At 39.3% G+C, this 72,089-nt stretch overlaps 3 protein-coding genes across 4 annotated transcripts in view; 1 reads left to right on the top strand and 2 right to left on the bottom strand.

Annotated features, from left to right (window-relative positions):
• Positions 1–27,517, top strand: part of LOC123746913 (homeobox protein unc-42) — a 64,838-nt gene extending 37,321 nt beyond the window's left edge. The window contains exons 3-5 of the mRNA XM_069319520.1: positions 11,511–11,711; positions 16,360–16,450; positions 27,328–27,517. Of these exons, the coding sequence (XP_069175621.1) occupies positions 11,511–11,711; positions 16,360–16,450; positions 27,328–27,500 (465 nt within the window). The 3' untranslated portion in view covers positions 27,501–27,517. The remainder of the gene's footprint in view (positions 1–11,510; positions 11,712–16,359; positions 16,451–27,327) is intronic.
• An 18,199-nt stretch (positions 27,518–45,716) lies between these two features.
• Positions 45,717–55,074, bottom strand: LOC123746910 (uncharacterized). The gene is made up of 3 exons (XM_045728812.2): positions 54,643–55,074; positions 51,286–52,854; positions 45,717–51,028 (listed from the first exon to the last, which is right to left on the bottom strand). Exons 2-3 carry the CDS (start codon positions 51,874–51,876, stop codon positions 46,772–46,774), a joined length of 4,848 nt encoding a protein of 1,615 aa, XP_045584768.2. The 5' UTR covers positions 51,877–52,854; positions 54,643–55,074; the 3' UTR covers positions 45,717–46,771.
• A 4,397-nt stretch (positions 55,075–59,471) lies between these two features.
• Positions 59,472–71,580, bottom strand: LOC123746912 (trans-1,2-dihydrobenzene-1,2-diol dehydrogenase). Of its 2 annotated transcripts, none has more exons than XM_045728814.2 (8): positions 71,470–71,580; positions 68,323–68,550; positions 67,788–67,951; positions 66,376–66,503; positions 65,934–66,057; positions 63,155–63,280; positions 61,270–61,420; positions 59,472–60,811 (listed from the first exon to the last, which is right to left on the bottom strand). In XM_045728814.2, the coding sequence occupies exons 2-8, from the start codon at positions 68,522–68,524 to the stop codon at positions 60,714–60,716; spliced, it is 993 nt and encodes a 330-aa protein (XP_045584770.1). In that variant the 5' UTR covers positions 68,525–68,550; positions 71,470–71,580; the 3' UTR covers positions 59,472–60,713. The 2 variants fall into 2 exon arrangements, with proteins under 2 accessions (XP_045584770.1, XP_069175720.1); XM_069319619.1 differs by lacking the exon at positions 71,470–71,580 and adding an exon at positions 70,975–71,078.
• Between the last annotated feature and the right edge of the window lie 509 nt (positions 71,581–72,089).

Here is a 72,089-nt window from a genome sequence, read left to right as displayed (position 1 = left end):
ATTCCGACTTCATCCGCGCCTCCTTTACTTCTATCCACTTCTAACCTCTCTCTCCATCGTCCTCCCCACCTCCCCCTCCCTATCTCCCCTCCTAGCCCTCCCCGTCTGCCGTGCACATGGCCTCACGATCGCTCCCCAGGGGGCGAGCAGCGCCTGTGGGGAGCGGGGAGCAGGGGGAGGAGACAGACCAGACAGGAAGGACAGTAATGGGCGTGTCCCTCTGTCTCCTCTAGTGGGGAGAGAACGGAGAGGGGAGACTGATGAGGGGGAGAAGAGAGGGTGGTGGGGAGGTACATACCACTGGCGCATCTCCTGTCTGGTAGTTACAGCCCCCGCTCCTGTGCCAGGTAAATCCACTACGGGCTCACCATAGCCCGTGCTACTTTGGAACTTTTGTTCTAAGTAACTGAATTTAAAACAACAACAATCCTGTCTGGTGTTACGGACGAGGGAGATGGGGATGGAATAGCGTGATAGACAGGGAGACGGGCTCTAGGGTCACTTGTGTGTTGCAGTAGACAGAGTACCATACACGTGTGCAATTGAAATAAGTTTATTGAGATAAAATACACATACAAGGATGAGGTAGCTCAAGCTATTCTCACCCCGTTATAAACGTGTGAGACAGAGAAGGAGCAGCAGGAGGAAAATAAAAAAATGGCATCTATGGGAGCTTGAAGGCCCTTTGCCATTGCCTGGTGCGCCACATCGTAGAAGCAAGAAGAGAAACAAACAGACTAAGAAAGAGAAAAGACATAAGAATCAAGGAAGCTACAGAAGGCGTATTGGCTCACATATGGCAGCTCCGATTTATACCCACCCAAACTCATTCATATATATGTCTAACCTACGCTTGAAACAATCAAGGGATCTCACGTCTATTGTACTCACCTAGATGTGCTTGCAGAGTCGAGCTAGGCTCCTAACCCCGCCTTTTGAACGTTCTAAGATTAATCCAATGACTCATTTCTCGCGCTTGGATCATATTTACATACATCATATATTTACATATCATATCCGTTGCTCAGCAATTTGTTCCACAAATCAAATACTATGTTTCCAACCTTGTATATTCACAGGTCTTTCCTAAGTCTAAACTTATCCCATTTATATCCATTGTTTCCATTGCTAGTTTTACTACTAACGATTCTGGAAATAAATCCCAGTGTCATATTTGCCTTATTTCAAACAGTTATGCACTGACTTTTTTTTTAAATTCTTGCAAACGTGACCCCCAGATCCATTTTGCAATCAAATTTCGCAGTCTCAACTCGAGCTCATATCCTGTAACGCTATCAACATTACCTAGCCTCATAACCTTATATTTGTCGGCATTAAACTGCATCTGCCAATCTTTTGATGATTTCAAAACATTATCTAGATCGTCTTGAAGTAATTTTGAGTCTTCTTCCACGTTTATTCCCCGCTTGATTTTCATATGGTCGGCAAATTTGCAAATATCGCTGGTCCCTCCTGAATCTAAATTATTTATATATATTATAAACATGAGAGGTCCCAGGACAGAGCCTTGAGGCACTCCACTTACAACAGTTTCCTACTCTGACTGAACTGCATTTAAACTAACTCTTTGCTTCCTTTGGTATAACCATGCCCTAATCCAACTTAATATGGCACCCACAATACTGCGAGTCTCTATCTTTTTAATCAATCTTTCATTTGGCACTGTAAAATGTTTCCCAAAGTCAAGGTACACAACTTCACAAACCTTTCCACTATCAACTGCCTCAATAATGCTGAATAGAATGATAGCAAATATGGCAAACATTAAAGACCCCTTTAGTAAAACCTTGTTGTGAATTATTTATTAATCTATGTTATTCAAGATTTAGACGAATAGCTTCTGCAATAATCGATTCGAGCAATTTTCCCCCTAATAGACATTAAACTAATTAACCGATATTTCGACGCAAGTGATCTATCTCCTTTCTTAAAAATTGGTACCACATTAGCAACCTTTCCCGACTCCCACACTCTGCCTGACTAATGATTTATTAAATATACTAGACAAAGGCTCACAAAGTGCTTTGTATTCACCAAGCACTTTGGCAAACACTTCGTCAGGCTCTGGGGATTTGTTTTGTCTTCAGTTTTTCTATATATTTAGCAACTTCCTCACAGGTAACCACTAAACTAATCAACCTGTTCTCTACCTCGCCAATACAGACATGTTTGGCTGAAGGCATAATGTTAAGTTCTTCTTTAGAAAATACAAACAAAATATTTATTTAAAAAAAAATCATTCATCTCTTTGGCATTATCAATTATCTGGTCCGTGCCAATTTTGGGACGAATCAGTGTATTTAATACAGAAAATACATGTCAATGGACCTGTATTTCCCCAATCTTTGTTAATAAAAAAAAACTGAAAACCCCTTTAGGAGTTGTCTTTGCTTGCCCTGCTATACAAACTCCATAGTTTCTTTTAAACTATAAAAAGAAGGCGTCAAGCTGAGAAGAAAAACAGCAATATGAAAGGAAGAGAACTATCAAGAGAAAGCGCCAAGTCATTAAGGCTATATAGTACTTGGAAGGGATCAGGATAAGGATTTGGGATGGGACGGGAGGAAAGGAATGGTGCCCAACCACCAGGACGCTCGGGGATTGAACGCCGACCTGCATGAAGCGTGACCGTCGCTCTACCGTCCTGCCCAAGTAGTTGGATAACAGCGCTATTTGTGTCGCTGGATATTCAAAATATCAATCAGGATGCCAATATATAAGAACAGAGTATCGTAAGGCGAGCAATATCTAAGGTATCGGATTCACCAAGGATTCTATCGATAGACAATTATTTACGTCTCAAATCCTCTTATAAAAGCAAATAGCCAATCCTTGTCAATCCACCCTTGCTTCCTCCCTTACCCCGCCCCCTTCTTACACTCAATCTTTCTCCTTCTCTCTTTCTCTTCTTCCTTCAATCTTTCATTCTCAGTTCTTCTCCTCCGCATCAGATATTCATCATTAAACAAAACTGTTTAGAATATGTACTTGTTTTTTAAATAACTTAATTTCTCCTGAGTTAAATACTGACCATTAAAATTACCGAGTCTTGGGTCTGTTGAAGGTTGTGAGCAGTAGCTTACCAAACTAATTCAAAGAACAATATTTGTCAGAATTATCACATCTACTAAAAGCCACCTTGGCGTGCCTATACATGGTGATCCTGAGCACCTTTGTCATCTTCACAACGAGTCCATCGCAGCACCAACACAAACAAACACACACACAAACCCCGCAACAAACTTGAATAAAAAAAAGATGAGCATGCGGAAATAAAGACATTATGGCATTATCGGAAGATTCAAAGAGACTCGAATCTCTATTGATTGTTCGAAATCTGTTCAATAATTGTACCCTACACCACAGATAACCCACGTGTTCGAATCCTCTCCTCTGCCATCCACAACATCCACCAAACATCCACCTCACAGCATATTATCATCCACCTTCATGTGAATATATCAGTACTGAAACCAGACTTTGGTTATAACTAAATGGATTTAAGGGACATAAGTGTTCGTATGCGTGGAGGGTTGAGGAGATCCCAGGAGGGAAGCCTCGGGTGAGGATCGAGAGGCGGCGACAAATGGCGACACCTGTTTGACAGACGGGGAAGGTCCGCTAATGTGCTTGTTATCTTATTGTCAGGGAGGCGCTGGTTCGATTCCCCGTGCTGCTGCTGCTGCCGCTGTGCTGGCTTGATGCAGCAGCGCTCCTCTGTTATTTTGTTCCTCATCTGCTGTGTTTGTTGCTTTGTTAGTGTGCTGCTTAGCGGCTGTGTTTGTTATCTTGTGTGTTGCTCAGCTGCTGCGTCAACTCTCATTTCTTGTGATATCATCACCAGAAATGCCGATATCGTTTACAAGGTTAGGTCAAGCTCCTGAAACACATGATTGTATGTTTCTACTCACTCCCTTGTATACAGGGGGGCCTGGCAGCTGAGTGGACAGCGCTCGGGATTCGTAGTCCTGAGGTTCTAGGTTCGATCCCCGGTGGAGGCGGAAACAAATGGGCAGAGTTTCTTTCACCCTGATGTCCCTGTTACCTAGCAGTAAAATAGGTACCTGGAAGTTAGGCAGCTGCTACGGGCTGCTTCCTGGGTGTGTGTAACAAAAAGGTGGCCTGGTTGAGGACCGGGCCGCGGGGACGCTAAGCCCTGAAATCATGTCAAGATAACCTCAAGATAACGGGTTGTACTCGTGCTACGTAAGTATATATCATCAGTGTCTTGAAATCTGTGCGACTGAGAATGGTAGAAGAATTTCTCGAGCATCTAAGTCTTTTTTATATTACGAGTAGGATATCAAAAGGTTAAACGATCCACATCAAATTTGGAAGTGGAACCCACATAAATAAAGGGTTGTTGTTGTTGTTAAAGATTCGCTACCTGGAACAAAAAGTTCCAAGTAGCACGGGCTATGGTGAGCCCACCTAAATAAAGGGGGTGACGACCTCTCAATCCTGGTTTGAGGCATTATCATAATGGTCCAATGGATCGAGACGTGGTTAATTACTTTATTTTCAACTGTATGGCTTGGGTGTCGAACTTTCAGCCAGGTTATTGTGACTTATTGTCTGTTAATATATCTCAGAGTATTTCTGGTGGTCTGTTCATAGATCATGTGTTCCTCCTTGTTCCGGCTCGCTTGTGTCTGGTCTGTAGGTCTTTTACGGTATTTTCTGTAGCAACCTATCATGAATCAGTCTACCTTGTAGCACCCTACCATGAATCAGTCTACCCTGTACCATCCTACCATGACTCAGTCTGCCCTGTACCACCCTACCATGACTCAGTCTATCCTGTACCACCCTACCATGACTCAGCCTACCCTGTAGCACCCTACCATGAATCAGTCTACCCTGTACCACCCTACCATGACTCAGCCTACCCTGTAGCACCCTACCATGACTCAGCCTACCCTGTAGCACCCTACCATGACTCAGCCTACCCTGCAGGACGAGTCACTATCAACAGAAGGTCTGCTACTTCTGCCATTCTAAAGGTTTAGTCCTCTCTATATGTCACCTAACACTTTGCTACTCTATCCTGTCATCCTGCAGTTGTGTCCTGCGGTCCACACCACCCTACCCTACCATCCTGCGCTCCGCTACCCTACCCTCTGTCACCCTACCCTTCACCTCAGCTCCCCTCGTCGGTAACTGTGAATTAATAGACTTGTTACAGTGTGATCTGATGGACCAATCACCCGACCCTGACAAAAGGGACGTATCCCGCCTACGTTAAAACGGAACAATTTTGGACCTTGCGCCAGGGTAGACTAGAGTCCATCTTCACCCCTCCAACGGTGGATAGTGTTAGATCAATCTCAAGTTGAGCGGCGAGTGTACTTGTCAACTCTCCACCGCCCCGATGACAAAGGCGAACCAGTCAATTGGCCCGGCGAGCCATATAAACCCTTATCAACTGGGGACGCAAGGATGGGAGTCGGTCGGCCAGAGGCTGGGTCTGATAGAGAGGTTGTTGTGTGACGTGTGGAGTGCACTTGTCGAATCTATTGAGTCATTAGAATTACAATGGCGCCACACGACACCCAATATGTCATCCGGGGAGAGTGAGTGAATATTGCTGCCAAAACTCTCCCGCCACAGTATGCCTGCGTTTGGATGTTTTACCGCCTATATTTATCTTTTATTATAGAAAAGATATCTGCAATCTATTAGCTCTTATACGTTCAAATGATTTTGATGGTTTGTATTCAATACTAATGCGTCTAAACATATACTAAGACATTCGTATTTTAATGTACCCACCTAGTTGTACTCACCTAGTTGTGTTTGCGGGGGTTGAGCTCTGGCTCTTTGGTCCCGCCTAATGTGTATTATACAATATACAGTCCAGAATAGCGCGGGTAATATTTCAGTGTTCTGAGCCTCGGCCTGGTTGGAAGGACAAGGTATACTTTAGAATCCCGAGTCCATATCTCCGGTGATCCTAGTGAATTGTGCATTATATACGTGCTGTTTAGAGTTGCCTGGGTTCGAGTCCTGGCCAGGGAGAATCGATTGGATGTCTATCTTTTATTTAGTAATAATTAGGTACTTGGGTGTAAAGCCATTGACGGATCGTGTTCCAGGGAACACTAGTGGGAAAGACTATCAGGAGTCAGAAGGCGTCTGTCCCTCTACCCACAAATAAAAAATAATAAAAATAAAATAAAAATTAAATAAAAACATATAAACAATTAAATAAAAAACATTCCACTGCCTGATATTGAGTGGCTCATCAGATTTAATAAATTCCCCTTTTCGGGGACAGGAAGCCTGTAAACTGTCAGACTCCCGAATATGTATTTTACTGCTAGGTGAGCAGATGCACCAGGTGAAAGAAAACGTGCCCATCCGTTTCCGTCACACTGACAATCTGAGATACGACCACAAACACCAGCAACACTCCAACATCCAACCCTACTGACTAAGGGGTGATGGACTCAGATACTAACCCTATTGACATCATTGACTAAGGACCCATTCAGAAGATAATAGGAGGTACATACCTAGTGAAAGGTGGACCTTGTCCTCAGCTTGTACAGACCTAGTGAAAGGTGGGACCTTGTTCTCAGCTGATCACATCCTGGTAGACTGCAGTAATATTCCTCAGTAGAAATACCGAAACTCTACAACAAACGCATTTACGAATACCTTAGGAAATTATTCATTTCACTTTGCTATACTTTTCTAAAGAGCATCAACACACTATAGTCCTAACAAAGCTAAACTCACTATATTAGACCTGAATAACAGTTTGGGTATAGGGGCCAGGCGCGTCAGGCCTGGATCTTGTCGCAATAAAAGGCAGGTCCCACTACAATGAGTGTCTGGACGTAACTAGAAACACTGTGTGCGTCTAGGGACTATTACTTTCAACCAATGATGTCTAACGAGTCAAAAATGCAATCAGGGAGTTTGGTCACAAGTGTATCTGAGCTGAAGAGCATTAACTCGCCCGTGGCGTGTCCATTAACTTGCCCATGGTGTGTCATGTCCATTGTTGTAGTATAGTTGGTGCTTGGGTAACTACTTATTGACCTATTGACAAACTATTAAAAGCCTTATTGAACTTCTAGGGATTATTAAAGTTTACACAATGGTTTACTGACAACCAGCACTATACTCTCAGTGTAAATACACCGAAAATTGAGGTACACCTTTCGGTGAATATAACCATGTACACGTATGTAGCACCAACAAAATTTACAATTACATTCAAACTAATGGAACCGGTCCAAATCTTCAGGCACAATCTGTCTGCCAGAACTGACTACCCGCTAAGTCAATGTATGTGGGCTTGCGGGCCGCTCCAAGCATCAGCCTAGTGGACCAAACTCTTACAAGTCAAGCCTGGCCTCGGGCCGGGCTTGAAGAGTAGAAAAACTCCCAGAACCCCATCAACCAGGTCACCACACTCAACCATACTACCATATCCACCTACCTGCCTACCAACAGATATCCACAACAACAAAACCAATGCTACAACCATGTCCATCTACCTACCTGTAACTTTTCAATCGTTATAAACACATATATACAACCCGCCATTGTTGTAGCATCGAGAGAGGCGCCTGAGTCACTAGCCTCACAACACTGAATAAATCTTTCCCACGAATTAAAACTGAACCAAAACTTGCTACACTGATTAAATTATATTGGTAGTGTGCGTGTCCCTAAGGGGTATCCAGGGACGCGAGTTCGATCTCACTGCATAACTTCAATACTATATATATATATATATATATATATATATATATATATATATATATATATATATATATCTACATTTGAGAGAGGTGGATGGGGTGAGGTGGCATTAATAGGGTATTAATTTCATCAACACAAGACAGAACAAGAGGTGGTATTAATAGGGTATTAATTTCATCAACAAGTATTCTTGTTGATGAAATTAATACCCTATTAATGCCACCTCACCCCATCCACCTCTCTCAAATGTAGATATAAAATCAGAGATGCGTAAGTTCTATTCAGTTGTGTATTTGTAAACTAAAGAGACTAGAAATATATATATATATATATATATATATATATATATATATATATATATATATATATATATATATATATATATATATATATATATATATATATATTATTAACCAAACTAATTAATTGTTAACAACATTCAACTAGCTATTTGAGAATTAATAAATGTAAATATGTAGTTTGGACACATACAGCAACTACATATGACAGATATTATGATATTCTGCCATATATTTCCCGGGTTTTATGCCGTCCATATTTTGAAATCATAGCTGTTTTATTATTATACATTACATTTAACGCTCTATTTGACAACTGGTGAATATATGTATTTATATATGAATATACGGCCGTGTTTATGTAAATGTGGCTCGCTGTTGTTATGTTGATGGTGGTTGTGTTGTTATGTTGGTGTTTGTTGATGGTGGTTGTGTTGTTATGTTGGTGTTTGTTGATGGTGGTTGTGTTGTTATGTTGGTGTTTGTTGATGGTGGTTGTGTTGTTATGTTGGTGTTTGTTGATGGTGGTTGTGTTGTTATGTTGGTGTTTGTTGATGGTGGTTGTGTTGTTAGTGGTGTTTGTTGATGGTGGTTGTGTTGTTAGTGGTGTTTGTTGATGGTGGTTGTGTTGTTATGTTGGTGTTTGTTGATGGTGGTTGTGTTGTTATGTTGGTGTTTGTTGATGGTGGTTGTGTTGTTAGTGGTGTTTGTTGATGGTGGTTGTGTTGTTAGTGGTGTTTGTTGATGGTGGTTGTGTTGTTATGTTGGTGTTTGTTGATGGTGGTTGTGTTGTTATGTTGGTGTTTGTTGATGGTGGTTGTGTTGTTATGTTGGTGTTTGTTGATGGTGGTTGTGTTGTTATGTTGGTGTTTGTTGATGGTGGTTGTGTTGTTATGTTGGTGTTTGTTGATGGTGGTTGTGTTGTTATGTTGATGTTTGTTGATGGTGGTTGTGTTGTTATGTTGGTGTTTGTTGATGGTGGTTGTGTTGTTATGTTGGTGTTTGTTGATGGTGGTTGTGTTGTTATGTTGGTGTTTGTTGATGGTGGTTGTGTTGTTATGTTGGTGTTTGTTGATGGTGGTTGTGTTGTTATGTTGGTGTTTGTTGATGGTGGTTGTGTTAATATGTTGGTGTTTGTTGATGGTGGTTGTGTTGTTAGTTGTGTTTGTTGATGTTGTTGATGTTCGTGTTGTTGGTGGAAGTGTAGTTAGTGTTAGTGTTGGCCTAGTTAATGTTATTAGAGTGGTGTAATTGGCATTGATGGTAGTTGTCTTGTTAATGGTGGTGGTGCTGGTGTTGTCGCTGTGGTAGTAGCTGTGTGGTTGGTATGTGGCAGCATTACTAATGGGGGTAATTACAAATGCAGTGATTGGTAATAGTGGAGGGGTGTGTATTGTAACGATGAGAGATGATTTGGGAATTGTTATTCTCATTGTGTACCCACCCTGGCGGCTCCTGATGTGGGGGGGGAGGGGGGGGGATGATGCTATGATGGTCGCATATGTTGCTATGTGGCCACAGAAAACGGGATCAACGCAGGTGTCGGGTGACATGTGGAATGGGGTTACCACATGGTCTGCTCACCCTTGCCTCACCAGCTGATGATTGTTGTGCACTTGTTCCCGTGGTGCTCCGGGTGGGTTGGGGAAGGGCGTGATGCATGATGTAACGTGCGGGCTTAAACGCTTGGGCTTAAATGTGTTAAAGACTCGAAATTCATCTACAATGCGTGTACGCACCTAGTTGTGTTTGTGTGTGGGGGGGGGGGTTGAGCTTCGGCTTTCTGGTCCCGCTTCTCAACTGTCAATCAACCGGTGTAGAGATTCGTGAAGAATGAAGAATTTCTAAAGTATCTTGAAGAATGAACCGTGTGTGTGTGTGTGTGTGTGTGTGTGTGTGTGTGTGTGTGTGTGTGTGTGTGTGTGTGTGTGTGTGTGTGTGTGTGTGTGTAGTGCACCATAGCGTGTGGGACAAGACAATGCACAAGTCCAGTCGCCTTACATCTTTCTCAGTGATCTAGACGCAGAATACCCCCGCAACAGCAAGGAAAGCAACGTGTCCTTCCCTGCTAAATCAGTTGGTTCAGTAAGTTGAGAGACAGGCAGAGGAGACCCCAGACAGCGCGGCCCAGCTGGTCATTTGAGACCAGAGTAAGGAGAGAAGAATAAAGATGAAGAGAAAGAGAGGAGAAAAAAAGACTGATAACAAAATGATGAATAAAAAGGAGGAAATAATTGAAGAAACAGAATTGAAGAAACAGAGAGAGAGAGAGAGAGAGAGAGAGAGAGAGAGAGAGAGAGAGAGAGAGAGAGAGAGAGAGAGAGAGAGAGAGAGAGAGAGAGAGAGAGAGAGAGAGAGAGAGAGAGAGAGAGAGAGGGGCAGCAGAGGGGAGTCCATTAGTCCCCCATTACCCATCCTCCCCTCGTCACTGACCCTCGGGACCAGGTAACGGGATCAAACGACCAGCTCCCCTCTCGTCCTCTTCTCCATGCTTCTTTCTCTCTCCCTCTCCCTCTCCCTCTCTCTCTCTCTCTCTCTCTCTCTCTTTCTATCTATATATTATCCTTCTCTAAATCTCACCCGTGTCTCTAGACGTCATGTCCCGCCCTGTCCCTGTGTTGCTGCATTTCTTTATATATCTCTCTAGTATGTGGCCACACAATCTTATTTCTAATCATTATCTATTTTAGTTTTAATTTTACATACATTTTGACATGTTTTCTTTACTTTAAGGATGTGTGATTTTTTGTTTAGTAATGAGTCACATATGTTAATGCTCTCTCTTTCTCTCTGCTAGTTATTGATCTGAGTTACTTTAGTTCAAGACTTGCAGGTTGATCAGTAAACAATTGTGGTGGTATTAAAGGCCCTCCGGAGGTTGATAGGCCTGAAGTTCAATTCCAAACCAAACGCCTCTCAATAGAGATTGATTGAGTGATGAAAATTAAGCCACACAAGAGGTGGGACGGGCATGAGAAGCCCTTAAGTGGTAGATGTTTGGAGTGAATGTGCTCTGAACATAGATCGTGAACTCTCAACATAGATCCACTCGTAGACGTGGAGTCACAATAACGTGGTTGAAATATGTTGACCAAACCACACACTAGAAAGTGAAGGGACGACGACGTTTCGGTCCGTCCTGGACCATTCTCAAGTCTATTGTGGGGATGAACACACTCTAACGAGGCACACAATCGACTTGAGAATGGTCCGGGACGGACCGAAACGTCGTCGTCCCTTCATTTTCTAGTGTTTAGCAGATCTCTCACCCTGTCCATGGAGGACAGAAGAAAATGTATATATGCTGGTTAGCATTGTAAATGTGTGGCCACGACTGTGGTAGAAAATAATAATAATAATAAAACTTTCTAGTGTGTGATTTGGTCAACATAGATCCACTTGCTGGCTTAGGCTTCAATAACACTTCCCGCACTTCACCACCTCCTCCGCTAATCTCCCTCACGACACTTGCAGGTGTGGTTCCAGAACCGACGAGCCAAGTACCGCAAGCAGGAGAAGCAGCTGCAGAAGGCCCTGGCGGGGACACCGTCAGTTCTACCCACCTGCAACGGCGCCATGATGAGGAACATGTACCCGACAGCCACGCGTGGATACCAGCCCTACCCGAGCCACAACGCAATATCCACATTCAATACCATGAACCGATACCCACAGGTCAGACGGGTTTAATAAGGTCCGGGGTTAGTGGTAAGGTCAATATAATAAGTGTCAGTCACTATCCTGTGTTAGGGCTCGAAGCTCACTCAATTCATAAATTTGAATTTAAATGCCAAAACTTTATGCATAAATGATCGTAAATATATACATGAGTTAATCAACACACAATTACATTATTTATTTAAGAGAAGGTCCATAATAAGGCCCGATAACGCCCGCACCTAATTGTGCCTAAATGCTATGGTTTGCGGATCTCGACTCTCGTCTTTTCGGACCCCAGTACCCCCCCTGGGGGTAACTAAAGCTCTTGAGGTGTTTTAACAAATTACTACATTCAGACCATTCAACTTAAAAGCTATAAGAGGTTTAGTTCCAGCACCATTTACGTCACAATCGAGTAATTCTTAACGACAGCCTAATGCTGTTAATGTTATATCTTTAGACTGTTCTATATGCAATTCAAGATATTATATTTTAATACTGAGATGGTCATTTCATTGCACTGCAGTTACTTAAAATTTTACAGTAATTGAAAGTTAATATATAACTTGTTACTTTATTATTTCCTTTATCGTTAGATGTAGAATTTATAAGTCTTCAGAGCTTAAATAAATTTAAATAACAAATAATAACAATAATTGTATTATTATTTGTGTTTAAATAAACCCGGAATAGGTTACTGGTGATTATCAAAGTTCAAAGTTATGAGGCGTTGAAGTTTAGAATAATTTAAGATTAAACTTGGATGATAATTGAGTCCTGGTCTCGAGTGATACGAGGTCAAAGTTCGACTTTATCCCAAGAGGCAATATGGAGCCATCAGTAAAGTTAAATTTATGGATTATTAAAAAGCTGTTTCAAATCATTAGGCTTTACCTGTTTAAAATATTATTTAATCCTAAATCATTAGGCTTTACCTGATTAAAATATTATTATTCCTATATCATTAGGATTTACCTGATAAAAATACAGAGTATAAATACCAAGACTATTCAAATCTAAAAATAATATAAATTAAATTATAACGTTCAGCATTCAAGGATTAATAATCTCTAACAAAAACATAAACGCGATAACGAAAAACAAATCGATAATTATCAGAAGCGTCGTTGTATTTTGACGCCAAAATCCCCAATGGACAAAATACAATGTATTATAAACCGCAGCGGCTCGCAAAAATTAATGTTTTCTATGTGTGGATCTTGGGTTAGGTTTGGTTAAGTTAGATTAGGTTCAGTCATCATTTGTGTGACGTTGTTATCCAAGGGCGAGGCTGTCACCCATCCAGTTACCTGAACCACGGCGTCACGCACACTGCCGGCTTAAAAGCATGTGTTAGTTAGCGGCAGAATTACGGGCTCGCCATAGCCCGTGCTACTGGAACTTCTTGTTCTGGGTAGCTGAATCTAAAACAACTTAACGACAGGAGAGGGGGTGTGTAGAGGCAGGCGGGAGGTGTGAAGACATGGGGGTCAGCTATTTAGCGGCTACAGCACCGCACACTCACATATGCAACCCAATTTGTAACCGCAAGCAACATCCCCTTTTCACGGTGCTCAAGCACTTAATGCACTGCACTCTCCCCTTTGCACGCACCAACTCCAGTTACTCTCCAGGAGTTTGTGGGTGTTTGCAACTTAATCGCCTCAGATTCGAACACTTAGAAGTTACAAATGTCTTGTGACTACTAAAACGCTTGGAAATTATATTTTCACAATAATATTTGATGGTATCAAACTGCCGGCCTGTAACATTAAACTTTAATATTGATATTGTGCTAATGAGGAATAGTTAAGATTTGAATAACTTAAGCTTAAAATGAATGATGCCCCTGAAGGTCCTGTGTATAATCCGCTATATTAAGGACACTATTAAAGTATGTTTGAAAATCTTGACATTTTTATTCATTGTTATCAACGTTTTCACTTAGTGTTATCATATCTTTATTTATTTTGGCTATCCATCACAGTGAATATCGTGAAGGACTGAATTAAAAGTTTTATCTTTAGGCTACTCTGATTAGCATCGACCTGAAACTTATATACTGATTCTTTCTCTTATTTGTCAACTTATTAATCTTTCTCTCTATTGTAATAACAATTATAACTCAGTCAAAGGTTCAAGCACTACTTCCATCGTATCAAGAATGGTTCCCAATGCAGTAAATCAAACACCAACCTGGGACCTACATTCTTTTGTGCTTACGTGTGACCATTTCATAACACGTATTCAAAATTCTCTCGTCCACGATAACAAAGAAGGTATATATATTGCGTGATGCTTGCTTAAGCAAAACTACTGAGGATAAGCTTCCCCCCTATAGTGCAACTTTATAATAAATTTAAACTGTCAAAGACATTTTCTTAGGACTGACTACAAAAGATGTTGGCATAATTGATGTCATCGGTGCTTTCCAGTTAAGTTTTTTGTCATATATATTCGTGTGCATCACTATGTTACCTGTGCCTTACACACAGAGATCACACTAACGTGATGCATCAAATGAACAAATCCACAAGGGCAGTGACGAGGATTCGAACCTGCGTCCGGGAGCATCCCAGACACTGCCTTAATCGACTGAGCTACGACAGGGTTAAACCTGTGCCTTAAACCTTTTACCTGTGCCTTTATTTCAAACACTTAAGCGACACAGAGTGATACTATTAGAAATTCCCAAATCTACCATGTGTCGTTATCCGTACGTATCTTACTTAAAGGAAGCTAAAGACATATAAACAAGACAACAATAGAAAAAGATGGAAGGCAAATCTCTGCGACTAACAGACCAACGAGTCAGCAGCACTCATTCTGGTTGGCCTTAGGTTGAGCTGCCGTACGCACAACGCTCTACATCGCAGTAAAACTGCATCAGGGATATCAAACGATGCAATTAACAATGAAACAAGAGCACCGAGGGCAATGCCAGTTATCGCCCCGGTACAAGGTGACTCTCATTTGGGTTCCTCGTTGTCCGGGACAATAACCACTTCAACCTTATCCAGGCTTTCCCAAGCCCACGAGTCGCCCTTTCCCAGGTTTTCCCAAGCCCACGAGTAGCCCTTCCCCAGGTTTTCCCACGCGCATAAGTCGCCCTTCCCCAGGTTTTCCCACGCGCATAAGTCGCCCTTCCCCAGGTTTTCCCAAGCCCACGAGTCGCCCTTCCCCAGGTTTTCCCAAGCCCATGAGTCGCCCTTTCCCAGGTTTTCCCAAGCCCACGAGTCGCCCTTTCCCAGGTTTTCCCAAGCCCACGAGTCACCCTTTCCCAGGTTTCCCCAAGTCCACGAGTCGCCCATTCCCAGGATGCGGCCCACAACAGCCGTATAACTCGCCGGTACCTATTTACTGCTAGGTAGGCAGAGGGATTATTAGTTTTGAAACGTGTCATACATTTTGCCTTGTCTCGGAATCGAACCTTGGATGAATCGATTTTGAGACCCATGTGCTAAAATTAGCTGATCAGTTGGAAATTAATGTTGAAGACCATAGGCTTTTCTGTGTCCTTGATTTTGTACCTACCTACGAACTAATTAAATCTAGTCTTTCGGAACCTCTTAAAAACACCATGTTTGATCTAAATAACACTTTGATATCTATTATTATTATTATTATTATTATTATTATTATTACTATTATCTTTTATTTAACTGTCTTGCTAGTTCATTCGGGTGCTAGACAAACATTCTTAAAGTACTACATTTCTTAACTGCATGATAAATATGTCATGTCCTAAGCTTATTTATTTCATGTTAACACCTCCTTGTTACACAGTTTAGTAACCAGAGAACACTCTGAACGAGCCTAACCCACACACATATGAACATCACTGAAGTTACTACTTGAGAATATACCACTTAATCACCAATGTCTCTATAATCAAATTACTCATTGTATCTTATTGTATATAAATAAACAAAATATATTAAGGCACTAATCAGTAACAGACTAATCCACGTTTTATCAGCTAAGTTAGCCATCTACTATCAGTTAGGTTAGCCATTTATTATCAGCAATGTTAGCTACCAACTATCAGTTGAGTCATCAGCTAAGCCATTAACCATAAGTTAAGTCATCAGCTAAGCCATCAACCATCAGTTAAGTCATCAGCTAAGCCATCAACCATCAGTTAAGTCATCAGCTAAGCCATCAACCATCAGTTAGGTTAGCCACCAACATTAACTAAACCACCAAACTATAAACTAAGCCGCAACCATAAAGCAAGTTAGCCACCAGCCATCTATTAAGTTAGCCACCAACCATCAACTAAGTTAGTCACCAACCATAAACTATGTCAGTTCACAACCATAAACTAAGTTAACCACCAAGCATTTATTAAATTAGCAACTCTCAACTAAGTTTGCAACCAACTCTCAACTAAGTTAGCAATCAACCATCAACGAAGCCACCAAACATCATACCACACATTGCTAACCTTCCTTAATCAAAAATATACTAATAATATTTACAGACCTTATTAACCACTAACCAAGCCCATATTTACAGACGTCACTAACCAAGCCCATATTTACAATGTCACTAATCAAGCCCATATTTACAGACGTTACTAACCAAGCCCATATTTACAATGTCACTAATCAAGCCCATATTTACAGACGTTACTAGGCACTAACCAAGATCATATTTACAGATGTCGTCAAGTTCGTACCCCGGAATGGCACAGCCGTTCAGTATGACGCACCCTACCTCCAACATGGCCGCCATGCGCCAGGATTCTATGAGTAAGTTGCCAAAGTGTTATTTGGCCTCCCCCCGTGCTTATATAGATAGGCTTTCATGCGGTGATAGAAAGTTATGTTAACATCACTAGTTGTCTTCATTATTAAATATTTCTCTCCTGGTTTAATATGTTCTGATAGGATTTGAAGCAGTATTAGTAGGCTAGGCATATATGTGAATGAGTTGGGGTGGATATTAATTGTAGCTGCCTTGGATGAGCCAATAGGCCTTCTGCAGTTTCCTATATTCTAATGTCATTAGAGACACTGGTTAATGATCTCAGCAGGTAACCACAGTTAGGCCTTCTGTTATACAGGATATATATTTTTGCTATGTGCTCCCGTATACCACTAATTTATATAACGATTCTACCAACAGTTGTTTTGGAGTTTCTCTAAAATATCATCATAAATCATTCTTTCGATAATCACTACTGTCCTTCTCTCACTAGTTCCCAAAGCCAGTCTGTCACTCGTGGCCATAAGTAGCCTAACTAATCTTTACCACTGGTGTTTGACCAACAGAAGTCAATCCTTCTATCACCTGCTCCTTCCCACTGCCAGTTTTGTCGTGCTACTGTTGTCATGGTCGTCCTGTCATGGTCATCCTGTCATGAGCTACCATGCTGTATTCCCTTTTCCATCACACTGTCATTCACTATATTTGCAGTCACATATTATGTAGTAATTCCAATGTTAATTTCACACACACACATACATGATCTGAATGAATAGTCCAATAAATGGCTACTAAAATTCAACCCGAGTAAATATAAGGTAATGAAACTAGGCAGTGGAAACAGGCCAGACACAAAGATACCGAATGGGAAAAGTTCTTCATGCAATGACAGAGAAAGATCTAGGAGTTGATATCACACCAAACCTGTCTCCTGAAGCCTACATAACAAGAATAACATCGGTGGCGTATGCGAGGCTGGCTAACATCAGAAGAGTCTTCAGGAACCTGTGTAAGGAATCGTTCAGAACCTTGTACACCACATATGTAAGGCCAATCCTGGAGTATGCGGCCCCAGTATGGAGCCCGTACCTTGTCAAACATAAGAAGAAGTTGGAAAAAGTTCAGAGGTATGCCACTAGACTAGTCCCTGAACTAAGAGGCATGAGTTACGAGGAAAAGCTGCGTGAATCGCTCCTCACTTCGCTGGAAGACAGAAGAGCTCGGGGAGACATGATCATCACATACAAAAATCACAGGGGAATTGACAGGATATATAAGGACGGATTATTTAACTCGGGTATTTAACACAAGGGGACACAGGTGGAAGTTGAATACCCAAATGAGCCACAGAGACATTAGGAAGAACTTTTTCAGTGCCGTAGTAGTTAATAAATGGAATACAATAGAGAGAGATGTGGTGGAGACTGACTCCATACACAGTTTCAAATGTATATATGATAAGAGCTTAATAGGCTCAGGAACCTGAACACCAGTACATTGACAGTTGAGAGGCGGGACCAATGAGTCGAAGCTCAACCCCCCGCAAGCACAACAATAAAACAAGATGAGTACATTGCAAAGTAAAGAAACTAGGTGCTGGTAACAGAACTGGGTCCAGTTAAATCATACCGAGGTGTTTGGAACATACCTCAGTATCTAATTGTTAAGTATGCTAGGCTAGATTGAATTATGATGGGTTGGGCTGAATTATGTTATGCTAAGTTAGGTTGGGTTAGGTCAAGTTGGGGTTGCAGAGGCTATTAGGCTTGTCGTGTTTTGTTAGGTAGGTTCTTATACTATCAAACAGTCGTTGGCGATCTGATTGCCCACGGTAAACACGTGGAATGGTCTTGAACCAGGGGTGGTGGGAGCAACCAGCGTTTAAAGCTTCAAGGGGGGAAATATAGTACTGGAACGTCAGTGGTATAAATGTACCCCACACACTAGCTAGGAGGCGGGCCTCTAATGCTAGATCTCGCTCTCCCTCCACACAACTAGGTAAACACTACTAGGATGGCATACACACATTTACAGGACTCCTTCAGAAACTTGAAAAAGGGTTAATTCAGTTCTATATATCACGTATATCAGACCCATTCTGGAATATGCATCGCCAGCATGACATACATATCTTAATACATGAAAAATGAAGCTGTAGGGTATGTAAAGGTATGTAAAAAAAGAGTATAGTACCAGAGTTGAGACATGAATTACAAGGAACTTCTAAAGGAACTATACCTCACGTCACTATGGAGACATGATCACCCACATTCAAAATACTCAGGGGAAGTGACGGGGGAGACAAGGCTGGATTTGTCTTCTCTTGTTCGTGCTTAAGTGGGTTGAGCACGAACAAGGGGACACAAAGGGAAACTAAGTACCCGAATGAGCCACATGTTAGTAAAAATGTCTTTACTTTCAGTAGTAGTAAATAAATAAAATAAACTTGTAAACTTATACACTTGTAAATTGAAGGTTGAGAGATGTGTTCCAAGAGCTTACGTTCAGCCCTCGCAATCACAACTTAGTGAGAAGAAAACACGCACGCACACTCAAACACGCACGCACGCATGCATGCACACAATCCTAATCCTAGGGTCCTAGGTTCGATCCCCGGTGATGGCAGAAACAAAATGGGCAGTTTCTTTCACCCTGAGGCCCCTGTTACCTAGCAGTAAATAGGTACCTGGGAGTTAAACAACTGTTACGGGCTACTTCCTGGTGTGTGTGTGTGTGTGTGTGTGTGTGTGTGTGTGTGTGTGTGTGTGTGTGTGTGTGTGTGTGTGTGTGTGTGTGTGTGTGTGTGTGTGAAAAAAAAATTAGTTAGCAGTTAGTAACAGTTGAGAGGCGGTCCGAAAGAGCAGAGCTCAACCCCCGCAAGTACAACTAGGTGAATACACACACATGGAATAGAATGGAATGGAATAGAATGGAATGGAATGGAATAATAACAAATGGAATTCATTACGCAGTGATATGGTGGAGGCAGACTCCATACACAGTTTCAAATCTAGATTTGATAGAACCCCCGCAAGCACAACTAGGTGAGTATATACACACACACAATAGTTTCTCATCAAACTTGTTTCGTTAAACTGACATTGTTATTCATTGGCCTAAAACTTGTATAATTCTTACTAAACTATCCTAGTATTTGAAAGTGAAAGAGTTGAGCAAGATAGCGCGAGAGCCGGTACACAGCCTAATCTCCGGAGCCCCTCCCACACACTTCTATGATAATACATTACACATTACACAGTCAGGTTCATGCCACACTAAATTAACTACTTTTTTCACTTAGTCATATGATGCAAAAAATACAAAAAACAATGTTTCCAAGAAATAATAAATTTTCCAGGACCTGAAAAAGTGCAACTGTTTTGCCTAAGTAGAGACGTACCAGCCCAAGCAACCCACTAAACCTATTGATATCAGTGCATAGAAAACGTCAATAAACATTTACTTCACATTTACTAATTCGTCCCCTTTTTAACGCATTGCACGATTTTGTAAAAAAAAAAAAATTAGAGTACAACGTCCTCTCGAAGAGTACATCGCATTTTTTTACGTATTTATATATCCCCAACGGCCAAAATATGATGAACTATAAATCATAGCAGCTCGCAAAATTGACGGACTTCTGTTTTCTGTTGGTGGGTCCATCGCTTAGGTTAGGCTCGGGCAATTTAGAACATCATTTTTGTGACGTTGTGATAACGGAGAGGACGGGCTAGTTTAGCTGCCGCCTCAATGCATACAAGTTCAAGTAAGTTTATAAAAAAATACATCTCAAAGGGGTAAAGTAGCTTAGGCTATTTCTATCCCCTCCCCCCCCCCCACCTAGTTGACCTTGCTGGGTCGAGCATCTGTTCTTAAGCACCGCCTTTCGACTATCATTGGTTCAATAGTGCTTCTTCTCACTCGTTTTTCTTATCATATCTACATTTAAAGGTGTGTATCGAATCGGCTTCGACAACTTGCTCATCTAGTCCGCTCCACTTATTGACGACTCTTAAGACCGAAAAAAGTTCTTTTTGACCTCCCTGTGGCTCATATGTGCTTCCAGTTTCCAATAATATCCTCTCGTTCCTTAATACATTGCTTCTCTATCTACTTTGTCAATCCCCCTAGTATCTTGTACGCCGTTATCAAGTCTGTCTTATTCTTTCTTTCCTCCAGTAAAATGAGGTCCAGTTACCTTAAACTTTCCTCACAGCTCAACCCCCTTGGCTCAGGGACGAGCCTTTTTGCATATTTTGGACTATTTCAAGTATTGTGTTGTGCTTCTTTAGGTAGAGGTTCAATGCTGGGACAGCATACTCAATAATAGGTCTCACAAAGGATTTATACATCGCTCAGAAGGCATCTTTGTCCTGGGCTGTAGGAGATTCGAACCGTGGACCCCACGTGTGTGAGAACGAAGCTCTCGCTACCCATCGTTATTCTGCTGATGTGTGCCTCTGGTGCTAAGTCTCCAGATATGTTCACTTCTAAGTCTCTCTATATTCGTCGTGTGTGCCACATACCATAACAAAAATTAACAGTAAAAAAGTAGACAAAACTATAAACTTAAAGTATATCCAAATATAAATTACATGGAAACGAAATCTGACACTATAGCGTCACAGGAGGCAAATTGTTTATATAATTTCACTTTTTTACAACACGAGCTTCATGCATATTTTTCTACTGGATTTAAAATCAAGCGAGAGATACTGGAGCAGAAGTTTAGAACGAGTGATTTTGCGAGGGTTCGAGTCCTCAGTTCAAATAAGTTTATTGAAGTATAAATAAACACAAAGGGATGAGGTAGCTCAAGCTGTTCTCACCCCGTTGGTTCGACTCCTGGTCGGGGAGAATTGACTACACACCAAACCTAAACTGTTCGACCATCTTCCCAGCAGTAATTGGGTACCTGGTTATTAACAGATTGGTAGGTCGTGTTCCAGGAAAAACTAGTAGGGTAAGGATTACCATGAGCTATGGGAAGGGTAAGGATTACCATGAGCTATGGGAAGGGTAAGGATTACCATGAGCTATGGGAAGGGTAAGGATTACCATGAGCTATGGGAAGGGTAAGGATTACCATGAGCTATGGGAAGGGTAAGGATTATCATGAGCTATGGGAAGGGTAAGGATTACCATGAGCTATGGGAAGGGTAAGGATTACCATGAGCTATGGGAAGGGTAAGGATTACCATGAGCTATGGGAAGGGTAATGATTACCATGAGCTATGGGAAGGGTAAGGATTATCATGAGCTATGGGAAGGGTAAGGATTACCATGAGCTATGGGAAGGGTAAGGATTACCATGAGCTATGGGAAGGGTAAGGATTATCATGAGCTATGGGAAGGGTAAGGATTACCATGAGCTATGGGAAGGGTAAGGATTACCATGAGCTATGGGAAGGGTAAGGATTATCATGAGCTATGGGAAGGGTAAGGATTACCATGAGCTATGGGAAGGGAAAGTTCTCAACCTGCTAACAGGAGTCAGGAGACGTCTACTCCTGTACCCACCTGTGAAAAAACGTGTATTTTCCTGATACAAAAATAAAATAAATCATTAGGCTCCATATTAAGAAGTGTCATCGATGATTCGAACTCGGACCAGACAAATACGAGGTCCTCATTCTAACATACAGGGCAAGATGCTCACAATAAAAGTCTCAGAAATAACTACTTGCTTCTAGTACCACGACGCCATCAGATGGCAAACGACCCCTTCGTGACGTCTATGACAGTATCAACAACAGCGGAGGCAATAACATTTCAATCACTTGGATCATCGGGGAATTGAACTCGGGCCAGCTTGCTGCATTGATGATGATCGATGGTCCCATATTTTTCAGGTTCGAGTTCGAATCCTTAATGGTTCAACTGAATGTAATGCAAATACACACACACACAGTTGATTGACAGTTGAGAGGCGGGACCAAAGAGCTAAAACTCAACCTCCGCAAGCACAACTAGGTGAGTACACGCACACACACGCACACATATTGGTCTCCCTAGCCAATGGCGAGTCTGTCAGCGTGATCACCTATCCAGTTACTGGCCAGACCCAATGGTGCTGAACCTTATACATCTATCTTAATAAACGTACAGAGGCATATAATGCTTTAAGAGAGAGCTTTGTCTTGCAAATATAAATCTATCAAACTACGGAACATTCTCGAAGTCATTGTCCATAAACTCGCACAATTCAATATGAGTATTGTTTGTGGTATCCAGGATGTTTATTGCTTTGCTGATTGTGTTGGCGAACCCCACTACCACCGACTATATTATTTCCAAGTTTGTGTTGTGGCAAACTGAATGCTGGACCACTATTGATTACTCAAACATATGACAAACAACAGGGAAAATTTAAATTCCCATTCTTTTCCACCAGCTATTTTTCGAGAACAAACACACACACAACAGGAGCTGGAAAGAGAAAAGGTCAAATCAAGTCCACGAGGAAACAAATAACCGCTCAACGGTCACTCCCATCAACCCCCCCCCCCCCCTCCCACCCCAATCTGACCCAATCCCCCTCCCCAATCTGACCCCCATCCCTAGGCTCCCCTCCCACAGTAACCTGTCAAACCAGGCTCCGCCCCCCGCCGTGTTGCCATGACAACCACCTAAGCCCCGCCCGCTTTCCTATCACCGGGATGGCGTGGGACTCCGCCTCCAGGCTGGTCCAGCTAGCCGACGGGTGTGGTTGCAAAGTCTATCCTCCTTCACTGTGCTGCTGCAACTCTCCATGACCAATGATACTGACATTAGCTTCCTGCTACACTATATCCAGGACAATAATCCAGCTGAGAGAAATGTAACAGAAATGGGTGACGGGACAACACCCATCGATCGATATGGATTTCGCTCGAGATTTCGTTTCTGCCCGAAATGCTACGCGTGTTAGTGGCTTTACAAAAATGTAAAAACATCAATACTATATACCCTCATAAATCCAATCTATCTTCTTGTATATAAATAAATTAATTAATAAATTTCTCCGGTGACCGCTAAAATTCTCGTTTTTTCAGACTTTTGTGCAAAAAAAGCTAAACGGAAAAGCCGTAGGCGATCATATTTTGATGATAAGTTATGAAGCGATCATGTAACAAAGAAAAAATTAAAGAAGAAAATTTTTGCAGAAAATATGAGTTAAAGTAAATCATTATTTGGAAGTTTGTTCCCAAGAACAGCTCTTGTGTTACGCGCGAGAGTAACAACTGGTTACATTTAATAATAAGAATTGAAATCATAATAATTAACAATAATAATAATAATATTTAAAATATTAATAAAAATTATAATCAAATACCAATAAAATGTAACAATAATAAAAACAATAAAAAAATGACAACTGACAATACTTAAAATAATAACTATCAATATAAAAATTGGCAATAATAAAATTGATAATACTAATAAAAAAACATTAATAAAAATATAATTAACGTAATAATAAAAATGAACAATACCAAAAGTAATTAACAAGATTAATAAAAAATAATTACCAGTGATAAAAATAATTACAATAATAAAAATTAGTGTTACTATTGATAATAATAAATGTTACTGGTAATTATCAATACCACAAATAATCAATAATAATAATTAATACAAATAATAATTATCAATTCAAATATTAATTAACTCAACGATTATAATAAAAATTAGAAATACAAACAAAATTAATATAATAGTAAACAACGATATTAATAATAATAACAATAATGTAATTAACAATAATATAATTAACAATAATAATAATAATAATAATGAGCAATTAACAATAATAATGATTTACAACCTTATTCGTTAATAAATATAAGAAGGTATAATATTTAAAGCAAAAAAATAATCAGATTAATTATACTGAGACTAATGACACAATTACTCCAGCACTGCCCACAAAACTCACAGAATTAACCACTTAACAATGGACCCGTTAACTACCCAACTCGGGCAGGCCAATTATCCTGCTGACACCACATGGTCATATAACTGATAGGAGCCACAAGATTTTTCATATCTACCTATCCTTAACCAACCTTACCTAACCCCAATCTATCTAACCTAACCCCAATCAACCCTAACCTAACTCAAACCTACCTAACATAGTCTAACCAAAACCTACCTAATTTAACTTAACCTAGCCTAACCTAATCTAAACGACCCTAGCTATACCCAACCTAACCTATCGCTATATATATAAATATATGTAACGGTTTTGATATTCAGAAAACAAGCTTCGAAGAAACGCCTGTGGACAATTTGAATATACCCCGTAATAATCACTTAAGAAATGATACCCAATCAACTTCTCAAATCTCCTTATTCAACCGTAGAAGTAAATTATAATCAAATATTTATATGCAACAAAACATTCGCACGTGAATGATTTCAGGTTCAATCAGGTGCGAAGGATGACAATGCAGGTTCAATCAGGTGCGAATGACCGCAATTAGGGTTCAGTCAAATGCGAATGATAGCATTCATGTCTGATACTCATTCATTCGTATGAGTATCAACACAGGACAGAACACGAAACAATGGATATAAATTGGATAAGTTTAGATTTAGGAAAGACTTGGGTAAATACTGGTTCAGTAACAGGGTTGTTGATTTGTGGAACCAATTGCCGCGTAACATTGTGGAGGTGGGGTCCCTCGATTGTTTCAAGCACGGGTTGGACAAGTATATGAGTGGGATTGGGTGGTTATAGAATAGGAGCTGCTTCGTATGGGCCAATAGGCCTTCTGCAGTTACCTTTGTTCTTATGTTCTTATGTTCTTATGTCCAGTCAGGTGTGAAGCATTGCATTTAAAGATAATATTCAGAGGAAACGTTTGGCGTGCCTGTAGCTAAAGTGGTATTCTGGATTTTTAACGAGTGTCCAATAACAATTGATGAGAAGAATGAGTATAGTGGGAATGGGTATGAGCATTGTGAGTATGAGTATAAGGAGTATAAACATAGTGGGCAAGAAGAGAGAGGTTATGAGTGAGCATAGTGGGCATGAGGAGAGAGGGTATGAGTGAGCATTGTGGTTATGAGTATAGCGGGTATGAGGAGAGAGGGTATAAGTATAATAGGTATAAGCATAGTGGGCATGAAGAGAATATGAGTATAGTTATGCAAAGTCTTGTGGTTCTCAGGTCTGGCTGATGCTGCGTGCGCATGAACGCCTTCACTACCACAATGAACGAACACACGCATTCCTGCTGCCACGGCCCAAACATCAGCTCATACACAGATTAATTAATAAAAACATGAGAATAAAGGAGGCATCATAAGACGTATTGACCCATACGAAGCAGCTCCTATTTATATCCACCCAAACTCATTCATATTTATGTCTATCCTACGGTTAAAACAATGAAATGATCCCAAGTCTATTATGTTACCTGGTAATCTGTTCCATAAGTCAACAACCTTATTTTCAAACCATAATTTACCCAGGTCTTTTTTAATCGATAATTAACCAAATTTTATCAACTGTTTCGTGTTCTATTTTGCTTTTATATATTTAATATTAGCCTTGTAATATGCTTCCCTTCATTTATTCATGTCCTGTTTTGTTCTTCGCCTTTCTATAGAATGTAATTAAGCTTTAAGCTTTCTTCACAATGGAGGTTTCTAATCCCAGGGATTAATTTTCGGATTTTAATTTTTAATTGTCATTTTTATCTGCATATTTCTGACGAATTTATGTTCATACTATAGTATTGGGCCTAAAGCTGAATTTCATAATCCAAATGGATTATGCATTTGGCCTAAAGCTGAATTTCATAATCCAAATGGATTATGCATTTGGCCTAATTAAGGCAAAATAAAGCTCAAGAATACCATTACCTGTCTTATCGCTAACTCTGATTGTTATCAATCCTAGTAGCCTATTTGCCTATACTGTACTATTTGTCTACAGTGTCCTGTTTTCATTATTCTCCTTGTTCTATAGAAGAAAAATGTTTATGGAAGATAAGGTAGTCAATCATTTGCAGCAATCTTTTCTGTGATTCTCACGTCCAGTCACAGATACATTAGGTTAACTTCCCTTACTTTAGTTTAGATCAAAGACAGCACCGTTAAGTTAGGCTTGCAAGCAAGTAGCATATAACATCGTTTTAACAAACCAGAGTTCACACAAAAAAATCGTTAGTACTCTTAACGATTAACGAAGTGACAATAAATTATTCCTTAATTTTGGTATAGATTTCATCTCACTGTGAGAAAATCAGTAGGAGCCATGAGAAGGATTCGAACCTATGCTCTGGGTACTCCTAAGCACACGACTTAGACTACGACATGGTCAAAAGCAATGCAACCTGGGATTCAACTGAATCCGCTAGGGTTCCTGAGGCTAACACTGAAGCCTAGCGAGTTTCATACATATCCCCTATACATTCTGGCGTGTATTCCAGGAATCCTACCTCCTATACGCTTCTCTTCAAATTCACAAAGAAATCACATTAACAAATAACATTTCTTTCTGCTTTGGAATAGAAGTGCAGGTGGAAGAATTCTTAGATTACAAGTCAGAGTGTATGGGGGCAATGTATGAAACCCTGGTTAGGCTACAGTACAAACCTCAGGAACCCTAGAGGATTCAGCTGAATCCCAGGTTACGTTGCTTTTGACCATGTCGTAGTGTCGTTGCCTAAGGCATGTGTTTGGTACACAGAGCGTAGGTTCGAAGCTTCCATGTGGCTCCTACTGATTTACTCATTGATACATCACCTTAATGTGATTTCTTTGTACACCTCACTATGTCCTACAGTTAGATACAAGCGCGACTTGTGATATGGTGAAGTTATAATTGTTACCGCTTAGAATAATTTCAAAAATGCTTATTTATATATAAGGACTTAATTCTGGTAGTAGTGTAGTTGTGTTATGACCCGTGTGTGTGTTCTGACCCCAGCAGGTATGGCGACGGAGGACGACTGGTACAAGAAGGGGCTGGCCTCGCCCTGCTTCTCGGGGCTGCAGACGGCCGCCGACGAGGACTGGTACAAGAAGTCCCTCACAGCGCTCTCCATGAACACCACGCACCACCCAAACTTGTCGGCGCCCATGCTTCAGTACCAAACCTAGACGTCCATCTGCGGTCCCTGGCGGCCGCTGGGAGTCCCGCCCACCAGTCATCATCAGCTGCAGCCGCCGCCGCCGCCGCCTACCCGTCCTACTACTCCAGCTATTATCACTACTACTACGGGTATTCGGCCGGCGAGGCGCTGCAGGGACCTTCCACTGCCGCCAACACTGAGCATGGGTTGCGCCACGCCTCCAACCACACTTCAGCTTCGGCTGTAACTTCAGCGACCGCCCCCGCTTACGGCCACCCCTCGTACTCTCTCGAGGGAGACCACACTGCCTCTGAATATGAGGCCCATAGCGGAAGTAGCAGTAACAGCAGTACTACAAATATTCGAAGACCCGGAGAAACCGGTTCAGAATTCCCGACTAGTCCTGCACCATCACAGCTTCAAGAGTACGGCAGTTTAATGGGCGGTGGGTGTAATTTATCGAGTCAAGACACCGCCCAAGGTGAACCTAAAACCTCCGTTATATACCCGCCACCACTCTTGCCGCCACACTCCCACGCTGGCCTCTCCTACACGCCAGTATCAGAGGCGTATGGTCAGATGGAGAGCGACTTTAATCACGCTTCCTTGGCTGGTTACGAGTCCAGCAGCCGCCCTCTCCACGAGTTTGCCTCTCACGACCACCTGCACCAACAGGACTCGAGCCACGACCAGGACCCCGTCTCTGACCCTGAAGGGGAGCAGCTCCTGCACGACGCCCCCTAGCCATCACTTGCTGCTCACACACCCACAAACCTCCTCTCCGTCTCGGATTACTCTTTTTTGTGAACCTAAATTCACCCTAAATGGAAAGATTGAAATGGATTGTTATATTATTTGAACAAAAGCACTTTGGATTTCGAGTAGGCTGCTATGGTTTCAGCATGTATTTATGTTTGTTAATATTTTTATCCTAGCCATGTTAAATTTGTATTGAGATGGATAATGCGTAGCACACAATCAAAAAAATATCGAGCACAAGTTTCAGTCGCTTGTGATTATGTTAATTGGTTGCCCTGTTGAGGGACTCACACAGGCTTCCGACAATTAGATCATTCTTACAAGAGTATACAGAGACAATTTTTTATAATGCAGGTATTGTAACGAGTGGTATTTTCGTCTTTCTCAGTAAATGTGATTTGATCTTTGAACATATCAATCCGTTTTCTCTTCGGAAAAAAACTCGTTGGATGTTCAGCATATTTCAGCCCAGCAAAATGAAGCCTAGCTTTTGAGATTGCAACACCATTCCTAAGGAGAACGACCATCACACCCATTTGTTCGTTCATAACCTACTGAATCGCTATTTACAAATATTACAGTTTCGTACCCAGTTCTGTATAAGGTACGCGTATTGTTTATTCTTGCAAGTGACCAGGGCACTATCATAGTTGAAAGTCTTTCTCAGAATGCCAAGGCGATGGCACTGATAACTAACTCCTCGCGTGGTCACTTGACCGCGCCTCTGCTGGCACATTCTTCAAAGTGGCATCACGGTTTGGAAATTGAAAATCTTTTAATTTATTATTATTTTGTAATAGACTCGATATTGCCCTGTTCTGGTACGAATGTTTTCGGGCATGTGTGATTTCAAGCTTTGGCCCGCAATAATACAATAATCTCTTTGTACAAGAACAATGCATTGTCGAAAATCAAGATTTATGATATTTGCCATATTTTGTATCTCGCTACGCCACCCCAGTCCCCTCCCTCCCTCTCCTTCCTTCTACCCGAAGGCCATTTTCTGACAAGAGCAGATCTTCAAGTTCCTCCAAGTGTTTCTTACCGTGAATACGAGTTTTGCAACGGTGTTTTTGCAAAATAAATTTAATTTATGATAGGCCTAGTCTTAATATGAGAATACTCTTATAAATATCTCAAATACTTCAAAGTGCGTGTGTGCGACTATCGGTGTATATGTACTACGTAACATAGATCTTAGTCAGTGTTTATGATGACTGAACGAAGCGGATGCTTTCAATCTTGGTTCAAACTTTTTGTTCTCATTGTTACTGTCAGCTCTCCCGTGTGGCTTCTTGGCCAATGTCTAGTATTTTATAAGCTAACAAAAGCAATACCGGACAAAGCATCCCCTTCCACCAGACTACAGTAGTAAGGTTACCGTTACCGTCAACAACCAACAATAACAGACCCCAGAAAATATGCTGTAAATACCCCTCTTGAGGGGAGAATCACCCTGAACAAGCACTCTTCATCCTGCCCCTAGCCAAGGAAAACATTCTCTACCCTCCTCTCCCGTCCTCACTCCAGAAATAATGGTCATTCTCAGCTGGCTAGGCAAACACATTTTCCCTTTCCACCACATAAAACAAGGGCCACTTTCAAATTTTCCTTCTCGCCCAGGAAAATGAAAATGACCCATTCAGCTGAGTTACATATTCCCGTTTTACTTTCTCTGGTAGTGTGACCATCACTATGTTTATTGGTTCTTCTCCTTTATTCATTCACATCAAGCTTATTAACTGTTTTCACCTTTACTCATTCCCGTCTCTCCCCCCCCCCCCCATGCAATTTTTATACCTCTCCCTTCCTAACTTGAGGAACAGGTGGATAATGTGACGGAACTATCCATATGCTAGTGGTCTCGCTGGCTGAAATGAAGGACGCGGGCTAAAAATCTCCTAGTAAAGGGATCAAATTGAATAAAAAAGGAAAAACTATAGCAATTACTTGTAATAAAACTAACACGTTAACATTATATTTTCTGTGGCCAAATGAAGCTCACGTACTCAAATGTTAAAACTTTTAATTAAATAAGTGGCTGAAGCAAAATTTCATGTGTTAAACCCTACTTTTAACTGGCTAGGCTAATAACAAACTCACACGGAGGTGCTTTGTACACATTGCAGTACATCATATGATGACTAAAGTCATAAATAGGTTCACACAGGGTTCCAGTAAATATATTAAATAGCCATTTAACCTCAACAGAGTGCTTTTCTGTACAATGAAGGTGTCACAAGCTAATTTGTTTTCAAATACGACTTAATGTGCACAACAGTTGTAATTATTCATATTTTGCATTGAGCTTCGACTCTTTTTCGAAATGGATAAAATAGTTTGTAGATATCGTCCACAGAAACAACAACAATAGCCTCTGCTACTGCACGTTCAGTTTAATTGTTAATTTACTGCTCAACAATAGTACATTTTTGATTTGAAGAATTAATTTTAAATCAATGTTAAGAATAACAAAAAATTACACTAACTACACGAAAACGACACACAGAGGATGATTGTTTGTTCTTAAGACATTAATAAGTAACGTCTGTGTGATGACCACATCATGTGCGCCAACATCGTTGCCAGTTGACCAACCGTCAGAGAAACAAAAAAGCACTAGGCTTAGCGTCTAGTAAACACGTCACAAAGCTTCTCTCACCTCTCCTCGCTTGTAGTCCCATTTCCTCTCCACCTAACCCTCCTCTACTACATATCCTTCACCTAACCCTTCTCTACCTTTTACGGGCTCACCATAGCCCGTGCTACATAGACACTTCGTTCTGAGTAACTAAATCTAAAACAACAACAACCCTCCACTACCCCCATATCCATCGCCAGCCCTTTAAGTACATACCCTACACTACCACATACCCTTCACCTAGCCCTCCTCTACCACATAACCTTATTCTACCACATACCCATCACCTAGCCCTCCTCTACCCCATACCATTATTTAGATTTCTGCTACACTTCGCCTAAACCTCCTTCGCTCAATCGCCTTCCAGTTACTGACGGGAATGTCACCCAAATGAGAAGCAACCTGTCATCCACACATGATAGTACCTATTGTTACTTTGGATGTAAAAACAAAATATGTATTGTTGCACACAAAAAAAGGTCCTCGTTTTGTATTATTCATTATGAAGGGGGGTCCGAGAATGAAGGCAGCAACCAAACCTAAACATTCCTAGGCCTAATATAGTACATATATATGTACTGAATTAGGCTAAGATGGCGTATATTAGGCCTAGGATTGCTTATTTAGGCCTAGGATAGGTTAGGTTAGGTTTATTGTTACTGTTCCACTTTTTGGTATGCCCTTTATAGTATTCCAAGTGTACAAAACGTGATTTTTTTTCAGTACAAGAGTCTATATTTTGTACACCTCCACCCGTAGTAGCTACTGGTTCTACCATTTTTGGAGGTTGATGAATTCAGAGCTCCCATATTTCATGTCAGTTTTTTTCTTTCCCTACACATTATCCTATTGATAACCTTCCCAAAACTTGTGGGCAAGTCACTGAAAATATCTCTTGAGCTCCCTTCTCCCCAAATCTCGCCCACTCCCCTTTCCCCACTCCCGTTGTCTAGTCGTAAGAGAGGCCGGCAGGTCCTGTGACTGTCATGGCCGCCTTTGTAAACCACGTGCAATAAAGCGCCAATAAAAAATTGTTTATTTTTTCCATTTAATATGCCTCCAAGATGCAATTATGTTGTACCTTCACCAGTGGTGCCGTGTTAATATACACAAATGCATCATCTATAGTGTCAATCTACAAGCGCAGCCCCAACTGTGGTGCAGTATCAGTATACAAAAGTGTAGTATATACACTGGCCGGGTATCAGAATGCACATGTACAAGTACAATACATATATTAGCTCAGCATCAGTACATACAAATGTATGTATTGTATTTTCAGGAGACAATGATATGCTGTACACACCTAAGGCATCTTTCTCATTTACCATTCATAATTTTTGTTTTTCGAAGTTTAAGAAACGTTTTGGATGAATGCAAGGTACACCAACTCATATTAGTGCACCTCAGGCACATACATTAGTTTTAATCTAATTTATTATTTATGTACATTTAACTCTAGTCACGTCATTATGACGGTTTCAGTTAATTTAAAGTTTAAAATTTACATCTTGTACTAATAGATCACCTAGATTCAGATTTAGTTCTAGAGATAGTGATCTAAGAATACTGTATGTTTCATTATACTCGAAATCTATATATATACCTGACAGTAATAGATCATATTACCTTCGATAAAACATAACTTTCAATAATACAAATACTGTATTTAATTTTCCCAGCACTAAGATTCAAGGCTTATCTAACAATCTCACATATCCATCATGCATCATATAATGACAAAAAATATTCCATAAAACGTGACCTTTACGACAGATCTGGGCATTATTTTATTGAACTCTGTGCATATTTATCATTGATGGATGTATTAATTTTGTTTAACCAAAATGCACTAGTTTTTATAAATAAATAATATCAGGCTACTGATAACGTAAATTAAAACGCTTGTGCGTATGATCGGCTACTGATAACGTAAATTAAAATATTTTGCATCTATAATAACCTTTTAACGTAAATAAAAACTCGTGTCAAGTTACTTCAAGATGATAAACATTCAATACTAGCAGAGCGAAAAATCGTCAAGAAGAATCAACTTGGCCTTCAAGTGGGAATACAGGAAGTACTCTGTACTACCATAACGAAATCAGTAGAAAACAATACAACACTAACCTTGCTGTTAACATGACGCTTGCACATGGTGCATGGCACAGTATCCTTCCTTGTTAATGTTGCACATTTCCAGTAATGCTCCCATGTCCAGGTAAGGCACTCGACAAAACGTTCCCAGTCTGAAACTAAACTTATATATAAAATATGGCACATTTTTAATAAGTCAATCAAGAAAGTGTAAGCCAAATTGGCATCAATATAAAATTTGTTCAATAAAGTTACATTACACCACATTTGATAAATTTCAGTGCATTAGGCTACCCATTCACATTAATGCTAATAATAAAAACTAAATTCATTGACCACATCTTACTGAACTGCCCTCAGACGCTTCGATTAATAATTAAGGAACATTGTGTGATCTCGGACAAGAATGCAAACCAGGCTACATAATGTGCGTGCAATTACTACTGCAGGGTTATTATATGTAATTATTATTATTATTAATTTCTTTATTTATGCACCCCCATAACCATCCCGTGGGCAGTGGTGGAAAGGGTTACAGAGGCACATAATGGGTTCAGGAACTGAACCCCATAGTTCATTTAGCTGAGCAAGTGACAGTCTTGTGAAGTAGTTACACAACTGTAAATATTACATACACATTTACATATATATACATCCATGTACTATTTACGCAATAAACAGCAAAAGTTTGTAGAAATATATGGGAGGCGTTAAAGAGTTCAGGCTACTAAACTTATACCTAATATCACAATTTCCAAAGATGTAGTTTAATATATATGTGGGACGTGAGTTTAATGCGTTAGCCTTCAAGGTAAACTTCGGATGGCTTATGAGGATATTGTTTAATATCCATCCATCAATGAATCAAATGCTTACCAAGCTCCACGCATCTCAAGCGATTTAACCATTGTCTGAGAGTAGTGATATTCTAATTTAGTTGTTTCATATATACATAGTTAACAATTTTATGCATAACATAGCTCTTAATACTAATGTATTTTGAACTTGATTGTTCATAATTTCTCTTTTACCAGACCTAATTTCTTAGTGTGCCTTAATAAAAGTGCTTGGAACGCCTAGATATAATTCGAATTCATTCTTGTTACATGTTGCATGCTGCTGCGCTGTCTGTGTTTGCATGATAGTTAATACTCACTTGAGACGGTGCTCATACAAAGGTCAAAGGAGATTCTAAACTCTTTGCTATGTGCAGCAATTACATCATTTATGCAGACGAGGAGTCACAATAACGTGGCTGAAGTATGTTGACCAGACCACACACTAAAAGGTGAAGGGACGACGTTTCGGTCCGTCCTGGACCATTCTCAAGTCGATTGCATCATTTATTACTGCTAGTTTGATATTCTTACTGTCCGTTTTACAAGTGGACTTACCTCCTTGAAGAGCTTACTTTGGATCACAGGAAACTCACAGGAAACTCCTGTGTATTTTAGTGTATTAGCAGCTTCTTGTAGTGTTGCTAGCTGTGTGGGTGTGTGTGTGTAGAACTTGTTGTTTAGTCTGTGTGCATATATACTGCTTTTGTAGAAGTTAAAAGCTGCTGAAGTATTGGTTGATGGGCGAATAGAGCTGTTAGACTAAACATAAAGCTTATGTGACCCTAGATTATTTACGTCAATAGCATCACTAAGTGTAGGTGGGTTGAGTGTCGCTGGAGTTTGACTACTAACTGGCGGTGGATGGTAATGGCATGTTTTAGACGGTAAAGATACAGAGAATACCTCTGTAACCTTTAATAGGTAAATGTTGAAGTATTTATTGTACTTTTCTCATTTGAAAATACGTATAAACATACAATAACGAACAGTGATTTGTTATGTGTGTCTGTGTGTTTTCTGTAAACTATATCGGATTAAATGTATTAAAAAATCTGTCCTGCCGCGGGATGTAAGGTCGTCACCAGACTGCCATGACTACTGTTCCACGGAATTCTCTCACAAAATATTTCCAAGTTGTTAATACTTGCCTCAATTTCCATTCACCAAGTGAAATCACAATTTTGGTTGTGAAATACAAAGCAGGACGCCCAAACTGAAGGATAAACACCACGAGGAAGGTCAGACCTGCGAGGACACGACCAGACGCCCCGCGTGCAGGCGGGAACTCCGTTTTCTATTAAATACCGCTTTTTATTAAACACCGTTTTTTATTATACACCGTTTTCTCTTATGTATTTATTTATTTATTTATTTATTTTATTTATTTATTTATTCATTTATATACAAGAAGGTACATTGGGTTTGTGAGAATACATAGCATGATATTTACAATCTTGTAAAGCCACTAGTACGAGCACCGTTTCGGGCAGGTCCTTAATCTAACAGATAATTTTAAGTAGGTAAATTCTAGCAGAATTAATAAAATGATAACAGATACATTGCAAAAAAAATGAAATGAGAGATTAGTAATTATATTAAAGCACATTTATATATTAAAGTTCTGATTGATTACATTGACAGCTTGATTGGTAATTTAAACAAGATTAATAGGCACCATACAGCAAATTGATAGCACATATAAGAAGACAGCAATGATCACAAAGGTAAAGTTTTTCAATTTTGGGTACATAAAGATTGGGAGACTGGGTAGCACTAGATACAGTGCGATTTTAAAGCAACTAGGTAAAAAACTATGAAGATGAAATTAGGTACTTTTTAGTTTTGTTTTTGAATGACGCAAAAGTTGGACAAATTTTCAATTCACTAGGGAGTGAGTTTCATAGACTGGGTCCCTTTATTTGCATAGAGTGTTTACACAGATTAAGATCGAACGAGACCTTTCAGAGAACAATTTAGATTCAGATTTATGTCATGTAGTCAACTGTATCCTATATTAAACTTGCCAAGTTTCCCTGAGGACTTACCCGTGGCACCTCTTGGGTGGCTTAATCTTTATCAATCAATCTACCAATCTTTATCAATTAATCAACGGGATAAGGAAGCCGGCGGTGTCCTACCGCTATACCAGAGGAATTCCGAGTTCGAGTCCTGGCCGGGATTCGAACCGGGTTGATTGAGCGCGTTTCCTATCACCTAATGTACCTGTTCACCTAGCGTTCAAGGTCATACGTACCCAGACTTAGTCGGCTTGTTGGGGAGTTGCATCCTGGGGCGGGTCAGTAGTTCGACCCTGAGGTTGGGGTGGGGTGGGGTGGGGGGACCTTAATATAAGCCTAACATGTACGTAATACACATTGGCTGACAGTGTGAATTAATCAACGGGATAAGGAAGCCGGCGGTGTCCTACCGCTATACCAGAGGAATTCCGAGTTCGAGTCCTGGCCGGGATTCGAACCGGGTTGATTGGGCGCGTTTCCTATCACCTAATGTACCTGTTCACCTAGCGTTCAAGGTCATACGTACCCAGACTTAGTCGGCTTGTTGGGGAGTTGCATCCTGGGGCGGGTCAGTAGTTCGACCCTGAGGTTGGGGTGGGGTGGGGTGGGGGGACCTTAATATAAGCCTAACATGTACGTAATACACATTGGCTGACAGTCTCCCGACTCAATGCATTATTATTAATTAAACTGGAATACTGTTGTAGCGATTATATATACGGCTTCAGCGAGTCGTCAAGAACAATCAACTTGGCCCTTTAAGTGGGAATACAGTAAGTACTCTGTAATCAGAAGTACTAATGGAATCAGAAGAAAACCGTACAATACTAACCTTGCTGTATTGACGCTTGCACATGGCATGGTATATGGCACAGTATCCTTCCTTGTTGATGTTGCACATTTCCAGTAATGCTCCCATGTCCAGGTAAGGCACTCGACAAAACGTTCCCAGTCTGAAAACTAAACTTATATATAAAATATGGCACATTTTAAATAATTTAATCAAGAAAGACAGTGTAAACCAAACTGGCATCAATATGAAATTTGTTCAATAAAGTTACATTACACCACATTTGATAAAATACAGTGCATTAGGCTACCCACTGATATTAAAGCTAATAATAAAAAGTAAATTCATTAACAGGGGGGGGGGGTAGACATAGCCTAAGCTACTCTATCCCTTTGAGATGTATTTCTTTCTTGTCTCAATAAACATTCTTGAACTTGAATTCATTAACCACATCTTACTGAACTGCCCTCCGATGCTTCGATTAATAATTAAGGAACATTGTGTGATCTCGAACAGGAATGCAAAGTAGGCTACATAAGGGGAGTGCCATTGTTACTTCAGTGTCCTTATATGTAATTATTATTCATTTCTTTATTATGCACACCATAACCATCCCGTGGACGGTGGTGGAAAGGGTTACAGAGGCACATAATCGGTTCAGGGGCTGAACCCCATAGTACGTTTAGCGAAGCCAGTGCCAGTCTTTTAAAGGTGGTTACACAATTGTTGATTTTACATTCACATGTACATATATATACAGAACATTCATGTACTATTTTACTATTTACGCAATAAACAGCACAGGTTTGTAGAAATATATGGGAGGCGTTAAAGAGTTCAGGTTAAAAGCTACTAATTTATACCTAATATCACAATTTCCAAAGAAGTAGTTTAATACATATGTGTGGGACGTGAGCTTAATGCATTAGAATTCAAGGTAAACTTCGGATGGCTTATGAGGATATTGTTTAATATCCATCCATCAATGAATCAAATGCTTACCAAGCTCCACGCATCTCAAGCGATTTAACCATTGTCTGAGAGTAGTGATATTCTAATTTAGTTGTTTCATATATACATAGTTAACAATTTTATGCATAACATAGCTCTTAATACTAATGTATTTTGAACTTGATTGTTCATAATTTCACTTTTACCAGACCTAATTTCTTAGTGTGCCTTAATAAAAGTGCTTGGAACGCCTAGATATAATTCGAATTCATACTTGTTACATATGTTGCATGCTGCTGCGCTGTCTGTGTTTGCATGATAGTTAATACTCACTTGAGACGGTGCTCATACAAAGGTCAAAGGAGATTCTAAACTCTTTGCTATGTGCAGCAATTGCATCATTTATGCAGACGAGGAGTCACAATAACGTGGATGAAGTATGTTGACCAGGCCACACACTAAAAGGTGAAGGGACGACGTTTCGGTCCGTCCTGGACCATTCTCAAGTCGATTGCATCATTTATTACTGCTAGTTTGATATTCTTACTGTCCGTTTTACAAGTGGACTTACCTCCTTGAAGAGCTTACTTTGGATCACAGGAAACTCACAGGAAACTCCTGTGTATTTTAGTGTATTAGCAGCTTCTTGTAGTGTTGCTAGCTGTGTGTGTGTGTGTGTAGAACTTGTTGTTTAGTCTGTGTGCATATATATTTCTTTTGTAGAAGTTAAAAGCTGCTGAAGTATTGGTTGATGGGCGAATAGAGCTGTTAGACTAAACATAAAGCTTATGTGACCCTAGATTATTTACGTCAATAGCATCACTAAGTGTAGGTGGGTTGAGTGTCGCTGGAGCTTCACTACTAACTGGCGGTGGATGGTAATGACATGTTTTAGACGGTAAAGATACAGAGAATACCTCTGTAACCTTTAATAGGTAAATGTTGAAGTATTTATTGTACTTTTCTCATTTGAAAATACGTATAAACATACAATAACGAACAGTGATCTGTTATATGTGTCTGTGTTTTCTGTAAACTATAACAGATTAATTGTATTATAAAAATCTGTCCTGCCACGGGATGTAAGGTCGTCACCAGACTGTCATGACTACTGTTATACGGAATTCTCTCACAATATACATCCAAGTTGTTAATACTTGCCTCAATTTCCATTCACCAAGTGAAATCACAATTTTGATTGTGAAATACAAAGCAGGACGCCCAAACTGAAGGATAAACACCACGAGGAAAGTCAGACCTGCGAGGACACGACCAGACGCCAGGGTGATGGGCGGGAACTCCGTTTTCTATTAAATATCGTTTTCTATTAAACACCGTTTTCTATTAAACACCGTTTTCTATAATACACCGTTTTCTCTTATGTATTTATTTATTTTATTTATTTATTTTATTTATTTATTTTATTTATTTTATTTATTTATTTATTTATTTATATACAAGAAGGTACATTTGGTTTGAGAGAATACATAGCATGGTACTGTATTTACAATTTTGTAAAGCCACTAGTACGCGCAGCATTTCGGGCAGGTCCTTAATCTAACAGATAATTTTAAGTAGGTAAATTCAAGCAGAATTAATAAAATTATAACATACATTGCAAGAAAAAATGAGATGAGAGAGATTAGTAATTATATTAAAGCACATTGGTATATTAAAGCTCTGATTACATGGACAGCTCGATTGGTAATTTAAACAAGATTAATAGGTACCATACAGCAAATTGATAGCACATATAAGAAGACAGCAATGATCACAATGGTAAAGTTGTTCAAATTTGGGTACATAAAGATTGGGAGATTGGGTAGCACTAGATAACAGTGTAATTTTAAAGCAACTAGGTAACAAACTATGAAGATGAAATTAGGTACTTATTAGTTTTGTTTTTGAATGATGCAAAAGTTGGACAGCTTTTCAATTTATTAGGGAGTGAGTTCCATAGACTGGGTCCCTTTATTTGCTTAGTGTTTACACAGATTAAGATCGAACGAGACCATACAGAGAACAATTTAGATTCAGATTTATGTCATGTAGCCAACTGTATCCTATATTAATCTTACCAAGTTTCCCCGAGGACTTACCCGTGGCACCTCTTGGGTGGCTTAATCTTTATCAATCAATCAACTAGAAAAGGAAGCCGGCGGTGTCCTACCGCTATACCTGAGGAATTCCGGGTTCGAGTCCTGGCCGGGATTCGAACCGGGTTGGTTGGGCACGTTTCCTATCACCTAATGTACCTGTTCACCTAGCGTTCAAGGTCATACGTACCCAGACTTACATGTACGTAATACACATTGGCTGACAGTCCCCCGACTCAATGCATTATTATTAATTAAACTGGAATACTGTTGTAGCGATTATATATACGGCTTCAGCGAGTCGTCAAGAAGAATCAACTTGGCCCTTTAAGTGGGAATACAGTAAGTACTCTGTAATCAGAAGTACTAATGGAATCAGAAGAAAACCGTACAATACTAACCTTGCTGTTAACATGACGCTTGCACATGGTGCATGGCACAGTATCCTTCCTTGTTAATGTTGCACATTTCCAGTAATGCTCCCATGTCCAGGTAAGGCACTCGACAAAACGTTCCCAGTCTGAAAACTAAACTTATATATAAAATATGGCACATTTTTAATAAGTCAATAAAAAAAGACAGTGTAACCCAAATTGGCATCAATATGAAATTTGTTCAATAAAGTTACATTACACCACATTTGATAAAAATGCAGTGCATTAGGCTACCCACTGATATTAATGCTAATAATAAAAAGTAAATTCATTAACAGGGGGGGGGGGGTAGAAATAGCCTAAGCTACTCTATCACTTTGAGATGTATTTCTTTCTTGTCTCAATAAAAATTCTTGAAATTGAATTCATTAACCACATCTTACTGAACTGCCCTCAGATGCTTCGATTAATAATTAAGGAACATCTGAAAACACTTAACTTTTACTAATTCTAACGTTGTTGTTGTTGTTTAAGATTCGCTACTCAGAACAATAATTTCCAGTAGCACGGGCTATGGTGAGCCCCCAAACTCCCACTGGAGTTTCACTACTAACTGGCGGTGGATGGTAATGACATGTTTTAGACGGTAAAGATACAGAGGATACCTTTAATAGGTAAATGTTGAAGTATTTATTGTACTTTTCTCATTTGAAAATACGTATAAACATACAATAACGAACAGTGATCTGTTATGTGTGTGTGTGTGTGTGTGTTTTCTGTAAACTATAACGGATTAATTGTATTATAAAAATCTGTCCAGCCACGGAATGTAAGGTCGTCACCAGACTGCCATGGCTACTGTTCCACGGAATTCTCTAACAATATACTTCCAAGTTGTTAATACTTGCCTCTATTTCCATTCACCAAGCGACATCACAGTTTTGGTTGTGAAATACAAAGCAGGACGCCCAAACTGAAGGACAAACACCACGAGGAAGGTCAAACCTGCGAGGACACGACCCGACGCCCGGGTGATGGGCGGGAACTCCGTTTTCTGTTAAACACCGTTTTCTCTTATGTACCAAACGAGACGTTACAGAGAACTATTTAGATTAGGATTAACGTCATATTGCCATCTGTAATACATATTAAACCTAGTTAGTTTACCCGAGGACTTACCCGTGGCACCTCTTGGGTGGCTTAATCTTTATCAATCAATCTACTTGAAGGCCACCGTCTCTAGTGGCTTCAACGGGAAAAGGAAGCCGGCGGTGTCCACCACTATACTTGAGGAATTCCGGGTTCGAATCCCGGCCGGGACAGAAATGGTTGGGCGTTTCCTATCACCTAATAACTCTGTACGCCTAGCGTACTGGGCCATACGTACCCAGGAGTTAGTCAGGTCGCTGTAGAGTTGAATCCTGGGGCGGGTAGTTCGACCCTTGGGTGGGGGACCTCGATATAAGCCTAACATATACATAATATACATTGGCTGACAGTCCCCCGACTCAATGAATTATGAATTGAACTGGAATTCTGTTAAAAGCTACTACTTTATACCTAATATCACAATTTCCAATGATGTAGTTTATAAATACGGTTTCAGCGAGTATACGATTCCTTGGGTTTATTACGCTCAGTGAAAACCATGTTTTTTATATTCTAACTTAGTTAATTTGAGATTGCATTCTAACTTAGATTATTTGAGACTGATATACAATCTCAAATAAACCAGGATAGAACACAGAGCTGTGTACTTAAGCTGTTAACTAATATATAAAAATGCATCAAACTCTCCAATCTGGCCGATCTGCTCATCTTGCTAGAGGCAAGCACAGATATACATTTACATTAAGAAAATCTGGAATATAAAAATGTGAGTGCCCTTCCTTGTAATCATTTTGGTTCAAACACTATTTAACTGCACCAGAATTTTCTTTGCGGCTGCCGTCCCCGCCTTCATAGGTCTATATAGACACCTAAGCCACAAACCTGAAACTAAATGAAGTGACAACATTTCGATCTGTCCTGGACCATAATCAAGACACGACCTGATAATGGTCAAGGAAGGACTGGAACGTCGTCACTTCCTTAATTTTCAGATTTGTGGGTTGGGTGTCAAAATGTTCAGCCATGTTATTGTGACTTGCGTTCTGCATAGAACGTAACCACTTCCAGAACCCATCATATGCTGCCCGGTCTCTCGGGTTCTGGAAGGCTTGCTGGTGACCTCAGTAAAGGCACTCAATATTTTCTAAATGGTAATAATGTTTTATATATACAAATCATATTACAGAGGGTCTGATTAGATGCTAAAGAGTCTTCCTGGCTTGGTGTTCTTTACCTTAATTTACCTCAGGGGCCAATATCTTTGTAGTAGCCTAGACGAGGACAGGAGGCCGGCGGCTTATCAAAGGTCCCTCCCCCAAAGTCCCAGGTCCCAGGTCCCAAAGGTTCTGATGATTGTATCTCTTTTCAGCAATGTTTTTGGCATTTACGGCTTCGGCGGATAGGCAGTTCCATGGGTTTATAGCTCTGTGGGTGATAAAACATCTCCTGTTTTTGTCCTTAATTGTGGTTTGTTGAGCTTGAAACCGTTGCTTTTTGTTCGTGCTACATCTGACCTTTTGGTAAGTTACTCGCTTCGATAATTACTTAAGATGTTTAAATTGTAAGTACATTATTTATCTTTTTTTCATAATGTCACTATACACGCGCAGTTTCGGCCAAATGTTAAAACCATCAACGTTTTTAAAACATTAAACGATAATATTTATTTTAAAGGGTAACCTAATTTGAACATTTTATCAGGTTGATTTATAAGTATTTCGAAGCGCACACTATAATTATAAAGTCTTTTGGTACGTTTAAAACTATAAATTGCAATACATTATCAATAAATAGTAATGTAATAAATTGTAAACTTATTAAATACAAATCAGAATATATATATCCAATATGAAATAAATATTAGGCTGCTGCATGCATTATCTTTATAGGTGAATATATAGATATTCAAACCATAGTTACATGATTTTTGTATTTAAATATTTAAGACTACATTTGTAGTGTAAAGCTAAATATAGTGTAAAACTTGGTCTTCCTGCATAATTTGAACCGTGATAGACTATAGGAATGCAACTACAAGGTGCTACGTTATCATCACCTTTTAAAATCAAAGTATCAGTTGTGCAATATTGTACTGCACAACTGTACTTATTCACTGCAATATGAATAAAATCTTCACCTGGTGCTATTATGGTCTTTTGAGGCCTTCAGTATAAATTGTTCTGAAACAAACATATCTCATTGTAATTTATCAGAAACTTGTTGTAACTGAGGCCTTCATGAACTAGCAGAAATGTATATGCATAATGTATATATAAAGGATAAGACATGTATATATAAAGGATAAGACACCGTGGTGAAGTTTGTGAAGATCTATGACTTGCAAATGCTAAAGGGTTTGACATCCTTTCCCTTCTCAAATCATCTCATTAATTTATTGTTTTATGTGAGCTTGTTTGTTGGCCTTTAAACATAATGTCTATGCTTTGCCTATATAATATATTCTTAAAAGTGGAATAGCTAGGGAACTTGAGCCCACAGAAAAAATATAGCTTTCTTAAGTGTAGAAGATGAGTGTGGGCTTCACTATGACCATATACACTGGCTTATATCAAGCAACTAGAATAAGCCAGCAGTAACGCTAAATAGACACGTAACAAAAAATCTCAGGAACAATGAGGGAGGGAAGGGGGGCCTGACACAAGCCGCCGGCTTCTTGTCCCCGTTGATGCCACTACATATCGCGACCCTCAGCTAAATTCAGATAAACTATTTCATCAGTGCCGTAACCTGCTTAGGCAACTCCTCACGGGACAGGAAGAGGAAGCATAGTGAACTAAAACTACTGTTTCCCCTGAATTTTAATATAAAAACAGGACCTTGAACTGCACATTCCAACTTCTGACAACAAGATATGACCACCGAAGAGTGACTTTTGATGCCGAGTCTTTAGTGTACTCCTCTAACCTAACCTCTGCTGTCATAATACTGATCAGTGTTCTCAAGAAATAAAATATATTCTCCGTAACGGCTGGGCTAGAATTCAGCTGCTAGAACACCAATTGGCGAATGAAGTTACTCTTGCAAACTAGAAATACTATATTATTCCTTTAATGTTAATAATGCACTGCAGATGCCTGATCACAACTCGTGCTCCCATTAACGGAAGGGCACATACAATTAGCTCACTCCTACAGCTACAACACATTACACACGTCTCTAATAGCTGAACACTTACCGGGATTGTGATCCTTTCGCTGGAACCACAAGTAAAATGGGAATATCCTCCTTCAAGTACATGTCGGAGACCAATGAGTAGAAGATAAACATTCCGTGGACGCGCCGCAGGTGATGGCCGGACACGCACCGTTTTCTTTTAAGTAGTGATGAAGCGCGTTGCAGAAAACGTGTACAGTAGTATGAAATTCATGATGTGATTATTTTGTAAAATATTTTTTTGGTATTGTGGTAGGTATTTTCTCTCCTGATTCCATTTATGATTAACCATCATGTGAGATGGAGATATTAGATGAACTTATAGCTAGTTTTTTTTATCTACACTGTGTAATCTTTCATATAGAAGAGGGTAGCAGTACATTGTTGTGTATACCTAAGCTTGTTAATAAAAAAAATAGTAATTACTTTTTACGAATAAATTGATTTAATAATAATAATAGTTTAGTTGTAAGATGTTATTAGTTACTAGTTACTGTCTTTGAATATTTTCTAAAAATGTACTAATTTTCGCAGCGTAAATGTCGCGGAAATAACATTGACCTTCGTATATTGTGTTTATAAAAGTTAAATACTACACTTAAATATAATAATTTGAAGGTATTAACAAAGTTAAAAAAAACATACAAATGTTGTAAACCAAATACATTTTGGATGAGCTTTTTCACTACTCATATTATTAACTTTTTATAATGTCTTAATAAAATGACTAAAAAAAAAGAAAAAATAGCGTTGTGGCTCTCACTGTTCATATATACATTATGTAACTAGGTTGTCAAGACAGTAACTAGCTTAGCCAGATGAATTTTGAGGTTCAGTTCCTGAGATTGTTGCTTGCTTACCTATATGAGCTAAGGGGTTCAGTTCCTGAACCCACCATTATGCGCCTCTGTAACCTTTTCCACCACCACCTACGGGATAGGTATGAGGTGCATAATAAATGAACAAAATTAAAAAGCATGGAGGAGGGTTTCCAACATAATTCCAATTCTAAAGGGCAGACCCATAACCCTATTCAAGTTCAAGTATGTTTATTGAGACAAGAAAATACATCTCAAAGAATAGAGTAACTTAGGCTATTTCTACCCCCTCCCCCCCCCCCCCCAGTTTGGTTACCTCGCACTTCAACATCGATTGAAAGTTCAGCTGATTTAAGCGATAATTGAAAGCAAACACAAATTAATAAGTTCACCACATTTAAAAGCGTAATTAAAAAAAAAGACTCATTGGATGACTTCACCAGAGAGCGGTCTTATCTTACGAAAGTATATCTGCATCAGTAGATGGTAGCAGTAGAAGATAGCTGTAGATGATTGCAGTAGATAATAAAGATTATGATAATTTTATTTTTCATTACTTTAGTAAGGTCTTTAACACTCTCTGGGCTCAAATAAAAGGCAGGGGGGTAGAATTGGCTCATAAATTTATTATCATTAAAATATAGTAAGTATGGCAAATAAACAATGGTAAAAGATGAAGGAAATAAGTTATACATTTGGGTAACTGATGACCATATGTAAATAATGGTTAATTGTAACGGAAAGCCAGAAATGTAGCGGTTGCATCCCCATGCATTTTCTGCATGAGGCTGATGTGGAAAGCTGAAGCACACAGTACTGGAGGAGAAATACTGAACTGTATTGTGACACTGTAGTTGAATAGCAGAGTTGTCATATATAGCGGGCAGAGAAGTGGCAAATGCAGTTAACGGTATACAAAAGTAAATATTTAAGCTATGGAAAAGAAAGTGGAACACAGTATCAGTTTAGCAATCAATATTGCAATAAATCCGACAGCATAAGGGCTTTTTAATTAAAGTTGAGTAAAAATAAAAAAAATAAGACATCAGTTCAAAATAAAGTCGGAGTAAATCCTCAGAAACAATAGGGGCTGGGGCCGGCTAACCTTTGACAAGCCGCTAGCTTCCTGTCCCCATAGAGGTCACTGGAAATGGTGGTCTTCAGGTAATTACCTTTTAACAACTACAGTACTAGGAATACTTTTATAATTACCAATATTTCTTTCAGCATTTTTTAATGCTGGTCAAGAAAATAGTTTGTTTCTGTAATCAATTTTGTAATTTTGTCAGAGCTGGCATAAATTAAGAGATGAATGTGAATTTCATCTTTATGTATTCCTTTAACATAGGCTAACTATCCAGCTTAGCTTCTGTCAACTGGTATGGATTCAATTCACGTAAAAAATCTGAATACCCCCTTAATGTTTCTGATAGAATATATGAATTTCTTCCCAGAAGTTTGAGTCTTTCTTGAAATTTATAGCAATGAAAATAGATTAAACCTATTTAATACTTCTGGTCTTCCTTGGAATTCCTGTCATTTGGAATCAACTCGAACTATTTAACATTTTTACGTCTGCATTTGTCATTGCTACTCATGTATGTTTAACAAAGATTAAACTTTTTGTTGCTGTTATTTCATCTGGTCCAGGCCACATTTGGTTCCTTGTAAGATGAAGGTGACATGATCTCCACATTTTCCTTCATGAATGTTAAGATTAAGAGGAACCTTCCCTGCAGCATCAAGAGCAACCTTCCCTGCAGCATCAAGAGCAACCTTCCCAGCAGCATCAAGAGGAACCTTCCCAGCAGCATCAAGAGGAACCTTCCCTGCAGCATCAAGAGGAACCTTCCCAGCAGCATCAAGAGGAATCTTCCCAGCAGCATCAAGAGGAACCTTCCCTGCAGCATCAAGAGGAACCTTCCCAGCAGCATCAAGAGGAATCTTCCCAGCAGCATCAAGAGGAATCTTCCCAGCAGCATCAAGAGGAACCTTCCCAGCAGCATCAAGAGCAACCTTCCCTGCAGCATCAAGAGGAACCTTCCCTGCAGCATCAAGAGCAACCTTCCCTGCAGCATCAAGAGGAACCTTCCCTGCAGCATCAAGAGGAACCTTCCCAGCAGCATCAAGAGGAATCTTCCCAGCAGCATCAAGAGCAACCTTCCCTGCAGCATCAAGGGGAACCTTCCCTGCAGCATCAAGAGGAACCTTCCCAGCAGCATCAAGAGGAATCTTCCCAGCAGCATCAAGAGGAATCTTCCCAGCAGCATCAAGAGGAACCTTCCCAGCAGCATCAAGAGGAATCTTCCCAGCAGCATCAAGAGGAATCTTCCCAGCAGCATCAAGAGGAATCTTCCCAGCAGCATCAAGAGGAACCTTCCCAGCAGCATCAAGAGGAATCTTCCCAGCAGCATCAAGAGCAACCTTCCCTGCAGCATCAAGAGGAACCTTCCCTGCAGCATCAAGAGGAACCTTCCCAGCAGCATCAAGAGGAATCTTCCCAGCAGCATCAAGAGGAATCTTCCCAGCAGCATCAAGAGGAACCTTCCCAGCAGCATCAAGAGGAACCTTCCCAGCAGCATCAAGAGGAATCTTCCCAGCAGCATCAAGAGGAACCTTCCCAGCAGCATCAAGAGGAACCTTCCCAGCATTTTTAGGAGGACCCTTACCATCATTATCAAGAGAAGCCTTCCCAGCAGCATCAAAAGAAGCCTCCCCAGCTAAAATATAAACCAGCTCCTTGTACATAGCAGCTGATGACTTGGCATCTGCGTCCATCTCTAGGGAAGCATGAGTAATTTTCACCTGGGCATCCATTAGAGCTCGCGAAATAAGTTTTAGTCGATGAGGTGCATTACTACAAAGATCAGTGTGGGAGAAGGCGACAGACAAGGGTTTCTGCCAGGGAAAAGCCATGAAGATCTGACACAAAGGGTGGTGCATCATTGGTGTGAAACAAGTAAAAAATAGAAGCAGCTCAGTGTCCCTGGGCACGATAGTATTGGCAAAACATTGTGCAATATTTTCTGCACTTTGTGTATCATTCACTGTTAAGTTCAAGTTTAATTTTGAATTTTGTACGCGAAGATACTGCAGTAAGCGAGCAAAGCCACTCAATTCGCTAAACCTGTTGCCATGCACGGTGATGTTTACATAGTCCAGAGTTTCTTGTTTAATTAAACAGTAAAACAAGTCCAAACAATGATGCAGGAAGCAATTAATGTTTGTATACACTGACAACGTTCCCAAAGAGGCTACGAGAGATGGGAAAACATCTGGGAAGACATCGTCTTCACCGAGTGATATAGCAAGTGATTCTGGTATAAATCCTGTTGTCTGCATTAGGTACTGAATTGCAGGAAGGGTCTGATATATCTCATACCCAGATAGCTGTATGGTTCTATGTTTCTGGAGATAAGGTTCAATCAGACGACATACGATTTCATTTCCAGCGCATTCCCTTATGATGTTTGACCAACCAACCAAAGTGTTGAACATAGAATTTTTGTTAATTTGTTCCAAAATCGATGCTATTTTTTCCTCGTTACAATTTTGTTTAGAAACCTCAATGGCCATTGAGAAAAGTAATGCTTGGTTGTGAGTAGTTGTATCAAAACTCGTGTCGTCCAAGATTTCAAAAAATGCGTATGGTTCTTCACTTCCATCACTAGATCTTCGCATCTCTCTACTTATCTCACTAGATCTTCGCGTATCTCTACTTCCATCACTAGATCTTTGCATCTCTCTACTTATCTCACTAGATCTTCGCGTATCTCTACTTCCATCAATAGATCTTCTCATCTTTATACGTAAGCTTAATCCTGTCGGGGGACTGCTTATTGCAGATGTTCTTGGAACCCTTTGTTCTTCATCAGAGTTAATCGACCAAAGTATTGTATTTTCGATATACGCGGAACTTGTTTGACCACCCATTGGTTTTGGTATCTTTTGTGATAATGAAGAACAAGAGCTGATAATGCAACATAACGGTGCACATATAATGCTTATGGTTGTAAGGCAGCAACCTCCTCCTGCTCTGGTTCTCTTTCCTCGCGATACAGATCTGAAATATCCAGAGGAAATTTCATCATACGGCTGCCAATCCCCTCTAGAATACGATGAACGAGAATAACTACATTGACTTTTAATGCCATCCTCATTTAAATGTAAGCCAGAGAGATATTCCTGATAAGCTTTATGGGGGAACTCCCAAATGTGTCTCATAAACAATGAATCTTCAGGAGTCCTACAGACTAAAAACGAAGACAAAGCATCAATGGGATCTATATCGTGTTGCTCAGCTTCTGCTAGAAGGTCTGAAATCCATGTGTAATTGTTAGAGTCAAGGCTTTGAGTGTTAAGAGTAAGTGATTCCCATGCCACTCTAGCCAGACAAAGAAGCCATCGTCGACATGCACGTTCAATTAACATGACGTGTCTTATTTCATTTGATTTCTGATTTGTGCGGTGGACGAGCCGTTTGATGCTCATTTCTACTGACTGCTGAAGAATGTGGGTGATTGTGACAACACCTGTGAACGTGGTATTGTCCTGCAGCCACAACAGCGTCAGCAACATCATGGTGAGGGGCAAACTTAGTAATGAGTATATCTCATGCTCCATTGCATCCAAATGATTTAAGAACATTTGGACCATTTCTTTACGTTTGGTGATGTTGTCCTCCATCACAATCAGTACCTTGTTAATGTATGCCTTTTGTTGAGTTTTGCTGAAGCCTTTCACATAGAGTACAGTGAAGCTATTTCCACTTGGTGAAATTAATCTTTTAGCTTCTCCAGTGTACTCTGGTCTGCATGATACCACTACACGACTCTCAGGAAATTTAGCACCAACTTCTTTTATTAAACATTTTGCATGCTTCCCAGCTTCATCAATACCATCTATGATAAATAATATGTAACATTCTCTCAGGGTACGGATTACGTCTTCATGCCTTAGCCCCTTACAGGTGTCTTTTAATAACTCTTCTCTTAGGAATTCACTCAAGGAACTTGAACTCACTGAGTGACACTGGATAAAAATTATAATGTCAAACTTTACACAACTGTTCATGGTACTAACCTTGGAAGCCCAGCACTTGAGCATATACTTGCAGATTTGGCTTTTTCCCATTCCAGCGATACCTTCAAGAACCACCAGTCTTGGGAGGGAACCGTCAGGTAACTTGTAGTCTAAGATTTGCATAACTGGCACCACAATGTTGTTTTTAGTTATTACAGTTGTGTCAGTAAAGATTTTTTCCAGCTGTGGGCTCTGGAAGCCTTGGCCATAGTGCCACCAAACACACTCTGATTCCCATAATTTTTGGTAAGTGTGGCGGAGCTCAGTCTGAGAATTTATAGTTACCTTATTGACAAGTTCGTGCAGAAATTCTTGTAGTTCCCGTTGATAGTTCTGAAGAAAAAGTTTGGTCTTTGACTTTCGAATATCATCAATAGTTGCCTTCATTTCATTAATGTCCTGAGTATAATCCTCTCCAGTAATACAACTAGCTTTCTCAAGTGCTTTTTCTAAAAGTGATTCCAGTTTCTGTGATCGAGTTTGAAGTCCTTCGTCTGTTAAAACAACAGCTTCATGCGCAAGGAAATTTCTTTCTCCTTTGATAGTGAAAAGGATGTGTTCCAAACACTCTACGTGATGAGGCTCTGGATTAGTCCACATGGCATCAGAAGGAGGCGCCAAACCACACACTCGCTGTAAAAGTTTGTATACACAGGTTATATCTAACTGCTCCCAGTCTATATCCTCAAAAGACTCACGCTCATGACGGGTGAAGATCTTGTTGTACTGTGTGTTGGTAAAACCTAAATTATTTGTGCAGAAATCTTTCACACTCAGTTGCCCACCGCCATATAGCCTACGGCACACCTGATTAAAAATAAAGATCAAAATTAGTATTACGAGAAACCTAAAGGTTACTGCAAGATTCTGTACAATACATGACCACAAATGTTCATCTCGTACTAACATGACTATGGACGTATATATATTTATGAACGTATATGTATTATATAAAATATGCACAAATACATATAATATGGATTATACATATAAAATATACATAAAAATAATGGAAATATACACAATGAGTGAAGCAATCATAAATGAACCTTAAACCAACTTACCTTGGCCACAGTAGTAGCCGCTGGTCCTGTTCGCCGCAGCATGACGAAGTATTTGAGCACGTTCTCATCATCTGTTGTCAAGGTGCTGCCGCTGGGGTGAAGAAGGCAGGGGTCCCCACCGGTAACTGGCGCTGACGACGTACTCCCAGCTGCCGAGACTGAAGTGGGGGCCGAAATATTGGAGGTATTGAGGTTGTTGCCAGCTTCACTGCCCCCAGAATGTGTTACTGATGATTTTAAAGTGGTGGTTATCTTTGGATCGGAGGCACGCTGCCCGGGATAGCCTACTGTAGAACTTGTTGTGGGCAGCGCTTGAGCGTCTCCTGCTTTGCAAGGCTTGGGGTCCACAAAGGCATGAGTAAGTGTGGACTGTTCAACAGATGTAGATGACTCAAGAAGTGTGGACGAAGGAAAGGTTGAAGTTAATATATGAACATCATGTGTAGATGACTGAGCATCAGGCGTAGATGCCTGAACAGCAGGTATTGACTGACCAGGTGTGGATGACTGGGCAGCAGGTGTGGATGATGGTCTAGTGGTTTGTTTAGTGTGTTCCCTAGACGATCTTAAGCTACTGAGTAATTTCCCCATTATGCTGTGATATTTCAGGTACACAATTGTCTTTTACATAATATTTGATCTTCATTCATTATAATCCTTACTGCACAATACACTCCTTAACACCGATTACAATCACTATTGTCTATTAAGATTCCTTAATCAACACTTTACACAAGCCACAGCTCTTCACATATGCCATAATTTGACATATATATATTATTATTCTTCACCCAAAAGTTTTTAATTTATATTATTGGCTTGTACAATGTAACCATATATTTCTCGTATGACAGTTCTATGTATTCATACTGTCTTTTTCTATATATATATATATATACAAACTGGTCTTTAATACGAAATTTATTACAGGTATCGACTCTAGTGAAATTAAATAATTATCAAACGACTGATCTATAGGAGGAATGTGATCGTCTCAAGGTAATAATAATTCATATTATAGTAATAATTCATAATAATATTAATAATAATAATAATAATGCTCCACACATGCACCGCGAGGCTCCAGTTAGCACCCAGAGTAATAGATATATTGTCTAAAGGCAAGATCTGTATTTAATCACCTAAAATTTCTTGAATGTAAATACAACCACACCCTACGCCACATATGAATAGTTGTTCATTGCAAGGTGTATCTTTGTTGCGTTCCTAAAACAGCACACTGTTTTAGGAACAGTTTCGGTCATCTAAAGATAACCAAAAGTCTCATGTTGATAAAGCACTAATCAAGATAACTGCCAGCTTCATAATGGATCACTTAACAGAGCACTTTTTATCTTAAGTGCCTTAAGTGCCTTTTAATCGTGTCCTTGAATCCTAGTTATTGACTCTGCCACCTTATCATTGATTTGATTTCAAGGTACTCTGTCACACATGTACACTTCCGTCCAGCAGCTGTGCATATGGCTATTTTAGTGATTATGTCTGAAGTTGTCAGTATTGTTCCTTGGAAATTTCTGCAGCAGTATTCTTGTAAACGTCATCTGCCACCTATATGGTAAAAAAGAATGTATTAGAGGAAATCACATTTATGTATAATATAATTAATTTACACAATGGATTTACTTCAATGAGTATTAATAAATTGTCACAAATAATGGCCTTCCCTACTAATGTCCTCAACCAATAACAGCAAGTTACAGCATGGATGACCTGTTTAAGGCTGTGTTAACATCTACATCAACAGTGTATTTAGTTTTAATTAGTTTATCTAAACTAACAGAAGGTTACACTCACAAACTGGGTTCAGGAGCTGATCCACAACGTTCTACAAGTTATAATAATAATTTAGCCCTTAGGTGGCGATTATCGTCTATTGATGATCCTTAATGGTATGCGATTATCGTCATATGACTATTTAAAACAATTATTGTCCGGCTTTTACATGTGTGATGCAAATATGGATATAATAGGTCTATGTGGATGTAATGGAGTTTAAAATCCTGCTATCATTTCAGTTACGAAAGAGGCTATGGTCATGAATGTTACTAGGGGAATGTGGTCGTCGTCACAATTTACGTGTATATTGCATTTATCAATAATGTTTTTATATCACAAGTGATTCAACAAGAGGCTCACAACAGTTACTATACAAGGCACTTTACATCTATGGTGAGATGCAGTTACTAGTCTTACTCCACACCCACCCAACTGGGCAAGCCCCAGGCGTTGACAAATGCCAGACGCAGCCTTACTGAGCCCAGTGAGATAAATATTCACATATTTTCGTGTTTCGTACATTTTGCATACAAATTATTTTTTGCATTGTTTTAATTTTTTAGTGCATAAGCGGGAAGGGCCATTTCTCCATTTTCCAAATCCATAGATCGCTGCCCAAGGGTTAAATAATAATTTAATGTGTCGGGGGACAGGCAGTCACTTTATACATAGAGTATACGTTAGGCTTATATCGACGTCCTCCCCCCCCCCCCTCCCTCTCCAGGATGCAACCTCACAAAAATCTGACTAACTCCTCAGTATCTATTTACTGCTAGGTGGACAGGGGCATCAGGTGATATTTCCACGCATCCAACTACTTCTGTCCAGCGTGGGATTCGAACCCACCATTCTGACTGAGTCAAGAAGGAACCTGACTGTACGCGGAAAATATAGGTTAGGTTGCAGGATCCCCAGTTTGCTAACTGTAGGTAGTAACTAAGTGATTGTAACCTCACACACAGAGATCACACTAACGTGATGCATCAAATGAACAAATCCACAAAGGCCGTGACGAGGATTCGAACCTGCGTCCGGGAGCATGGCAGTGTCTGGGATGCTCCCTGACGCAGATTCGAATCCTCGTCACGGCGCTTGTGGATTTGTTCATTTGATTGTCACCTATCCACCGCTGCCCACTGGATGGGGGGCGGTGTACAGGATAAACCTATCAATTGTGACACTAGCTCTCCACATATGTCAGTTGCTTAATATGCAAACTGTACTTGAAGTCGATCTCGAACCCATTGATATGGCGACTTATACTGAATTTTGTAACTAGCTCATCAAGACTGTAACTTGCTTAGCTAAATGAATTGTGGGGTTCAGTCCCTGAGCCCATTATGTGCCTCTGTAACCCTTTCCACTACCGCCCACAAGATGGGTATGGGGTGCATAATAAATGAACTAAACTAAACGAAGGAATGAATTCCTCCTCCCCCAACTTAACAATAGCAGCGGCACGGATACCACGCCTGCGAGGCACAAGCTCTATTTTTATTAACTGCGGACGTTACCGGATACATAGAGATTGTTAACCATAATTAAAGTTCTCTGCCTTACCTTCTTGAGATTATAGAATTCCTTACATCGGGGTACTTTTCTATGAAGATGATGCGGGTCTCTTCTAATAAACAGCTCGACCAGTTCGTCCAAAACAATACCTTATTGCTCCATAGTAATCAGTAGTAAGTAATTATCAAAAGAAGGCACCAAGCCGGAAAGGCTATGTAGCACGTAATGAGTAGTAGTCTTTCTGCATCGTATCAACGCCCTGGGACTTAGATGTGGATGTTTCTTCAGACATCACACACCTGTATGAATTAACAACGTCTCATCAGACGCACTCGTGTACACAGGTGGGTTGTGGATGCTGGCAGTTGTTGTAGACATCAACCGTTGATATGTGGGCGACGCAGGTGGTACAACAGGATGAGCTGCTGCCCCGGCACCCTGAACGTTTCTAGGGACTTGATAACACTACCCGACTCACGTACCTACCTTAGTTGCCGGTTACCCACACCCTATAATCACACCTTACGGTTTGGGTCATTTAATTAAATAAGCATATACCTCTTTGTCATTTATACGTGGTAACGTATTAAATGTTAATGTCAACCGCTATATTTAGAAAACAATTCAGCCAATGCATTTTTCCGGATATGCTGCCCAGCCGACACGATTAATGCTGCCATGTTGGTGTGTGGTAAGGTTTAGGCTACAAGTCTGGCGCTGCATTTTTTTTTTTTAATTCTTGTACAGCCACTAGCACGCATAGTTTCGGGAATTCGGTGATCATTCATCGTAGTTCTCACGTGGTATCATGTATAATTATCTACATATTAATCATAATAGTACGTCGTTGACCTTTATCAACAACGCTACAATAAATTCGTTATGATTTTTATAATGGAGCTTATATTAAAAAATAAATACCAATATGCGCTTTACTAGTTTTTTTTCTCGATGAATATTATGATCGTATGAATGTTTTTTAAAGTATTAATTAATTTATATTAATTAAAGTATTAAATTTAAGTAATTAACGTACAAGTAATAGTTTAGGCATATGTATTAGCCCTATCTAGAAATCTAACATTGTGTTTCTAACTCATTTTTAATGTGTGTACTTTTGTCTGAATAAACATTATATTATCTTATATATAAGTATTCGTGGCGCAGTGGTAAAGCACTCGCCCAGCGCTTCGCAAGCGCTTTGGCGTGGGTTCCTATCCTGACGGGGTACTCTTGTATATATAAATGAAAAAAGTATGCATTCGTTATCAGCAAATGGTTTAACCATTCGAGCCATTATAACACCGTGCTTGTATCATCATGTCTGGAGACCGCTGAAAACATTTTACTTTATATAATTTTATTATTTGAAGAAATTAATACTTTGTGGATTTATATTGTATAATACACATTGTGAATTTTAATTTTTTTCGGGTGCAACCGTGCAATGGTCCATATTTTGCAATTCCAGCCATATTAACTATAGGCACCAACATTTTTGGATGACAGGTTGAAAAAATCATGTAGTACCTGTATAAGGATTGGCAAAGTCAGGTACCTACACACTCTGGAGTACTATAAAATGGATGTAACTTCTTTCAAGAGAATATAGAGGAGTATGACAAAGCAATCACAGTAATCTTTCTTATGAAGAGGGAATTAAAAAAAAAAATAATTTAAATTCTCGAGAATAACGTTGAAGAGGGGACATAATAGAAATGTATTCAAATGCATGAGTGTTTAAGATAGACAAAATAATTTACCTTAATTTATTTACCTGAGGAGCCACTAACACACTAATGGCCACGATGAGGACAGGAAGCCAGTGGCTTGTCAAAGGTCTCCTCATTTGTCCTAATGACTTTTTCAAAGCTGGATTTTTAAACTTCAGCAGTTTTTTTGGCATTTACGTCTTCGGCGGGTAAGTGGTTCCATGAGTTTATAACCCCGTGGGTGTAAAAGCATCTCCTGTTTTCAGTCCAACACCATGGATTGACCTTGACACTGTTACTCCTTGTCCAAGTTAACATCTGACCTTTTGAAGTTGTCTGGATCTACATCCTCCAAATTGTTCTGTGTTTTGAACGTTTTGATGAGATCAGCCCTATCATGTCTGGTTTGCAGTGTTAGCACTGAGGCCTTCAACCTGTCCTGGTATGAGAGTTCACTTAGTTCTATAAATATTTTTGTTGCCCGGTGATTAAATTTCTCCAATAAAGCTGTCTTTCTGATGATGAGGCCTCAATGCAATAATCCAGGCGGGGATGCACCGGAGACTTAATAAATGGTTAAACACTGATTCAGAAATGGTTCCAAAGATGTACAATTTAGCAAGTGACATCAATGATGCAAGTTCACTGGAAACTTTCAAATCGGCTAGGTATGAACATTTATTTAGTGTATTTATCTACTAGAAGGGCTACCCTGTAATGCCCGGGTTAACCCGGCACTTGGGTTGACCCAGCATTATTTAAAAAAATATAATCATTGCTCTTGTTCCTACCGTGGCCTTCTTCCTACCTCAACCTCTGGTGAAGGTATGAAGGAAGTCACGGGGATATGTTACTTTTGTGAGTGTGCAGTTTGTTACCTATAACCTCAGACCAGCGACCCTGCCAGCTGTCTCAGATTGAGGAATGAATGACTGGGTAGAAGTCTGAATAAGGAATGCCCGTTTTGGAAATAGGGCAAATGTGGACAGCCTCCTTATTGATTGTGTATGCACGTTCATTTATGGTAATACCAATTTTGATGGGAACCCGGCAAAATTTAACTGTCTTAAATTTGCACATTGGGAAAGCAGTTGAAGTGCATACAAGACTGCAAAAACTTCATCCTTTAAAGATGCTAGTTTCAGGAAGCAGGCAGCACATATAGGTTTGGTTAGGAATGACGACAGAGTAACCTACATAATAGGCAGACTTAGACCCATCTATGAAGAGGGCAATGGAGTGAGTTTGTGAAAAAGTGTTTACAGGCTTTTCAGGCTGCTAGACAGACTAGCAAATTAATTCATTCCCACTGAACCTTCCAAAGAAATGCAATGTCCCTTATTACAGTTTCTAGAACTGTATTTAAATTAAGTTAGGGACGAGAGTGAAGTAGCCTATGAATTAGGAGGTTAATTTTGTGGTATTTAAATGAAAATAATGAAATAGTACTGAAATTGATAGCCGTTACGATATCATTGTTGTAAACACCCTCTTCCCACTGTCAAGTAATACTCACACCTCTTAAACATGTAAGATGGATCAAGGCACTTATTAGTTAAAGTAAGATACAACACAGCAAACCAGACATGACAAGGGTGATCTCAATGAAACTTTTAAAATACAGTACAGTACTAAACAATTTGGCCAATATTGATCCAGACCATTTCTTTAAAAGTTCTGATGTAACACAAACAAGGAGCAACGGTTTCAAGCTCAACAAGCCACACTGTAGGACAGAAAACAGAGAAGTTTTTTCACCCATAGGGTTATAAACACTTAGAACCACCTATCCATCACCGCCGTAAATGCTAAAACATCTCTATAATTCAAAATCCAGCTGGATAAAATCATCAGGACAAATGGGAGACTTTTAGCAAGTCATTGGTTTCCTGTCCTTGTCGAGGCCACTAGAGAGATTGTGGCCCTCAGGTATATTAGGTTATGTATTCATTGTGAAATTTTGAGTTATGTATTTTGGAGGCCAGGATAGCCTAGTGTAAAATCTTGAATATAGTATTCTGTAGTGTCATCTCATTACCAAAATTTTTTCACATAGAGAAGTAGTGTGACCTGATTGGCCGAGTGTCACACTGACCCACCAAAATGTGACCCAAGGTCATGAGACTCCTGAAGACAAACTGAGTACTTTATAGGGTCATGGTTAGCTGAGAGTTTGTCAAGGATAGACAATGTGTGGCACTCCCAAATCAAGAAAAATTTTGCGATGAGTACTATACCAGGCCAGAAGCAAGGAGTTTAGGGTTGAGAGAGCATACAGAATGGCCAAGTTTGAGCTGCAAGCAAAGAAGTTTTTCATTTTCTGAGAGCTAGTACCATGCCAAGGGGGGTAGATCACTGATTGACGAATCCAGGTGCAACTTGAGGGATGAGGATGGTCTGGGGACAATTTTTCTACATCTAGGCTGTGCAGAGCATTGCAGATGTGAGAGGCCTGTCTGTAAGCCTAGAACTCTCAACTAACACCTTGAGGTCAGTCCAGGTCAGTGAAGGATGGTTAAAAGGGTCAAGACGTGCAATGTTAAGCTGTGTGAAGACCTGTCTCTCCGGTGACATTCTTTCAAGTGATTTATTAGTGGAGGAGGAGTGTGGTGCCGGCTACTCCAGATATATTATTCTCGTATAACATTTGGTAGCCTATGTCCTACTGTCAATAATTCTCCAGTGAAAGGAAACAAGTGACAGCCCAGTAGTTTAGTGGTGTCATGATTTCCCTACACTTCAGTAGGTGAACTTTTATCAATAGTAGACATTTAATTGTGGTGGTAACCTCAAGTACAAGGAGGGCCATGAAAACATCTTCAGTCGTCTCTATACCTGGTTGCTAGGGATTGTAGCAGTGTTTGTAAACCAGTGCATGGGTAAAAAGAGGCAAAAATAGATGATGTCAGAGTAAGAGAAGTCACAAGATTGTGGTATTGCCAGGAAATTGCCATAGCAATGAGTGACAATGTGATACCAGGAATTTTGCCTTAGAGGGTGTGACATGTGCAAGCAAGAAAGATGCGCGAGCATGAAAGACATGCCGAATGGTTGCCTTAGGTTACTTCCATTTAAATGGAAGCTTAGATGGCAAAGCAACTTACACCCTCCCCATTGAGTGAGTTACTGAAATTCTACAGTCAGAAAAGGTTATTTGTAACAGTATTATTGTGCTAGTTATATATATTTATGCATGATGGACAAAGTAAGAGTACTGTACTGTAAGAAAGTAATTTGACATACATTTAGTCATAGGGTCAGGCTAGGAGTTCTAGTGATTTTGCATTAATATTTGTTAAAGTACAATTTTCTTGATACTTCACATGCCTTATTAATTAGCTAAAATGTTTCATTAAATTTTCTAGAAGAATTATGTGCTCTATGAGCAGTTTGTAAAGTAACTCATTTCTGGTTCAGTCTAGTTGCTACTGCAGATTAGCATTTGTTAAGTTATTTACTTAAAATTTTCTAAGGCTATTTATGTTATTGTGTGAACATTTGATTTTTATTAAATAATTTTAAATGAGCAAAACAGGCATTCACTTATAGAAAAATTAACCAAACTGAAGTTTTCTAACAACCATTAATTTAAACAAATGTTGCAACAGGTAAAGCCAAGTAAAATTTAAGCTGCTGTCAACAATATCACCATCTTTTGTACTACTAAGAAAACTGAATTCTGAAATAGAAAATCCTTTTAATATAAAAACATTACTATTGTTGAGAAAAAAAATGTACTGCATAGTAATTGAGCATTTCAGACCATTAACTTACAATTATTTTATAATTTTATTATGGTCTGCATTTCTCAAATTCCTGTACATATTTCCATGGTACAGTTGAATATGCTACCAGTTAGTTCTTACTATAAAGCTGCTATACTGGACTTACTGGAGGCCTGGTCAAGGACCGGGCCGCGGGGACACTAAAGCCCCGAAATCATCTCAAGATATATCTCAAGATATAATGAAGGACTTGTTGAAATACAAATTAACAGAATTAAGCTACATAACAAATTGAAACTTCGTGTATTCCATAAACAAGTGAATAACCATAATTACATGAATTACATACTAATGAGGATTTTGACTTCCACGACAAAATTACAATTTTGTTCTGTAATAACCGAGATGGTAATAAAACTTAATTAATGAATTAAGAATCTTCTAACTTTGATTGTATCATTGAGTATAAATGTTAGAAAACACAAGTACAGTTCCATACTGCAAACTACTGATGTCATGAAAGTAAAGATTAATACAATATTCTAAAAGAACTCTAATACTATACCACTGATTATCTTATTGCTATCACTATACAGTATATAGTTGGGCTCCAGTCTTCAATAACAGCAATTAGTTTACGACTTTATATGAAAGCTTAACACTGTTAGATTGCCTTGATGTTCTAGTCAAATTCTACTCCAACCTGTCGTCTTATTTGCTCCATGACTTCAGCAATAGTGAGACTCTCTTTGTGGCTCATCCCTGGACTCTCCAGCAAACCTGCCGCAAGAAACAATATACAAAATTCAATAAAGTTAAAAAATAATTTTATTTCACCTATTTATGCAAGAATTTAATTGTATCATTTAGTATAAATGTTAGAAAACACAAGTACTGTTCCATATTGCAATCTACAAATATTATGTTGTGCATGAGTCTTTTGTGTAACAAATGTACACACAAAAGCTTGAATCTTCTAACTTTGTAATGCTCTAATGTCAATTTTCTTTTAATGCTTTCAATGTTAAATTTGTTTAAATTTGTCTCCTCAACAAAATTTAAAACTCAGTACTGTCTTTTAAGTTATGCTCAAAATGCTGCATATAATTAATGACTTTATAAAATACTGTATAAGAATGTACTACCTGCTATGTAACCAATGTAATCAGATCCCCCATATTTTTATAAGTTATATTATTATTATTATTATTTCAACAAATCCAGTAGGAATTACTAACCTTCTTTAAGACAGCGTCTCACTTCAATTGCCTCATACATTAATCCTTGGCTATTATCAAAGTTGAAAGTGTGACCTGTTTTGGGAAGTGGTGACTCAAATTTTCCTGATGGTGACTCCAGGCTTTCAGGACACCACATGGGATAGTTCACCTAAAACAAAAAAAATATATATATATATTCGACATTTCCCACCATTCACATTTTCATAATAATTAACATAATTAATAGAACATTTTTATTTATCTAGTTTTCAGGGTACAACAGGCATCTTTGCTAGCCAAGGAGTTATGATACACATTGCCTGCAGCAAGGGATTGTGACATCAAATCAGAGTTTGTTACATAATCATATAGTGCTAGACTTAATACTGTACTGCATGGTACATGAAAGCAACCAAAACACACAAACAGCTATAACACAAACATTTATAAGGAAGTAGGTTAGTAAGTGGCCTAAGTGTGTTACTCGTGGAGTACCACAGGATTCAGTTCTTGTGCCAGTAATGTTCATCGTCTACATACACGATCTACCAGAAGGAATTCTAAATTATGAACATGTTTGCTCATGACGATAAGCTCCTAGGAAATGATAGGAGACCTAGATGATTGTCATGTCCTTCAAATTGTTCTAGATCAAATAAGTGCTTGGAGCACAATGTGGCAAATGGAATTCAATGTGAATAAATGCCATGTCATGGAATGTGGAATTGGAGAAACTAGACCCCACACACCTTACAGATTACGTGAAAAAAAATTAAAGAATAACAAAGAAAGATCTAGGAGTGGCTTTGGATAGACTGTCACCAGAGGAACACATAAGAACATTTTGCAGAGAGCGTGTGTGTTGCTTTCCAACTTCAGCTTCGCTTTTAACTACATCGATGGTGAAATTTTAAAGAAACTGTTCATGAATTTTGTGAGACCAAAATTAAAATAAACAGCAGTTGTATGTTGCCCATGTCTCAAGCACATCAATATACTGGTAAAGATGTAAAGCATGCTACAAAATGGCTTCCAGAACTGAAAAACAAAGTTACGAAGGGAGGCTAGAAGCATTAACGCTGCCAAAGCTAGAAGATAGTAGAAAAAGAGGCGATATGATCACCACTTGCAAAATAATAAAAGGAATCAACCAGACTGACAAAGAAATTCCTGAAACCTGCAACTTCCAGAAGAAGAGGTAACAGATTCAAACTCTGAAAACAAATGTGCCAAAAATATATTAGAAAGTTTTCTTTTGCAAACAGAGTGGTACAGTTGGAACAAGTTAAGAAAAAAAGGTGGTGGTGGAGGCCAAAACCATCAGCAGTTTCAAAGCTTTAAATGCCAAAGTACAGTACTGGGAAGATGGAACACCACATTCGTAGCTCTCATCCTGTATTTACACTTAGGTAATTACACTTTAAGCTCATATCGAGGTAATCCCCTAAGGTTAAACTACTGACCCTCCTAGGATGCAACCCCTAAATTCTCTAACTCATGGGTACCCTGACTGCTATATGAACAGGGGCATTAGGTAAAAAGGAAAGTGCCCAACCATTTCTGTTCCCTCTAGGAATCAAACCCAGAATCCCCAATTGTGAGTTGAAAATTAAGTCAACTGTACTGAGACCCTCTTAGTATAATATTAAGCGTTACCCTCAAACAAATTTAGAGGCACATTATCTAAATAATTTGAAGTTACAGTATACATGAAATACTTTGCATATTAGTGGCTTTATATAATGTACAATTTCTGTACCTACTAATTAACCACTGTAACATGTTCATAAGTATACTGTATTTTACAAATAAACATTAATAATATTAATTATTTCTTATCACCCCCCCCCCAAGAAGATATGCAGCTCTACATTTTCTTGTGATAATCAGTGAAAACACTAACCTTGATAGTGCCCTTAGTGCCAATAACAAAGGCCTCTGAAGGCAAACATGCCCTGATGGTGGCACTCAGAGAAGCCAAGCGTCGTCCAGAGTAGACAAGCGAGACACTTGTTGATTCTTCTACACCCTGGCAAAATATATTGCGGTAAACGTTTTACACTCAAGAAATGATCTGCAACTGCAAATTCATATATCCTAGTATATACTGCATTGTATGTTAAAACTTCAAGAACATTCTTAAGCATAATAATATTAAATACATGCAATACTTTAGATTTGTAAGGTACTGTACTGAAAATAAGTGTAAAATTAATACAGTAACAAAAATGAGTACTAAAAAAGTACTAGCACATTATAGTAAAAATTATTATAATTGGCCTATTAAAAATAAATATTGTACTGTACTAGAAATAAGTAACAAACATATTAAAATTATTTTAAATACTGTATTCAAAATGATTGCTGAAATTAGTAAAGTACAGAACCGAAAATCTATAGTTAAGTACTACTTGCCGGCTTGGTACATTTATTTGATCTGTACACTGTGTACACCCATTCTGCATCTTACTTTTTCCACCTTGCATCTTTAAATTTCTTCAGATTCTTTCCTCCTACATGACTTTTGCACACTGGTCTACATCCTCAGTGTACCATTGGGGAATCTGGGTTTAATTCACGGGGACTGAACCAGTCCCTGTGGTGCAGTGTTAAGACACTCACCTGGCGTTCCGCGAGCGCTTTGTCATGGGTTTGTATCCTGGCCAGGGAGGATTTACTGGGTGCAAATCCTTAACTGTAACCTCACCTCTGTTTAACTCAACAGTAAAATGGATACAGTACTTGGTTTTAAAAACGATTCTTCGCGGTGGGGGTCGTATTCCAGGGACCTGCCCGAAACGCTACGCATACTAGTGGCTGTACAAGAATGTAACAACTCTTGTGTATATCTCAAAAAAAAAAAAAAAAAAAAAAAAAAACAATCCGGCCGGGTTAGAAATGGTTTGGCATGTTTCATATTTCATTCAAAATGATCTGTTATCAAAAACATTTGCCAAATATACCCAGTTTGCTAACTGTAGGTAGTAAATGGGGGATTGTAACTTATCCACTGCTGCCCACTGGATAAGGGGTGGTATGCAGGATAAACATATCAATAATGACACTAGCTCTCTACATACATCAGTTACTTAATTTAGAGACTGTACTTAAGGTTGGTCTCGAGCCCATTGTTGATGTGACATGAGCAGTGAATTTTGTAACTAGCTCATCAAAAACTGTAATTTGCTTAACTAAATTCATTTTGGGATTCAGTCTCTGAGCCTAATATGTGCTTCTGTAACCCTTTCCACTACTGCCAACAGGATGGGTATGGGGTGCATAATAAATAAAATAAACTCGAATCCATTCACTTGATGCCTCTTCTCCTAGCAGTAAATAGGTACCCAGGAGTAAGGAAATTGTTGTGGGTTACATCCTGGGATAAGTCAATAGTGCATCTTGGGAGTTTCAAAAAGCCTTCCTGTCCCCAGCAGGAATCGGTATAAATGAATGTTTCAGCCATCTACAGTCTTTAAAAAAATACTGTACTTAATTATTCATGGCAAGCAATAGGTACACAAACTGCTCCATTTATGTAACTAAAAGTAACTACTATAATTAAATTCTTTAGCAAATGTTAAAAGTGCTCTTCCATAAACCTCAAGTATCTATGTCTGAAACTGGATTCTTTCTAGATTCTAAAAGGCCACACTACCTCAAGGAGCAAATGTGGAATAATCAAATTTAAATATATAGGCCAATGTTTCAACTACACTTTAAACACAAAGGTGAATACTGCATAAAACTGGCCCCTTGTGTCTACCATGCCTTAAGTTGGTCATCTTGCCCCTACTATCTCTTTTCATGGTTCCACTGATAAGAAGCCTCGCATATCTTTAAATGTGAGACACAATCTGGTGATAAAGTTGACAAAATCAATCTTTGATTGTATAATAAATAGGCCTTTCTGAGTAAGACACTTGGTTGATCCCTCACACAAAATCCTGCTGGTCCTCTGAATAGTATTGTGCAGTCAAGGAACACTTAACATTCCACAACAGCGATATTTTCAAATAATTATGTACTTCTTGTTGGGTACAGGAAGCATTATACTTTGGCTTATTTAACTACTGTACTAATCTTCCCCAGGATGTAACCCACAACAATTACCTAACTCCCAGGTACTTATTTACTGCCAAGTGAACAGTGCTATCAAGTGAAAGGAAACGTGCCCAACTATTTTTTTTCTACCAGGGGATCGAACACAGGATCCTTGACTGAGTTGAGCATGTAGACTTATGTATATACTACAGAACCCATGTCCCTGCCACGACACACAAGTGCAAGGAAAACACTGTAAAATACTCCATCCGTCCAGAATCCCATCTAGAAGGTTCATGCAAAGGTGAATTGAGATGAAAATCCCAAGGATAAAGATGCTTATAAATTTTATGTTAAACAAACATGATGAATGTTGATTATGAGCTGGATGCTGCCTTCACAATGAGCAGCAACACTGCTCCAGGTGAGGGCACTGAGGGTATGGCTTATTGACCTTGAAACTATTTTCCCCTGTGTGGCATACAGTACCTTACACTTAAATCAATAAAATAAATGAGTAGTACTTTACTACTATGGATATTTTACCAATATACTGGCACTCATTTTTTCCAATGATGCTGATAAGTGTAGATATTGTATAACCTATGCAGTATATACCCATTTCAGTGAAACAGACTCACATTGGCATTCAGGTGTCCACCAGCAAGCACTTTCTGTGGCTTCTTTCCTCCCATTACTAGTGTGGTAAACTGCACTGGGTAAATTCCTATTTCCAGGGTGACTCCTCCGCCAGTTTCTTTCTTCCTGTGGGAAAAGTAGAACTTTGGGGTTTAGAAGTACTAGTGTACACTGTACTGGGCTTAATTAATGTTGTGCAATAAAAACATTATTGTGTATTAATCTTTTTATATTGATCAACTCAGGTCCATGTTCCTTTAGTTTTCTTCTTACTCCAGCTACAATACCTACTGTATCATCACAATTCACATACATCCGGATCATAATTTTTCTATTACTTCGTTGCATTATTTGAGTCAACTTCTGTACAAGAACGACATTACTCTAGGCCTCGGCTACACACACACACAATGGGCAGAAAACACATGCCACACTCAGACTTACAGCAGCCTCTCTACATTCTCCACTGATTTGCCAAAGGAACAGATAACTTGCACCACGTCTCCAATCTCTCCTGACTTGATTCTTCTTGTCATCTCCTGGTACACAGGGAAGAACCTTGACCATACTGCCTAAAAGAACACAAAATTATTATATTTTCTATGCAGATTGTAAAAAAAAATATATATATATTTAATTTATTTATTTATCAGTAAGCAATGCTTGAATGGTCCCCAAGCACATGCACATACTGTATATCACTTTAACTAAACTTAAAATGACCTCCTCAGAGGATTCAAACCCCTGCTGCCAGGGGGGGAGGGTCTCCACATCAACAGCACTAGAATTCTGACCACTGCACCAGTGATCATCCTGGTGCAGTAGTCAGAGTACCAGTGCTGTTGATGGGGGGGGGGGGGAAGCCCCCTGGCAGCCTGGAACAAACGCCTTTTATTTTTTCTTAGTGTTCATATTCTGTAACCACTTAAGTTTATAATAAAGTGATATATAAATAAGAAAAATAAATAAAAGGGGTGGTAGGAGAAGCAAATACTTATACAGTATGTATTTAGAGTCAAACGACAAGTTTTTCTCCGATTGCTTTTCATTCACTTCTCCATAGACATGGGCTTCAGGCCTATGTCCTTGTTGACATGGGCTTAAAGCTGAGTGTATACTAGAGATGTGGATGACATATTCCTGCAATTACCTGATACTGAGCACTTGATGAGGCTTAAGAATGCATTCGAATGAAGTTCAGTGCTATTGTTCACTTATGAGATTAAGAGAGGTAGGTAGGTTACCTTTCCTGGATGTAATAGTCTCAGATGGGTAGAGGCTTTAACACTGCAGTCTATACTAAGGTAACTAACATGGGAATGTGCCTTAATGTAAAGAGTGAATGCCCTGATAGGTACAGCGACAACATAAGGCACTCGGTGAGACACTAAACATCAAGCAAACCAAGCCATGTATCAATTGCCAATTACCACCAAATTACACTCTGCCAACTTCCAGAACATGATGGAACATACAACATACTGCCTCAGCTATTATTCAAACAGGAGAGTGACAAGATACAAAGGACCAATAAGTGAGGTGCTTCACCTTCACCTCATCCTCAGATATATATCATGCAGCAAGATAATTTATAATCATTTGAACTCTGCATTTGACAATGATAACAAGAGTTAATGAAATACATCCCTTAGCGTCAGGCCAAATAAAACTAAAAATAAACTTTTGGAGAGATTTTTTTAACTTCCTTCTCAAGTGAAGACAAATTTAAGGAAAATAGAGAAGATTCATGTTAGAATCATTGATACATATGGAACTGAACACAAAAGTATTATACAATTACTAATTTTCTTAGATATTTTCCCTTCTATGAACAAGCATTGTGCTCAAATACTAACCTCCATCAGGAAAACCTTCTTTTCCTCAGCAAGTTGAATAAGCTGCTTAGTCTCCTTCACATTTAAACAAAGGGGTTTCTCACAAAGGACATGTTTCCCAGACTGGATCATGAGGGAAGCAGCAGCGAGGTGCTGTGTCTGGATTGTGCCAATATACACCACCTCTGTAAAATATATTTTAACATACTGTAGAATTTGCAGAATTCATAAAATATTTAATTTGTATTGTCAGGGACAGGAATCTTGTACTTATGATCCTCAAGGTCCCTCTAGAGCAACTTTTAAATAATTAATTTACTGTATTCATCTTATGCCCACAATGCTCTGTGTATTAAAGGCTTCCTTTAATTAATTAATATGCTTTTTCTGTGACTACAGAAAAAGCATATTAAATGCTTTTTTCTTAAATAATTGGAGCCTCCCATTGTTCCTGATGGTTTTATCCAACTGGATTTGAACTGAAGTGATATCTTGGCATTTATGTCTTGAGCATATGTTAATGTCCAGAAAACACCACAGCTCCTCACCCACTTACCTACATCAGGATCCTGAGCAAGCTCTGCATATGACCCATATGCCTTTTCCACTCCATTTCTTGATGCAAAGCTTTTTGCACTGTCAAGTGAGCGTGCAGCTACAGCCACCAGGCGGTGCTCCCCTGGGGGTAAGGCCTTCAATGCATTTACAAAGTCATTGGAGATCAGACCGGCACTTACTATGCCCCACCGTGTTGCCATGTTGCTGCTGAAATGTCAAGTCAAATCTGAAATGGGAACATTGTAACTGATGAAAATGATTACAGTATTGTACTGTATATGGTTTTAACTTATTTAGAGTTTCAAACGGAGTAAAATTTTTAAATAATTTTCACAAAATGGTGTTACTCATAGCAAAACCTCTTCATGTACTTATCCAGAATTCTGAGTTAAAAGATAAATTTATAAAACCACAAATATAGCATAGTACAGTAAATCAACTATAATACCATACCGACCAGCACCCTTACCACACTTCAAATCCCATCTATTATTTTCATTTTTTTATATTAACACGGCAATAACACTGACGTAGGAATAATAATATCTTTATGTGGTCCTCAGGTGACAGGTTCCCCTACCGACCAGGAGTATTTGATATGGGAGGCTTATAAGCGGAAGTATTCATCGTGGAAGTTTCCCGAGAAATATCCTCCTCCACTCCATGATTACTGTGTTTTGTGGTGTTGCTTGCGCATGGGTGCGTGGTTGTGGGGTGGGGTTGCATATGTGTGGGTGGGTGGGGCGGGTTTTGTTTTCCGGTTCCTGCATGTTCCGGTTTTTTGTTTGTGGGTTTGCTTGAGTGGGGTTTGCGTGTGTCCCCGTGTCTTTCTGTACGTGTTCTGTGAGGTTGGGTGTGGTTTTATACTTCCGGCTCTGTGTGTCTTGTGAGTTGCTGGTTGTACTGTTGTGCTGCTGTATTTGTGTGTTTGGTGTGGTGATAGTTTATATTATGTACATGTGTCCTTACAGCTTTCAGGTCGTTTGCATGTGTCTTTTTGTACTTACGGTTCCCTGTATGGTTTTGTTTTCTGTTATTAATATTTTGTTTCTTGTACTGGTTATGTGTACTGTTCTGGTTTTTGTTCTGTATTTTGTGCCCGTGTAGGGGTTTGTTATATGCTTTGTATCATGTATTTCACTTTTGGTTCTTCTTGTGTTTAGGTTCTTTTCATGTTGTATAGTATTACTGTATTCTGCATATCCTGTATGTACTCTTGTTTTTATTTTTCTGTGGTTTTCTGTTGGTACATTGTGGTTTCTTTTATTAAGAAAAAATCCATAATGTGTCATATATTCAGAATAAATTCCATTTTCCATGTTTACCCCATACACTTATTTCGTCCAAATCTTCTTGTGGGTTATGACAATTTTCTATGTTTCCTATCTTACCTAGTAGCTTGGCATCATCAGCACATGTGAGTACATTTCCTGTGTCTCATTCTTTCTGTCTATACTGTATGTCTACATAAGTCTGTGTCTATTTATGTCTACATGTATGAACGACTACATGTCTGTGTTCATATTCTCTTTATGTTCACATTCTGTTCATGTTCCCAACTCGGTGTTCAGAGGTGTGCCACCAGACTAGTCCCCGAGCTGAGGGGTATGAGCTACAAGGAGAAATTACTGGAACTAAACCTCACAACACTGGAAAATAGGAGATTTAGGCGAGACATGATCACTACCTATAAAATTATCAGAGGAATTGTCAGGGTATATAAATATAAACTGTTTAGCACAGGTAGGACGTGAACAAGGGGACACGGGTGGAAACCTAGTACCCAAATGAGCCACATGGATGTTAGAAAGAACTTTTTCAGTGTCAGAGTAGTAAACAGATGGAAAAGTAGTTAACAGTGATGTGGAGACTGTCTCCGTACACAGTTTCAAATGTAGATATGATAGAGCCCAGTAGGCTCAGGAATATGTACACCAGTTTATTGACAGTTGAGGCAGGGGCAAAGAGCCAGAGCTCAACCCCCACAAGCATAACTAGGCAAGTACATGGTTTTTATGTTCACATGTTTATGTCTACATGTCCCAATATCTGCATGTCTACAATTTTTTGTCTAATGCCTTCATCTCTACACATCTATGTCTAAAATTACCTACTATAATTCACATACATGTTTCTGTTTAAATGTCTATGTCTTTACACCCATCTGTCTACATCTTTTTGTCTCTATTTGTCTTTGTATAATTCGTTTCGTCAGGGACAGGAAGCCTGTATGTTATCATCCTTAATTGCACTCAACCCTTTTAACACTGCAACTGCAATTTGCAACTTATTTTAAGACATAACTATATCAGTTGTGACACTAGCTCTCCACATGTCAGTTGCTTAATTTAGAAACTGTACTTGTGGCCGATTTCGAACCCATTATGTGACTACTTATACTGAATTTTCTAACTAGCTCATCAAGATTGTAACTTGCTTAGCTAAATGAATTGTGGAGTTCAGTCCATGAGCCCATTATGTGCCTCTGTAACCCTTTCCACTACCGCCCACAAGATGGGTATAGGGTGCATAATACATGAACTAAACTAAACTGTACATATATCACAATCGGGAATCCCGGGTTGGAGCCCCGAGCGGGACGGAAGAAATGGCTGGGCAAGTTACCCCTTCACCTGATGCTTCTACTCACCCATGAAGGCCAGTAGTGCCACCTTGTGAGGGGGAAAAAAAAAAAGACCTCCATATACATGTCTCAAGTATATATATACACACGCTTCTTCTCCCAGACAAACCCAATTAGTATTAAGAGTGCTTAAAATATATATATATATATATATATATATATATATATATATATATATATATATATATATATATATATATATATATATATATATATATATATATATATATAATAATGTTATATAGAAAAAGGCACAGAAATGACTACATAAAGCGTGGCGTCCAACGTGGTTGCTAAGGGTATATCCCTTGGCGTAGTGTTGTATCCAAGGGGTACTATATATCTCCAAAATTAGCTTAATATTAAACATGACACACTGTATGCTTCAAATATTCTAAAGCGGCCACAAATGACACTCCACGTGGCTTGATATTAGATATGAACAGTGTGTAATTTAGCCACAATTTAGTAATATTATAGAGGCGCGAAACGCGGATGTACCTTGAGCGGCCGGGGCGAGCACTCAGGGTTGCCAGATACAAATTGCTGAAAGTAGCGAGCTGACGGTCTAAAAGTAGCGAATTTGTAATAAGAGTAGCCCAATATTTTGTTTAGTGACTGATACGGGTTTCAAAGTAATATATTTTGATATATAGAGTACACTACACAATGTTAATTGTTTTAATATTATTTCTGCACACACACACACACATATTATATATTATATATTATATTATATATATATATATATATATATATATATATATATATATATATATATATATATATATATATATATATATATATATATATATATATATATATATATATATATATATATATATATATATATATATATATTTAACCTAAAAGGGGTACCACCTCTGGTGCAAGTGTAGGGACCCATAGCCTCGGAGAAGAACATAAAGAGTACCCAGAGAAGACCTTGTGGATCCTCACTAAACACTGATATTTTCTTCTCCTACCACCCCTATTCTTTTAGTATGTATGTATATATATCTAACTTTATTTTACAATTTCATTACACAAAGAGGGTAATGAACAATCTGAAGCCCAGGTGCCCGACCAGTTGTGTAACCGGACCCCGACCAGTTGTGTAA

The sequence above is a fragment of the Procambarus clarkii genome, chromosome 93 (genome assembly GCF_040958095.1).
Source record: "Procambarus clarkii isolate CNS0578487 chromosome 93, FALCON_Pclarkii_2.0, whole genome shotgun sequence".
In the NCBI taxonomy this organism is placed as follows: domain Eukaryota; kingdom Metazoa; phylum Arthropoda; class Malacostraca; order Decapoda; family Cambaridae; genus Procambarus; species Procambarus clarkii.
Note: the sequence above shows the minus strand (reverse complement) of the source record. Positions and strands in the feature narration are given on the sequence as shown.

What these genes read in the sequence shown, in the direction of transcription:
- LOC123746910 (XM_045728812.2), bottom strand. Translation starts at nt 51,876, where the DNA reads ATGGGGAAATTACTCAGTAGCTTAAGATCGTCTAGGGAACACACTAAA. An exon ending in CGGCTACTACTGTGGCCAAG is followed by an intron (nt 51,029 to 51,285) that starts GTAAGTTGGTTT and finishes ATTTTTAATCAG; the next exon opens with GTGTGCCGTAGGCTATATGG.
- LOC123746912 (XM_045728814.2), bottom strand. Translation starts at nt 68,524, where the DNA reads ATGGCAACACGGTGGGGCATAGTAAGTGCCGGTCTGATCTCCAATGAC. An exon ending in GAGAATGTAGAGAGGCTGCT is followed by an intron (nt 66,058 to 66,375) that starts GTAAGTCTGAGT and finishes CTTTTCCCACAG; the next exon opens with GAAGAAAGAAACTGGCGGAG. An exon ending in GAGACGCTGTCTTAAAGAAG is followed by an intron (nt 60,812 to 61,269) that starts GTTAGTAATTCC and finishes TTCTTGCGGCAG; the next exon opens with GTTTGCTGGAGAGTCCAGGG.